Below are 72,089 nucleotides of genomic sequence, written 5' to 3'. Positions count from 1 at the left end.
TCCAATACAGCATTAGGAATATTCTCAAAGCCATTTCAAATTCTGAAGCCCCACCCTTACTTTCTATTCTCAAAGTAAACTCAGCCTCATGATATCCACTAATCACAACTGTGATGCAATAATATAGAGTTCCTTGATACTCATATAAGTTTATATCAACACGTGTTTACCTCTTCGTTTTCTTTGTAGTATCGTATTCTTCCTAATTGTAAGTCCAATAATTGCCCCAATTACTGCAAAAGCGACAGAACTCACAACAATAGCTATAATTACTCCTTTGTTGACTGCAAAATGATTCAAGCAAACACATAATCAGGTAATAGCACATAGGAATAATTGAAAGAGTGAGTTCCCATAACGAAAGGGCATATACAATTGTACTTCTCCTAGTAGCATATTGTACTTGGAGAATCCAACACGATTCAGCTAGCAAACAGTCATATTGGTTTAGTAATTCTACTGTTATTAATAGGTATTCAAAGCAGTAATAAAAATGTACCAGATGTAAATTAGATTTCTTACTTTTTGAACCACCACCACGCTGTATGGAATTCAGAAAATCTCTGTCTGAATATCTTAAGAAGCACCCTGTATTCAGGCCCCTTCTGACCATGGCAAACATGTCATAATGGACGCTGATGCATTATCCAAGCATGCCCTGCATGAGCTTGCATTCAGTGTCTTCCAACAATTTGCCAGCACATATACTGACTCATTCTTTGATCCTGACACCCCGACACTTTAGGCCTCTCGCAAAGCCCTCATTATTTGGTGCGGTTGTACCTGCATCCAGCAAAGCTCTTTTGCAGACTCTTGGAAGTTGGTGTCTTTCCTTGTTGTATTCCCACATATGGTCTTGTCTTGTGGACCTGAGATTTCATCATAGAAGGTATAGTTAAGTGACACGCATAAAGCAACCATCAAGGTAGATACGTCCAGAGTTGTAAGGAAAGCATCCGGTAAAACGACCACGTCCCTCAGCATAACACAGTACACAATCAAGCAAGTTGAGGTCTCCATAACACTGAGCAAGGCCATAGTTCGCATCTGGTCCAGTACCCATTTGCGTTGTTCCAAAACCAGCAGTCCGCATCAGGTCACTGATTTTCTCCATGGTCCCAACGAAGTTGGGGAACAAATGCAGTAACGTTGTTCTCAAGTACTGTTCCACATTTGAATTCAACTACTTGAGCTCTTGGTTCAGTTACTATTTCCTCTACTAGCAGACATAAGACCAGGATAAACAAAGCTTTCTTCATTAAATTAATCTGGTGCTCTGTCTGAAAAACAAAACAAGCGAATTTTTTATATCAGCATTCAGACCATCAATCATCTTAAGGTTATACTTTAGCCCTTGTAAAAACGTTTTACTGGCATACTGCTGCGGTAAAAAAAAGTCAATTACCGTCTTTCTTTCTTAGTAATAAATGAACGATTCAATAAAATTTAAGAGTGGAGGTGGGATCATACCTGTACGTACTTTCCAAGCAGAATATATTGTAATCCTCTCAAGAAGTGGAAACGATGCTGCTACCTGAAATACTTGTAAGTAAATTAGATTAAAATGTAAAGAGAGAGATGTATATATTGGAGAGATCTGTAGGGGCTAGCTGGTAGTTGTCTAGTTGTCAAGGAGGGAAAATATGAGAAAGTAAAGAAGACTACTGACTTGAGTGTCTAGAATGAGAGTTTAGTTTATTTCTAGTTGGCGACTTGGCGTTTAGAACGGATTTGGTTGAAAATGAGTTTGTTTTCATTTGATTGACAAGATTTTACGCGCTTCTTTCACTTTACAGCGACCTTGCGACCGTGACTGCACTGAAATTCTATTGTATTGGCCTTTTGTATTGCCTCTAATTTCGTAATTACATACTACTACCAGTTAATTACGGTGGAAAGAGAGTTTAATTAATGGTTAGTTCATGTTGTGCAGTTGTGGTGTCAAGAAAGTTTAACTGAGTTAATGATCAACCTAACCTCTACAAGTTAATCTGTGAAATCCAAGTTGACTAGTCTAATTTCCTGACCGAAAGAGTAGTTCTTAGTGACCGGGCTGATCTGTATTGTAATTTTCTACTCTCTCTCAATTCTACTACTTAAACCAAATAAAACAAAATTATTCTACTACTTTTCTTACTCTCAATAATGAAAACCCTCTCTTCTTTCTTCCTCATCCATTTACCTACATCCCAAATTCTTATCAAGTTGCTATCATGCCGATTTCTCATCTAATATTTTAAAAAACAAAACACAAAGACTTCATGTCTAAACCAAAAAATTAACATAAAATTAAAAGAAAAATTGAAGTGAGAATTGGGTTTGCTAGAAAAGAGGATTTGGTGCCATTAATAAAGCAATCTCTTTTCTTTGTCTTTTTTTTTTTATTATTTTTATTTTTGGTGTTTGTTTTTTTATCTTAAACCGGAAATTGGTACTATACAAGTGAGAAAGAAGAGAACAATGTTTTACCTACAAAGAGGGGGATGGGGGCTATTTTCGATTTATTCAATTTTTCGGTTTAAAGAGTAACTAGCTGCCACATCAGCACTATAACTTCGCCCTAGGATTATTGTGTGTGACCAAATTCATTTAAACAAGGTCGATTGCAAGTGAATATAAGTATTAAAGGACTGGAGCTCGAACCCGCCAACATCAAAAATTACTTCTCTCATTTAAAACAGGTTTACCAATCAAAAAAAATATATAAATATTATTCAAAATGTAATATTGAGTCAATAAGGAAGTTTCTAATGCCAATTATTCTTAAATTTCAACTAACACTGCGTTGGTTCAACAAAGCGAACTGATAAGGTTTTTTCTTTATATATGCCTTTAAAGTCAAAGTCAAGTCGCTTTGTTCTCAAGCCACTCCCTTCACCACGGCTGCAGTGCTGCCTATCATTGCTTAAGTCAATGAATGGTCTGGTTCATCATCCTGCATTAGCTTCATTCAGACTTATGCTTTAGACTTGTCCGAATTGTGATTTTGTATTTTTATCACCAATATAAAATTAAGACGTTGGTCCACCTATCAGCCTATGGGTGGAAAGTAAACTAAGGACTTGGAAAGCTGAAACTCAAAAATATGAAGACAAATACAAAAGCTAACAAGAAAACAATTTAGGCCAAGAGCGATGCTACACTGCAGAAGAGGAGAAAAAATGAGGTCCAATGGTGCACTACAAGTCTGCAACCCAATATTCTCAACTGCATATAGATATTCCGCTGAATATATGTAGCAAAAGATGAGGGATGGGGCTTTGCAAGAGGCGTCCGAGATATTTGACAAGTGGTATGGTGTCTTTAGACGCCATTCACAATGGAATGTGAGGAATCCAACCGTTGGACTTTCAAACAGTAGCCATCATGCATTCATGCGCCGTCACTGGTAAAAACTATCTGAGGTTGCAACGATTGTTCATTGGACTTAGTCTTAAGTAGTCGGCATCATTATAACGCCATTCAAATTCCATTCTACATGGGGTGAAGAAGACACTGAAAACCACACTTGTCTCACTACCGGAAATGAAAGAGGGAAAGAGATTAGGGAGATAAAGAAACTCTTTTATCTGCAACAGATGCACAGACCAGAAAGGCAAACAACGAAACTGTACAAACTGATCACAAAATTAAGACACAACCTACACTTGATGCCTTATTTAAAACAACAGCCTTCCTACAAACTTTTTCATACCCAAATATTAAAAATTCTCTACCTAGTTACCCAAAGCCAGAACTGGCAAATCCAATCCAACCAAGTGGAGATTAGTCTGAATATAAGGAAAAAACTCTGTGACAGATACAGCAACAATAAAATCATAATATGTTGTCAGGATACCAGGGACAAAATTCAACCTTCCCATTTGAAGCCCTAAAGAGAACCTCGGACTAAAGCATGCATAAGTCATCCATCCAAAAAAAAGGGCATCAGCCTATCTAATTACTTCCAGAGCCTGTCCACTAATAATTCAGGCAGTTTCAGATACTCCCGAGAATGACTAAAAAGAAACTTGCAGCATAATTGCACTTTTCAAATGATGGTTTCTTGCAATTGTGGTAATCTAATCCTCCACAATATACATGTATGCGTAAGTAATTCATTTCCTTCTTTTCAAGGTGTGGATGTCGGGCGTGTGTGTGTGTGCATTGAGCTTCTAAATCTCAGATACCCAGAAAGACCAAAAAGAAACTTGCAGCATAGTTGCACTCACAAATGATGGTTTCTTGCAATTGTGGATCATCTAAATCTTCATGATTAGGCGCGTCGTAATTCATTTCCAACTTTTTTAGGTGTGGATGTCGGGCATGTGTGAGCGCATTGACCTTCTACATCTCTAACTGAGAATCTAACTTTCTGACAATTGTTTTCTTCATAAACGAGCCTTTAGTGATCCTCCTATAACCTAACACGACCTGGTCCCAAGCGGAAACTTCATATGCAAGAGTTTTCCAGGTCCGTCACAAGGGAAGTGAAAAGAAGGTTTGCTTAATTGTAAGATTGGCTAAATATCTGGTATGGTTCGTATAAGGTTGGCTCAGTATCTGGCATGATTCACATTTAGATAGCATCAATAAACAATAGCAATGACTAATATTAAAGATCGGCAATGATATCAATTCTAGCGAACAAAAAATCAACAACACATCGGACAAAATTTTAAACATAGCAGCAAAATAAAATAAAAATGGGATTAGTTTTCCACCAATACTGAGACGAAGTGATGATCAAGGTTGATAAACTTCTGGAAGCTGAAGACCAACACTTGCAGCAGATTTGTTTAGTGTTCGTTTCACTTCATCTGATCTATCCACAGCAATGTTGTAGGAAAACAGTAGCTCCTACAGAATTATAAACACAACCATACAAGTATTAGTAAAGTCCAAATCAGAATGTCCTCAATAACTAAAATACAATACATTGCAGTTAAATATACAGGTGAGGAAAACGTCAAACAGTAGCATACTAAATTTGTTAATTGATGCTTTACTCACTATGCTTGTAAACTTCAAGTGGGATTCCACACAAGAGAAAAGACGTGTCACCGTAAGATCTAGGACATGATTTGCTCTCCAAAGAAAAAAAGTAAAACTTCGCTAACACATAACAGACAATAAACACTCAAATACAACTGTTTCCATGAGGTGGCTTTGCAAAGGGAATGCTTTTGCTATCTAACTTTCACAAGGAATCCAGGGAACCACTTGTAAGGTGGGACTTTAAGAGCAATGCTTGTGTGCCAAAAAGTTCCTTATATTGTATGGCATGGTTTATAATGAATTTAGAAAAGTGGTTGAACACATCAATGGTACCGCAGATATAATGAATTCGAATTTCCAACTCAGAGGTTCTTTTGAAGCAGAGAGAGAACTTGTTACATCACAATCGGAGTTTCTTGAGCAGCAACAAGTTAAGAACCACACGGATAGATACAGAAATGGGGTAAAAGTGGAAATTTCGAGAAGTCTTGCTGTGAGCACTTGGTCACACAAGGAAGGGTTAGATAACATTATGATCTCACAATGTAAAATTTGTTCATCCAACAAATTCACGAACACCAAACTTCACAAACGGACAGGATATTAGAATGGAAACTCTGGTGAGCTGATCAAAACACTTATCCAGGTTACTTTTTGCAGAAACAATCTAACTTAGGTTTCCAATACCTTAATATGAGTTATGTTACTTCATTCAAAAAAGAATTCTTGAAGGTCTTATCATTGTTGGAAAAGAAACTAAATTAGTTTACCAGCACAAAGGGACCAGTGTTGCTCCAGCACGTCAACAACCCTTTACCAAAGCCAGGTCTTATCTGCTGCTGCTTAGCCTGGGTTTCATATAGAGGTGCTTATAATCGACCAATGCACTCATGGACTTGGACTACCACACTGATTCCCTTGGTTAAAACCACCCCTTCACCCATTTGTGATCAAACTTTAGGCCCTTCCTGTAAATCTCTCTCTCTTGTAATTACTTTGAACAACGCCTCCATTTTAATTCCCTTCTTTAGTTTTTTTCTCTTTTTTAACAAGGAGAGAGTTAACATGTTTCGTAGAATTAGATTCCTATGTCCCCCCACCCAAAAAAAATTCCCCTGACGCTTTACTCTACAACATAATAAATCTTTAACTCAGTCCATATCATTAAAGCTTTACTCTACAACATAAACCCCCTTCTCCATTAATTTTCAGCATTTTACAGCTGTCAAGACGAAGTTAGGAAAAAAGGTGTCCCACTTCTCTTGGTAACTCGTGTTCTTTTTTTCTTTGGATAGGCAAAAGATAATATATTGATCTAACTGACATAGGATTAACCAACCTTAAGTCATTAGCAAGAAACTAAATGACTTAACCTCCTAAGCTCCATACTCGCAAGTTATCCATATAATTCTAAAGGAATAGCATCTACAAGAAAACCTCTAAACCCTGCTTCATACCCTCTAGCCACAACGTCTCAAACACGGCCCTTTCCGCCCACACTCTGCCCCAATGTCCATGTTGTAATCCACCATCTCATCTTGTCTTCACCATCCAAGTTACAAAAGTTGCTATACTCCGTATCTTTTCAGTGTATTAAAATCTATGCTCTGACTCCTCATGCAATTTCAGTAGACTAACATTCATTTAAAACTTTTGACAGTCACATCAAGCAGCAGCAAGTAGCAACGGAAAGTACAAAGAGAACAATATTCACCTTGTGATGGTGCACACTATTGAGCAGATAGCTGTAGTTGTGGGCGAGCATTATTTTCGCTGAGCAGTTGATGGGTCTGACACTTTGTGAAACTCTTGATTAATGAAATCACTGAAATGTCTTTTTATGTTCTTCCTTGCCAATGTGTTTCTTCACTGCTTTGAGGAGGTGGCGATATACCTTAGCAGCTTGCAAGCCTTCCGAGCCCATTTGTTTTCGAAATGCAACTGACTCAAGTAAGCTTTCGAAACTCACAGAAACAAGATAATAATAAATAAAAATGCCAAAATAGTTAAAACTATGAAACATGTATGACAGATTAACCGTTTCTTCATAAAACCCAATTGAAAGAGAGAAAGTAAGAAATTATTTACCGTAGGTAAAACAATAATTTGGAGTGAAAGTGGTTAAGGAATTATTTTATTGAAAGAAAGTCTGAAGTCTGAACCCCGTTGGAAATGTTTGACTTGCTTTTCGTCAGTTAAAATGGGCTGATAAATGAAGCGGGTAACCCGACCCGACAACCCGTCCCAAGTCCCAACTTAGTTTCCCGAAAAGTCGAAAACACAGCCAACTTGACTGGTTTCCCGCGAATATCGAGCAGAAAAAAAAAAATAATAATAATGAAAAAGAAACTTTCATCACCATTCTTTCCTTCTTCTCCAAACCTCTTCCTCTTCTTCTCCTTCTTCTCTACTCTCCTCCTTAGCAAACAATGTCCTTCTGTTGATCGAGGTCTCAAACATGCATGCACAGTAACCATTCGATCGTGAGTTTCTTTTTATTCTTCATCTTTTATTAATCAAGTTGTTCAAGAATCTCGGCATTATATTGACAGAATTATTATTATGATTCTTTTCGATGAACACAACAACCCCAGCTCCACTCATGACCACTGCGTTGTGTCCTCAATAACTCTCTTTCTCTGCCATGGAAGAAAATGATGAATAATTTCATCAACATTTCCTCTTCCACATCAAGATTCCGCCGCCCGTATTTCGCAAACACTACCAAAACCAAAGATACTTCCTCGATTTATCAAATTTTAGATCCAAGTGGAAGATTCCTCACTCTATGGAATCGTGTTTTCTTAGCTGTTTGTCTTGGTGCATTGTTCATTGACCCTCTTTATTACTATCTTCCAAGAGTCGGTGGTCCCGCTTGTATAGAAATCGATGAAGTTTTACTGTTAAGTGTTACCATTCTTCGAACTTTAGCTGATCTTTGTTACTTAATTCATATCGTTTTAAAGTTTCGCACTGCATTTGTTTTAAAGAGTTCTAGGGTTGTTGGTAGAGGTGAGCTTGTTACGGATCCGGAGAAAATTGCTAAACGGTATTTGATGTCAGATTTTATCATTGATCTTGCTGCTATGCTTCCTCTTCCTCAGGTAAGGTTAATTGTGTGTACTGAATTTCTTGGCATATTTTTTTGAGAGTTAAGCTAGGCTAGGCAGAGCTTCACCTGTATTAAAAAACCAACTTAGTGTATAGGCTTTTAGCTACCTCCTCTCTTACAACAATTTCACATTCAAGATCAAGAGGAGGCACAAAATACACTACATTTTCATAGTAACACTTACCTAATGCAGCTAGATGATCTGCAAGTCTAGTAGTCTCCCTATAAACATGTATGAAAGAGATAACCTCAAACAGAGGACACATGTGTTGTATGCTCATCAGTCATCACCAGGTTAAGACAGTACCAGGGGAAGGGGGGCTTCAAACTTGTTAATGCAATTGCCTTCATGTAAGGATCTGATGCCACCAGCACTTTGTTGTCCAATCCAGTATGTGTTTGATAACATGACATATCTTTTATGTAACAAGACTGACAACAAGGTATTCTACAGTGTAATATTGATACCATCCAGTTTAAATATTATTTTCTTGTCACAAATAGACATTTTGTAATTGAATATGATATTTCAAGACAACAAGAGCTAATGTGAAGTTTACATGATTAGTACTAGAGATCAAATGGTAAACAAAATAACTGTTTGTTTTGTGTTGTCCCCCCACCCCATGCTCGCGTGACGAACTAGATAAAATAGCAAATGTTATGGATTAAAGAAAATTAAATAGGTTATATGCATTTATTGTCATTTTATTTGTAGAATAAATACATAAAGCAAGTGTTTTCCACTTTTTTTTTCTTCTGCAGATCATAAATTGGCTTATCATACCAAAAATAGGGCCGAGACACAGCTGACCATGCTAACAACACGCTTGCTCTAATTGTTCTTGTCCAGTATGTTCCTCGATTTTTCTCATTTTCCCTTTGAACCGAATGGATTATCAAAATACTGGGGTTGTAACCAAGACCGCTTGGGCTGGAGCTGCTTACAATCTAGTGCTCTACATGCTAGCAAGTCATGTACTTCCCCAAATCCTGCTTCTGTCTGTTATGTTAATACTAATTTGCAATGTTAGGAATTTTCATTACTTTATACTATGCTTTTATCTCTCAAATGAAGGGGTAATTATTGTTAAGTCCAATAAATGAGACCCTTGGAGATATCCTAACAAGATAATATTTCTGTTATATTCTCAGGTGTTAGGAGCTTCATGGTATCTGTTGTCTATTCAGCGGCAGCATGACTGTTGGAGTGAGGAGTGTAGCAAGGAAACAGGTTTATCGATTCATTGTTATCCCAAGTATCTGGACTGCCGCCGAGGTTCATACAATTATATTGAAATTGCTAGACACACAAATTGGCTGAATGCTACTAATGTGCTTCGTAATTGCAATGCAACTAACGAAGCGATCCAGTTCAAGTACGGAATATATGAAGATGCTTTAACTAGCGAAGTTGTTTCTGCAAAGTTTCATGAGAAGTATATGTATTGCCTGTGGTGGGGTTTGAAAAATCTAAGGTATGACCTGTCTCATTTAAGACATTTAGTTTCCGAATCCAGTTGATATTTAAATTCATTGATGTCTTGTCCTGCATCACGGTCAAGTCCAACTGCATGGTGACAAGAATTATACATGATGTCTTGTGGTCGTTTGATAATAGAATTGCCATTCTCTTAGAAACTTAAACTAAAATTAATGCTTTTCTGGGGCTATATATTAATAATTTTAGGCTTAGGAAATTTTTTTTCTTTTTTCAGAAGTAACACACACACATACACGAAAAGGAAAAGGGAATGCATATGTTAGGAGTAAGTTTTCCCTTCTATATATCGTATCTCTAATTTGAAGACCTCTCTAACAAGACGATTGATTTACCATTAGAGAACTTGATAACACACACATTTGGAATAATATCTATTAAAGTTTTTCATATTTGATATTTGTCACTGGATTCACTTCAAAGGTCTACCTCCGGTGGTACCAATTTGAGAATAAACCAACTTAAAGGATAAAAACTTATGGGCATCTGAAATTTAGATTGGTAAAAAGTATGTAAATCCTTAGTTCCACTGCATGAACACCATCTCTCTAATGAGTTAGGCATATATGGATGTTGCAGCAAAGGTGCTTCCTGACCGAAGTCTAATAGTGTTTATGGCCTCCAAGTCATGTGTCAAGAGTCTTCCCAGTACATTTTCTCTAGATTGTACAACTTTGGTGCCAGTTTTGAAGTTCATTAGGTTTCTACATGGCTTTCTGAATACACTAGGCGCAGATCCTTTTTATGTTATGCAAAGACAAGTAAAAGAGTGCGTGTTAAGAGTCCTTAACGTCGCAAGGAAGTAAGAACTTTCTTGGAATGGAAATCAACTTAGAATGGCTGGAATCACGATAAATTAGACATTTGTGCTCGTTAAGTTTAGTAGTTCACTTAATTCCTCCTCTAAGCTTTCATTGATGCTAGGATATTCATCTAGGGAAACGCGTGATGCTGGTTCAATCCCAGGAAGGAAGTCATGGCATTTTGTAGGTTAATACATGTGTGCCTATGTTGTCAAATAAGTAGCAACAACGGCCCGTGAAACAATGGTTTTCAAGATCCTCTGAGCGCAATTTAAGGCCAAATCCTTCTGAAAATAACTGTAGGTTATTTGTGAGGGTGGCAGCTACACTTGAGAAGCGTAGTGCCTTGTATCACGCCTCTCCCCTTAAAACTTAGATGTGTGCTAGAAAGCCATGCTATTGGTGCAGTAATTAGCATGGTTGACGTCTATCCTCTTATGAATCTAATTTCCAGCAGCAGTCATACTCTGTAACGTGTGGTGTCAACTGAATATACCTCCAACGGTTTCCTGATGCTACCTATTCAACTCCTCATGCACACTCATACTCTGGACGTGGCCATACTTACTAAAGAAAGATCCTAACCTCATCCTCAGAAAGGGCATGAAAATGGTAGACATTCATTCCATCAGTATCAAGGACATCTTGCTAGGTTTCTGGTTGGTCTGTTGTTTTTCCCCTTATATTTTTTTGGGTAGGTTGGGATGCTCTTTCTTTGTATTCCAATGTGTTATTATAAGGTAGTGTTGTTTGACCAATTTGTCTTGGTCTTTGTTGCAGAGCCTTGTACACTGCCTATGCCTCCACACATAATTTTCGCATTGAACTATGGTAATGTAATCTATGATAGGTGGACAGTAATTATCCGATAATGTGGGAGAGAGAACGGACATAGAAACGGTTATAGAGAATTTGGTTTATGATGGGATTATGGTTAGCTTCTGAATAAGAGATTGTTCCTTTATAGGTTAACTAAGTTTAGTGCTTTATTTCCTTTAACATTTTCTCTATGACAAATCTTTGTTGTGGTATGTGTCTGACCCACGGTCCTCTTGTGGGAGGGTTAACTAGTCCACTCCATATTTGTGGGAGTGTTAACAAAGTCCACTCCATGTTTGTGGTATGGTATATGCCTACTGTCTGTTGAACCACCCTTTGTATACAATGTGGAAGCCTCCATCTACATGTTCAAGCTTTTAAGCATGTGGTTCTCAACATTGTATCAAGAGCGGTTGGTTTCTGCAATGTTGTGGGTTCAAGTCTGCGTAACAGGAATATTTCTCCAGCGATATGTCGTTGAGGGGAGTGGTGTGGTGTGCATGTGACCCATGTCCTCTTGTGGGAGTGTTAACTAGTCCACTTTATATTTGTGGGAGTGTTAACATAGTCCACTCTATCTTTGTGGTATGGTATGTATGTCGACCATCTGTTGAACCATTTACAAGTGGAAGCCTCCATCTACAAGTTCGAGCTTTTAGTGCATGTGGTTCTCAACGGTATCACAACTTAATCACTTTTCTTTTCTTTCTTTTTATGTAGATTCATATATCTAGTTATTTAGATCTTTCATGGGGAACCCTGATTGTTCAATTGCTTGGGATTTGGGAATTCATGTTGCTCTATGACAAGGATATAGTGAATGTGGTTGCTCTCTCGATGATGTTAGATTCTATTTCTTTTTTGTGAGACGGGATGAGACACCAAAGCTTTGGTCTCATCGACAAGAAAGGGGAGATTTTCTAATAGATATTTTTACTTCAAGCTTTGTTCACTAATTTCTAGTAAGTGATCTTAAACTCCTTCATAACTTTCCTAGTCAAATTATTTAGGGTTGTGAAGTTCCGTCTAAAGATTGCCTTTTTTGTTTGGTGTGCACTAGGTAAAATCTTTTCTATAAACAATTTATAGGAAGACCGTGTCAAAAGCCATCGTCAACTTTTGTCCTTTGTCTAAGGAATGTGGAGTCTGTGAACCATATTCTTTTGCTTTGTCCTTTTCTTTGGGTTTATCGGTTTGGTGATTATGTTATTAGCCTCATGGACTTAGAGTCCATTCTTAGAAGGGACACGACTTTGGAGCATGTTACTGTGTGTATATATTTTAGCAAATAAATATGTGACCGTGGCGGCATCTTCTTAAAGCTTCAGATATGGTCTTGGTGTGGTGAAAAGTGCGGAGAACACACTTCAAGTCCAAATCCTCTAACTTCTAGATGCCGAGGTGAAACAAGAAGAGGAGGTTAAGTAGGCTTTGGAACTAGTTGGAGTAGTAGGTTAAAGTATAACCAACTCTTAACTATGAAGTCAAATCCGAACTTCGACTACCGAGGCTAGAACTCTAACTACTACTCAGAACCTAAACATTATGTTTTTCTATTGTTTAAGTCAATAAAGGGAGACCTATTTGACTTAGGAAACATAAGGGCTTCTAGAAAAGTCGAGGATGAGACTTCACAAAGAGATGGTCTTCTAGTTAAACACTAATTGGAAATCTCATCTATTATTATAAAATAGAATAATTAAACTACAACTTTGGAGTTTGATTCCTATTCACATGTCGTGGCTGACCATTAAATAAGCGTGGTTCAACTTCGTCATCTTTCTCTCTCATTCTACACCCAGAAAGCGGACATACTCCCCGAGGTTTGGCAACTTATTTTTATAATAACATGGAAGATCTACCCGGTGTCCGGGGTTTCCCTTTGAATGGGTTTACACTACACGTATTGGTAACACCGACGCCTTTTATGAGCCAATAGTGGCTATGGCTCTAGACCTTCCTCCTCTTCAGCGGATCTCCCCATCCAATACATGATAGAGAATGACCTTAATGACTACTCTAGGGAAGATTTTCTTCGCCCGCTATGGCGATGGCCTTGCCCAGCGTCAAAGAAGCGTCTTGAAGGCGGCGATGGCGAAATTCACTATTCCACTAGCGATATGACCATGAATGTTGGAACCGCCATGTTATTTATTTACTCTTCGACAACATCATGGGAGATTGGCATTTTCCACTGCATCAAAGGCCGTGTAAGACATTCCATGCATTGGCCCAAAGAACATACCACCACCGACATTATAGAACTAGTAATTGAGAATCTTAAGAAGGCTCGGTCTTTTCGGCAACACTATATTACCACCGCGATTAAAGATGCGGGATAGTGAGGACATCTTCCACGAGTTTGCAGCCACCTTTGGATTTGGGTAAAGGTCGACTCTATGTGTCCAACAAACAAGATAATTCGTTCCTTTGGCGATTTGGGACATGGACATACGCAAGGTATCTTAAGAAAGTTCGTTCTTTTCCTAATTATGAAAAAATGATAGCTTATCTAGACAATGCAAAGAAGAGTAAAATGGAGTGAAGTCTGGAAAGCTATGATAGATTGGCGGGATGCGAAGGAATGGCATTTCTACAGGGACGAGGCAAGGAGGGACTATCCCCCAGTTCAAGGTTGGGGCAATGTGAGTTGATGCATGTACATATTTGTTTTATGTTTTGATGTGAAATAAATAAATGACCTAACAGTGTGCTACTCTAACAGTTAGCTTCTACTTTTATGATGTATAATATATAGTGTGTTACAATAAATTTCTGTGGAAGATGTCAGCTTTATTTTTGCTCAAAGCCTCTCAGGTATACTCTTTCTTCCTCTTAACACTTTGAGGACAAGTGTCCTTGTTTGGGGGTGGTGAGAACCTTTTGCAAAATTAGGCATGCATAGTTGTATATAGTTTACTTAATGTCTAAATAAACGATTTAGTGACAAATTCTCGTTTCCTTTCTATGATGAAAATATTTAGAAATCTCCCCTAGTATCGAGAATCAGGACTTGTCCTTAGAAACTTAATTTAATACGATGCAATAGTTTTACATCTTTTCATGAGCATTCATGCACCGACTATCATTAAATGCAACGTGATGAAGTTTCTAGGACCCACGGTTAGACAACTTAGTTTCCATATCCTGTAAGAATCTAACCAAAAGCCTCAAATGTATGATATATGAGTAATGACCAGAGGAGTAGTTCTTCGAATAGAGAAGTTCACACGCGTCTACTACTTGATCACTACCCAAATCCTAGGCGTAGAATTTAGGCCTTCTTTGGATCGATATAGCCAAAAATTCGCTTTGTAAAAATTTTACCGCTTAGTCGCCCCCTTGAACCTTTCATTAATCCTTTCTACTTCACCAAAAATCATTACCCATCTAGTAACCACAAATAAATAAGCCTACCTAGATGATGAGTATGAGAAATAGGATGAAGTGCGAAAAATGAAGAGAAAAACCTTGTCACAAATCAAAATCGGTTACTGTTTTGAAGAAAAGAAAAGAAAATAGAAATATGTTTCCAAAAATCAAAAGGCCAAAAATCAAATCAAAGGGAATACAAAAGCTTGCAAAATCCAAGTATGGAAACCCATGTTAAAAGCGGGGAAGGAAAATAAGGATTCTCTAGTATAAATATCTCGAAGACCTTATTCTCTCATACTTATCATTTTTTTTTAATTTTCCATTCCATTTTCTTCTACACTACCACCTAAGCCCCATAACACCTAATAAAGACCTCTAGCTCAATTAGGGATAGGATAGTGTGATAATAAGTAGTAGTTGTGACTTCTCGAACCTCGGCTCCTCATTTGTCATTGAGTAAGTGAGGAAACGCAGCCCCCGCGACCTGCTTGGAGATAGCAAAGCTTGAGTGGAAAAATAAGAGAGAAATTGTGTTTCGACACATACACGGAGAACCTACTTAAGGACGCTATCCAAAAGGATCCAGAAACGGCCCTACTCGACATTTTATTATTAGATCATCGCATGCATGCTCATACGTGTAGATGTTTCGATTATTGTATGTATATTAACTTGAATTTCGAAAGAATAAAATCCTTGTTTCCTTGCTAGTGAGATGTCTAGATACCGAGATTAATTAAGGAAACAAGCCTTTGTTCTTGAAGTCGTTGTAGTATAAATGAAGTTTGTGAGTATCTTTCTTCGAAAACTCTCACGAGGCTATAACTTGTCCACTAGGGAATTCCTAGTGGTTCAAGGCCTTGTTGCTTACTTTCAATGCAACCGCGACTGCTTGAAATGAGATTTAGCTTAGACAACACATTTTGATCACTTATCATTTTAATGTCTCTTCTTTGCTTGAGGACAAGCAAAGTGCTGTTTGGGGGTGGTGTGATAAGCACCCAAAATTGTAATATTAAACCCCGAGAGATATAGCATTTTTGGTCGATTATGTGTTCAATAATCATGTAATAATTATATTTTCGTACTTTTTTGAGGTTTCGCAATTAAAATGAATATAGTGATAAAACATGCATCGGGCACAGGAGAATACGGGAATATTTGGAGTTTCCACTTGACCCTCGTGAAGCCAAAGTTTCAAAAAAGAACGTAACCGGTCTGCGAAACGGGCCCACATATGAAGAAGCGGCAAATTTCCGGCTCAAATCGGATAAATCTAGATGCCGGCGTTGGCTAGTGAAGTTGCCAAAACAGGAATCACGGGAATATTTGGAATTCCCACTCAATCCCCGTGAAGCCCAACAAAGCGACTAGAGCGAAGTTCCCAAAATAACAACGAGTGCGAGAGACGGCCACATATAAAGAAAGGAAACTCAAGCTCAAATCGGATAAATCTAGGTGCCGACGTTGGCTAGTGAAGCCGCCAAGTACAAGAATCTGGGAATATTTGGAATTCCCACTCAATCCCGTGAAGCGCCAACAAAGCCCCGACCAGATGAAGTTTCCAAAAGAACGAACCAGGTCGCGGGGCGGCCCACATATAAAGCGGGAAACTTCCAAAGCTCAAATCGGATAAATCTAGATGCCGACGTTGGCTAGTGAAGCTGCCATAGCGCGACGGCGGCATTTAACTCGCGGGTAAGGACAAAAGTCGTAAAACGCCAAAATCGGTACCCACTAGACACACTCAGGGGCCCGGAAGGCATGATGAGTCAAAGATAGGCAGGCAGAGAATGGTTTCAAATTGATGCCACCTTGCAATGAGAGAAGACACGATACTGTTCAAGATTGAAATGAAATTGAGCAAAGGGACAAATATAAAGTAAGCCGACGAAACATTAAATGAAGTTTTGTTTAAGTAAACAAAACTTGGTTTAAAAAGAAGTCACGTGAAAACAAAACCTCGACATTCAAAGTTTTGAATGTCTCAAATGGAGAAACAGCGGGACCGAATTAAATCATCCTCCGGACATCCGCTTTATATATATGGGGTTAGCTTCATTATAAGGTCTTGACATATTAATGCTTTAGCTACACTTAGTTTTTTTCTTCTTCAAGATTGCTTACATACGCTATTTTTATTTCAAAGACTTAATACTGACAAGTTATTTTACCGCTTAATAATGTCATTTCGTTTTTCTAGTTTAATTTATGTCCTGCATTTATTTACTTAATGTATACAAACAAGTTTTATTATTCTTCTCTCGATGATGAGCTAATCCCCACGAGGGGAGGGTTATCTTGCTTCGTGTAAAATCGGATTGACTTCGTTAATATTCTAGAATCACTACTTAGGAATTAGGCATAGAATTAACATCCGGTCCCAAAATGATCGAGACGTACAAAGTTGGATCATTGATGCTCAGGGCGGTCTGGCGTCGAATCTAAAATGTCTCGCTAGCGACTCTGCCGATAGCTCTCCAATTCACCCGGTGATGTGAAATTGAGCGAGAGGGAAATAATATACCGTAGATGCGCGGTATTATTAAAACTCCTTATGCTAGTGAAATGCGACCTAGAGATGTGGGCATGCACTAGGGATCGATACGACGCCGTCTCCTAAAATGAGACGAATTAGAGATGTAGTGATTTGGTAATAAAAACTGTTAAGAAATGATTCTTGCATGAGCATGATTAACTCTCTCCCTGTTTCTCTACATTTTGTTTACCTACATCTAATCGTTGTAGTAATTTATTTTATTTGCATTACCGTTATTTTAATTAAAAAACCAACTAAAAAGAAACCTAAAATTCCTACTCACTTAAAGTTGTAACTCCAGTTGTGAACCTATCCGAGCCCTAAGGTTTGGACGATCATTTACTCGACCTATCCTACCAATCCCACGTGAGTAAGGTAACTTGACTAAAACCTACGACTATATGGACGTTGGACTTTGGACTTTGGAATTGGACTGTGGACCTCGGACTTTGGACTGTGGACCTCGGACTTAAGAAAATAAGTAACTGGAAGCCAATAAACGTGTGTAAAGAGCGTTTTATCACTCCCTAACCACGCTAAGTTTCTTAAAGAGTTGTGCACTACTATGCGTAAGACCAACATACCTAAAGACGCCTTTCTAACCGGGAACAATTCCCATCTTTAGAAAAAAATAATGGAATCGTTAAGTACAAGGACCCCTCGGTAGATCCCTATTGTAAAAATGCACCTTAGGAGATTCCACCACGACCGCTTTATTAGACACGGGGCGAGTGTTAACTTACTCCCGTGATTACTTGTATAAACAAATAGGTCTGACGGTGAAATGCAACCTACAAAAATAACGTTGCAATTAGCGGACAGTCAATTAAGTATCCTAAGGGTGTAGTGGAAAACATGCTTGTTAAGGTTCGGGATTTCTACTATCCTGGCTGATTTTGTTATCCTCGATACTGAAGTCGCCAACGATCTGCACCGATCATCTTAGGGCCCTTCTTAGCAAGTAACCGCCAACGACTTATAAATTGCGTGATGGTAAGATGTCCTTATCTTTTAGCCATCTTACACGGTTGAGGTAAATGTGTTTAAAATGATGAAACAATTACCGGATTAAGCCTATAGATGGGGAGGTTAGCATGATCGAGAGCTTAGCTCAAGATTATTTTAACAACACGTTTCACGAAAACAATATGTACAAATTCCTTTCTTTTTGGAACTTCAGATTTTGTAAATGACTCCTACTTAGAGGAAGTCAACACCATCCTTGAGTCCACACCAATTGTAGATCCTTCCGGGTTGTTCCACATATTGAGTATGAAGACTTGCTACCTAAGCAAGTATTCATTATGCAAAATGAGGACCCCAACGAAAACATCTATTGATTTTCCTTCCACCCGATTTGCTTAAACCCCTTCCACGAGTTAAAATATATTCAACTTGATCGGGATGGTAGTCATCCGGTAATTATATCTCTGTTATCTAAGAATGAAGAGACAAGTTTAATCCAGGGTGATTGGGGAACAATGGGGCGATTGGTTGGTCCCAGCCGACATTAAGGGAATTGACCCTAATGTTTGCACATCATCGATCCATTTGGAGGATAACGCTAAGACTTTCGCGAACCTCGGCCATAACGAACCCGCCATGAAAAGAGGTGGTTAGGGAAGAAGTCTTACGATTACTCGATCGCGGTATCATATACCCCATCTCGATAAGCGAATGGGTAAGCCCCATTCATGTAGTTCCTAAGAAATCGGGGGAGTTACCATGGTGCGAAATGGGAAGGGTGACTATGTTGTTGTCACAAGGTCCTATGAAATGGAGGATCTCAGATTGATTAGAGACGGTTAAATGCTATGACACGAAAGGATCACTTTCCCCTTACCTTTTATAGATCAAATGCTCGAGCGCCCTAAATTGGGTCATGCTTTTTATTGTTTTACGGATGGCTACTTTCGGGCTATTTTTAGATTATTATTGATATTGATGACCAAGAAAAGACTACCTTCACATGTCCCTTTGGAACGTATGCCTATAAAGCGAATGCCTTTTGGCCTTTGTAATGCTCCCTGGAACCTTCCAAGTGGTGTATGCTTCATATATTTAGTGACATGGTAGAGCTTTTATGGAAGTTTTCATGGATGCTTTTTCTATCTATGGAGACTCCTTCACGCAATTTGTTTGTCTAACCTGCCTAAGGTTTTGACACGGTGAAAAGAGTCTCGTTTTTAAAACTGGGAAAAGTATCATTTCATGGTGAAAAAGGGCATAGTACTAGGTCACATTGTATCTAGTAATGGCATCGAAGTAGATAAGGCCAAACTAGATAAGATAGCTTAATTCTACCTAAAACCACGGATTTGTCCTTGATATTAGAGCCTTTCTAGGCCATGCAGTTTTATAGGCGGTTTATTAAAGACTTCGAAAATAGCTAGGCGTTAACTAATGCTGCTTTTGAAGGATGCAATCTTTGATTTTAATTTTAACTGTAGCAGGCTTTTGAAACTTTAAAAGCGCCCTAACCTCTGCACCAATTATACAGCCTCCCCATTGGTCTAAACCTTCGAACTCACGTGTGATGCTAGAGATTATGCGGTTAGTGTGCGATCTTTGGGACAAAAACTAGATAATAAGTCCTTTGTTATTTATTATGCTAGTAAAACCTTAAACGATGCTCAACGGAATTATTCAACTCTGAAAAAGAATTCTTTAGCTGTCATTTATGCTTTAGATAAGTTTCGGTCCTTATTTGGTTGGTTCTAAAACTTTAGTTTACACGGACCATGCGATTTTAAGTACCTTCTTGCAAAGAAGGATGCTAGTGAGATTAATCCGATGGATCCTTCTCCTACAAGAGTTCACATTAGAAATAAAGGACAAAGAGGGTCAAAAACGTAGTTGCCGACCACTTATCTAGACTCACAAACGCGACATCGGTGATTCTAAGTCCATACCGGATTCTTTTCCACGATGAGCATCTCGTATGCCATTTTTTCAACACCATGGTATGCTAACATTGTAAATTATTTAGCGGCTGATGTTATGCCTTATAATTGGTCAAGAAATGAACGTAGAAGAAGTTTTTGGCCGGAGTTAAGTTATACTCTTTGGGATGAGCCCTACCTTTTTAAGTATCATGCGGATCAGTTATTCGTCGTTGTATTCCCCGGTGGGAATATAATGAAGTTCTATCGTTCTGCCATGACAAAAGTGTGGTGGCCATTTTAGTGGGATGAAAACAGCCGCTAAAGTTCTTCAATGTGGTTTTATTGGCCTACCCTTTTTAAGGATGCCCAAGTGCATTGCAAAGGCGTGTATTCGTTGCCAACAACTTCTTAATCACGAAGCCTAATATGATGCCATTAAATCCAATCTTGATAGTAGAAATTTTTGACGTTTGGGGCATTGATTTCATGGGTCTTTTCCGGTTTCCCACGGTTTCATTTATATTCTAGTTGCGTGGACTACGGTCTAAATGGATAGAGGCCCTAGCTTGCCGTAGCAATGACCATAAGACCGTTGTATTTTTATTAAAGAATATATTTTCTGGGGTTTGGCATTCGAAAAGCCATCATTAGTGATGGTGGAACATATTTTTGCAGCAGAGTTGTTGCATCCCTAGTGAAAAAGTATGGAGTTACACACAAAGTAGCAACTCCTTATCATCCACAAACTAGCGGACAAGTAGAAGTTTCTAATAGGGAAATCAAAAAGATTTTAGAAACAATCTGTAAACCCCGATAGGAAAGACCGGGTCAAAGCGTCTATCGGATGCCTTATGGGCGATAGAACTGCTTTCAAAACTCCTATAGGTATGTCTCCCTTTAGACTTGTATTTGGGAAACCATGTCATTTGCCGTTGAATTAGAGCACCGTGCTCGTGGGCTATAAAAGCCTTAATTTCAATATTGATGAGGCAGGTGTCAAACATGAAGTTGCAATTGAATGAGCTTGAAGAAACCGTGGCGATTCGCAGACGATCTCGCCGAAGGATTATAAAGCTAACATGAAACGTGTTCATGATAAGCATATCTTCGCGAAAGAGTTTGTGGTCGGACAAAAGGTCTTGCTTTACAACTCCCGCCTACATATTTTCCAGAAAACTAAAACCCGCCGGGTCCGCCCCTTTTCGTTATCAAGTCACCCCCTCACGGGGCAATCACCTTGGTAAATCCAAATGACAACAAGTACCTTTCAAGTTAATGGTCAACGGTTAAAACATTTTCACGAACTTCTATCCCCTGATGTAGAGGAAGTCCTTTTACAGGACCCTATCTATGAGGACTGACCTTGTCATTTGCTGTACTTCCTTTCACTCCCATATAGTGGTAAGTGCACCATTCAGGTAACCGGGCCCTCCCTATGGAGTGTGTGGCTGTAAGTACCGGATCCTAAGTCCACGTTTCATATAATTCACGTTTTCCACTTTTGCATGTTTCCTCGGTTTTTGAGTCATGTTCCTCTATGGGGTGAATTATGTATTTATTGTTTTTCGTGTTTCTTATAATAAACTAATAAAAATAAAAATAAATAAAAATAAAATAAAAATTCTAAAATCACGTAAATAGCAATCCAACAAGTCTTGGGAATCGACTTTTAAACGACCCGACGTTTTAAAACAAATTTTGTGTTTAAAAATTTGTTTGGGGTGGGCAGCGATCGATCTTTCCATCATGGATTGCTCGAACTTTTCATTTGTGTTGCTTAGGCCCATTACTTGTAGTTCAATTGGGTTGGCGTAATCTAAACTTAGATTTTCTTCGTTAAGATAACTTACGTCACACACGCACTTCGAGGCATTCTTCCACCCTCTTATACGTCACCCATGGTTGGAATTGAATGTTTTATGGATCATTGGATTGGAAATTTCTACTGATCATTTTCATAACTCATTCGGCCAAAATCGGGCGAATCTAAGCAAACAAATTGAATTTGAAATTGCTTGGCGAAAAATCGGAAAATTTGAATTCACATGGGCTTGGGGCCCCAAACCGCGACGACGACGTATGCGTCTCCTTCCTTCCCAAACCGCACGCGACAGTGTTTCCCTTTCAATCCGCCCGGTTACAAGTTAAATAAACTTTGAAAACCAAAATTAAAAAATTAAAAAATAAAAATAAATAAATAATATATATATATATATATATATATAGAGAGAGAGAGAGAGAGAGAGAGAGAGAGAGAGAGAGAGAGAGAGAAGGAAATAACTACACCCACACCAAGATAATCAAAGCCAACTTAAATCTTCTCTAAACCATTACCACCACCACCCCAACTTGAAAAACAACCACCGGTTCAAGTAACCACCGCCACCACCGTGTTTTTAGTAGTTTTTTCACATTCGCCTCCCCACGTCTACAAAACCATTACTTGTCTAAGAAACTTCAATGGCGCCACGACGAGAATTTTGCCGGAGCAGCGTTTGTTTCCGATAGTTTCGCCATTTTACTGCGGAGATGATTAAGAGGCATTGGAACGGATTGTGGTACTTTCGACCGAGGAGTTCTATCACTATGATTTGGTAGAAAGCTTTTAAAAAGCGAGAATTGGGGGATAGGATTTTCATAAAGGTAGCGGGGAGCGAGGAGGGAAGTAACGGAGGCAGGTTGTTGGCCGAATCGTTAGGAATTTCGCTTGAAAGCAACACGGTAACGGCATAATTCGGGGAATCGATTATATCGGAGTTCTCGCTTTGATGAAGGATACTGCCCCGGAGGGTGAATACAATCGACATCTCATTGCATCCGCTGATCCATTTCGAGAACCAATCAACCGGGTCTGTAGCTTCGATTGGATTGGTAGGAACCCGGGAAAGACAAAGTCGATGATATCGCCCGCAATGTCCACGTTCTCTCGGATTTTGCAAACAAATAAGTATAATTTCTGCATCCTCGATTTAATGTTTAATGTGATTCAAGAGTGGGGAAAGAGCTTGCGCTCTTCTTCCCAGTATTGATCACTAAGATCATGCTCACCTTTAGAGCTGTCGCAAGATCTGCTCCTATTAAGATCAAATTGCATTCTAATGCAAGTATCTATCTGGATTGCATCCAAGAGACTTGGCCGTTATGCGAAGAAAAATGGTTGAGTCGAGGATGAAAGAAAGGGAAGATATGACATGTCCGGATGAAGATGCATTAGATAATTCTAATTCTAATTTAGACCGCATGCAAGTGTTGCAAACTGCTGCCTTGCGGTGCGTTTATAGTATTTGTGGAAATATCCCAGATATACAGATTGTAGTTCAAAAAGCAAGGGAACCTTGAGGAGGAGATTTGAAATGCTCGAAGGGGTTACGGGCGATATCTTGTCTAACATGGAGACTATCCACCAAAGATCAACAAAACCCAAGATGCGATTCGGCACTTGAGATGGAAGCCAGTAGCTTGTTCGAATAGAGATGCTCGGCGACGATGCCACCCGTGGAGGACTGTTTCAGCCGAGTCCGACAGGCATGAGCCGTCGCCAAAGGACAAATGGTTCAAGCCAATCTCCATCCTGGGGTCCATCATCATCACGTAACTAGGTGTTCACCATCGGTTGTGTTCATTTGTTATTTCATAATTTTGTTTTATTAGTTGGATTTTAATTCAGTAGTTAAATTTAAATAGTAATGTGTTTATTTAATGTTGTTTGGATTTAAATTTTATTTTTAATATAATTGGTTATTTTCGAGTACTGCTTGTTTTATCATTAATCCCACCTTCCCGACTTGTTTGGGGGTGAAAATATTTATACCGAAAGCATAAGTCGCTATATGATCATCCTCAGAAGTTGTATTGGAGGAAAGGTTGATAATTTGGCCGATATCGGCATATCTATGATTTGTGTGGTGGTAGCATGAAATCTAGGAGAGTTTAGAAGTTACTATTCTAAATCAAGTATGAAAGATACCAGGATTTATAGAAAATCATGGAAATGGTTTGTTTCCGTTTTCGGGTTTGGAATTTTTCTATTTCTAAAAATTGCCTTTAAACAAATTAGGAACTTGCCCCGATTCGTTTTGGTAGCTCGTAACCTATTTAAACTCCTTCTTTCTACACTAACAAACCACACTACACCCCACCATCATCCCGGACCTTCCACTCCAAGTTTTTCTTTCTTTTTGCTCTAAACTCCGGGTTCAAGACTTTAACAGCTGCAATGCCCTCTACATTTTCACAAAATTTTGTCGAGCCGCCGACCCACGCCTCCTCGAGTGCGACCGCTTCAAAACACTGTAATTCTAAAACCCACGAGCGCGACCGCGCCCTATGTGAGCGCACCCGCGCCCTGCATTCTGTTAACGCGGGAAATTCCAATTTTCAGAAGGTCAGTCCAGGATTTTTTGGAACTGTTCAAAGAGTTGTTGTGATGACATCTCCTATAGTCATACCTGAACAGTCCTTCGAAGATGTGTTGGGCACCGAGACCTATGGACATTGGTTCTGACACAGGATCCTGCAGTTAGGATGGCGTTATCTACTGGTAAGTGATGACGATTCATACTCACCACAGCTTACTACTTATTTCTACGACCATGTTAAATTCTATTGTAATCAGGATGGAGAACAAGAATTCTCTGTCATAGTCGAAGACACGACACATCAATTCGATAAAAATGTGGTCGCTTTAGTTTCAGGATTACCAATACCTGATCCTGTTCACACATGGGCATATATGACCGATAATGCATATCTTTATGATTATACATATTTCCATGAGTATTATGGGGGGAGGGTATTTCGAGTAATGGACCGAGGGGCTTATATAGCATTGCCCTTGGTAGCCTTTCCCTAAACGTAGGCACCACCATGTTATTCATCCCGATGAATATTTTGGGGAATGGCGTTCATTTCTGCAAACAAGCATAGCGGTGACATTTTCCTCGCTTTAGGCGGAGAGGCGACGCCCGATATGACATTCCGAGTATTATTAGTCGCCGGTCTCACTCTTCCTTTTCTATTGGTGAAATATATCACGGCTAGTCTTAAGAAAGCCCAAACCATGAGGCATAAGTATCTTCTTATGCCTGTTTTGGTATGCCGCATCATGCGTAGTTGTTTACCTGTATTCTGTGAATAATTCACAGATTGGAAAAGGGTTGAAGTCATGAGACCCACCAATTGGGTGGTTCGCTCGTTGCGAATAATGACTTGGCGGGATGGCAAAACCTCATTTGGTCGCCCGTACATCCCATCGCATATGATAACACTTTAACAAGGTTAGCATTAGTAGATGATAAATGGCGGCAAGCTTGACAAATTATAATGGACTGGCAGGATGCGAAGGAACCTCGTCTTACCAACGAGGAAGAGGATGTTTAAGCGGGAGATAAGGTAAGTTATTATCTTTATTAGTGTCTGCTTATGTCCCAAGCAATTTAATTCTGTTAACCCCATAATGGGTGGAACTCTTATAGAGTTGCGTCAGTTTTTATTTCCTATATTAGTATGTTCTAACCTTGTTTTGCAGATGTTCCAGAATTTCACGCGTTTCCATGGTATTTTTCTACCCTCTTTATTTAAATGCTTTGAGGACAAAGCATGCTTCTTTGTTTGGGGGCATAGAAACACATGTAATTAAGGCATCTGTTAGGATATAGATATGTATAATATGCATTTGTCTCAAGTTAAAAAAAAAAATATTAAAAAATATAAATAAATAAGTTTATGCTATACACTTAGGAATATTGGTATTGTTTTCTTTCTCTATGCTCTCAACAATCTAGAAGTCTCACGTAGCTTTTGCATCAGAATAATTGTTAGAAACTTAGGTTAATATGTAGGTAATAATCTTTGCATCTATCTATAAATATATTACATGAGTATCTATGATTGTTAGCAGTAAGTTTCTGAAATCTAGGCTAGAGTACTTATTCTACAAATCCTATAAGAATATAGCCTAAAGCCTTATATGAACGAAACATTTGAGAAATGACACAAGGGAGAAGTAAAATCCGGATAGAGAAATCACACGTCCACTTGCTTGATCACTATGCCATATCCTAAACGAGAATTTAGGCCCTCTTTGGATCGATATAGCCAGAAATTCAAACCTATGAATTATTTTTCTGCTAGTCGCCCCTCTGAGCCTTCCTTTAGCCTTTCATAATCCACAATTCCTTTACCCTGTTACAAAAACAAAACAAAATAAAAAATTCAACTTACCCAATATAGAAAAAGTCTGAGAATAGAATGAGTGAAGAAAGAAGAAGAGAAAAACCTGTGTAAATAGAAATTAGTAGTTGCTTCAGAAAAAGAAAAGAAGTTTCCATCCAAGGAAAAGAAAAAAATAATAATAGAAATAAATAAAAACTCCAAAAAATAGAATAAAAGGGAGTTAAAAGCCAAAGAAAAGAAAAAGAAAAATATGGCTAAGGATGGAAACAAAGTATAGAAGCAAAGAAAATAACAAGGTTTTCTAAGTTACATAATATGAAGACTCTATTATCTCGGACTTGTCCTTTTGAATATCCATTTCCTTCCTTCTTAAACCATCTCCTAATCCCCTCAAGAACACCTAATAAAGACCTATAGCTCAATTAGGATTAGGTTAGTGTGATAGTAAGTGGCAGATGTGTTTGATCGACTCGCTTCCTTGTTTGTCATTGAGATTGTAAGGTAAAGTGTGCCCACCGCATTAATCGGAGTAGCAAAACTTGAGCGAAAAAATCGAGAGTGGTTTTGTCTTGACATTTATGTGAGGACCTACTTAAGGACGCTTATTCGAAGTTTTCGAGAAAACTAACCGCTAGGCATTTCATAGTATTACTCGTAGTATTTATATTTGTATCATAGATGATTGATTATTATGCATGTATTAGCTTAGGGTTTTGACTTAGTTATTCTTATTCAATTGCTAGTGAGATGTATAGATAGTTGGGACATAAATGAGGAAACAATAGTTTTATTTCTTAGTCGTTGTAGTATAGTTGAAGTTTGTGAGTACCTTCATCGGAAAACTCTCAATGAGAGGCTATAACTCGTCCACTAGGGAATTTCTAGTGGTTTAAGGCCTTGTCAGATATGGTCAATGCAATCGCGACTCAACTAAACGAAAAGTAGATAGAACTCCATTTTTGGTCACTTATTCTAATTTCTCATCTTTGCTTGAGGACAAGCAAGATGCTGTTTGGGGTGGTTTGATAAGAGCCCAAAACTGTAGTTTTAACCCTATAACAGTCATACTTTTAGACCAATTATGTAAGTAATAATTAAGAGTTAACACCGACACGTGTTTTATGCATTTCAGGTTTCAAAGTCCATTATGCAGAAATGTGCCACTTTAGCGAGAGATAAAGGAGCTAAGGTCGGTTACTAAGGAGTTCCGTGATTAAAGGCCAAGATTCAAGAAGACAAAGCCTTTCTAAAGCCCGGTCAAAGCTGAAAAGTCGACGGGTGAAAATAAAGACACACAAGTCGAAGCAAAACTTCCGAAAGTCGTATCTTTGGACTCAGACCTCGGAATTGGGCCTACCTTATGTCAAAACGACCGACTCGGAAAGAGCTTTCCAATGGTCTAAGCCTTAACCCAATCAGAGGAGAAAAAGTGGACGAAAAGTCTGTTGAAGCCAACTACAGCTGAAAAGGCCTTTTTGGACTGAAAGAATTGGGTTTTGGGCCTGATTCTCTGGCCCAAAACATGGCTCCAAGCCCATGCACGATTTTTGGATCTGGACATATAAAAAGAAAAGATTAGCTCTTTGTTAATGGTAGCTAGTTAGACCTAAACAATATAGATAATTCTAGATCTAGTTTCCAGTATTTTAATTAAGTTTTAGTTCCATTTTCAATTCTTGTTTTAGATTAAGTCTTTGAATCATTGTTCTTGATTGATTAGATAAATAAAATAGTTATTTTGTTAATTTCGATTTTGTCATCTCAATTTATGGATCTAGTTTTAATTATTGTTGGTTACCATTTCTTAGTTGTTAATTAGAATTTAATTATTGTTTAATTTATATTAGTAAATTTCGAATCTTTGATAATATGTTTAGTTTAGATTCATATGTGAATGATTGCGGAATGATTCAAGGCTAAAACCTCCATTAGAGGGGTTGATGAAGCCTTGATAAAAACTTAGTGGTATAGTGTAGAAGCATTGTAGAATCTATTCCAATCTAGAAGGTCGTGATTCTCCATGAGAATGGGTGGACGACCTCACATGCTAGTTAGTATTCGGTAGAAATGCCATGAACACTAGGGATTAAAACTCAAATTCTTGCCGTAAGAACGTAAGAATCGAGATACAAGAATCTATACTAGGTTATTAAGTTGGATTCGAGGTGGATTCAATTCCCCTCTAATCCTTTATCTAGATTCAAAAACAATCATATTTCCATAGCATTCGTAGTTAAATTCAACATAATATATTCCATATAGGTATCGTAGTATAACACCCTTCGTAAAGCTCTCATTAGACTTAAGACCGACTAATTAGATTAGAAAACATTCCATGCTAGAGCACTAGGAGTGGAACGAATTTGTTACTCCACTCTATTTCGATAGATTCGAGAGTAGAAACTTTGATAAGCAATCTAGCATCGTAAGATAGTTTTTAGTTTACTTACGTTTTGAGTCCATCGTTTATTTCGTAGGTAGATTAATCAATTTTATCTTTTATCAACAACACAGATACTCGCGCCTTCGGCGCGAAGGCGAGGAGTGATGACGGTGGTAGGGATAAAGAAAGAGAGTGATGGAGCATCTCGTTAGTTTGTTTAGAGAATAAAACAAAAGAGGGAATCCTATGGGCCTGTTTGAGATCACTAAAACAACATACCACCAGATAACTCTCCATTCGTCCACGTCATAAGCCCAGAAAATAGGGTTAGAGGCTTAGAGTCGTAGGATGGAGGCCTTGTGAACCCCACACTTCCTTTCTTTGTTATATAGATTATTATTATTAAATTATTAATCTCATTGTTTTTTGTTTAAGCATTGAAAAAAAAATAACCTAAAATAAAATCCTTTTTTTTTGTATAATTTATTTTGAATGTTGATTTGTTCTAAAATTGAAATTGGTGTATATTTGTATTGTGTGAGCTATACCTATATTCTATTGTAACTAGCTTTCGAACCCGTCCTACGAACGGGTGCCGTTATATTAAATTATTGTAAAAAAATATTAGCAACTATGCATACCTATGAGATATGAAAATTATATTAATCAGTCATTCAAATTTTTTGCACCACTCTCTATAAAAAGGAAGCACCAAACCTTGATAAAACTCACCGACTTCTTTTTGTTGTTAGGTTTAATAATAGAAGTTTGATTGAAGTTTTGTGAGAATGCCCAATGTGACAAAGATAATATTGTAGCTACTTGAATAGCATGACATTCTTAATCATAATAAAAAAAATTATGATAAACACTACTTAAAATGCAAAACTATATTTGTCGAAATATTTATTCCCCCTACATATAATACAAACATATTTTAGGGTTATTAGTTCAATGCATTTGCATCAAGTTTCTGATTTTTCATTAATTATTCTTTGAGGTTAGTTCAATATAGTACGTTGCATTCAGTTTCCAATTTCTCATTAATTATTCTTTGAGGTTAGTTCAATGCAGTTGCATCAAGTTTCTGATTTTCCATTAATTATTATTTGAGGTTAGTTTAGTGCAATTGCATCTACTTTATAATTTCCCGTTAGTTATTCATTAAGGTTAATTCAGTACATTTGCATCCAGTTTTCGATATTTTGTTAATTACTCTTTTGTGATTTGTTCAATATATCGCATCCAGATTCGATTTCCGTTAATTGTTTTTCTAGGTTAATTCGATAGTTTACAATTTCTAGTTATTTATGCTTTTGAGGTCAAGCGATGCAGTTACATCCGACTTCAATTTTTAGTTCACTATTCTTTGAGGTTATTTCAATACATTTGCATCCATTTCTGATTTCCCGTTAGTTAATCTCTAATTTTAGTTTAATACTGGTTGCATCCAGGTTTATGATTTTCCGTTAATTATTCTTTAAGGTTAGTTCAGTGCAGTTTCATCCATTTTTCAATGTTTTAGTTAATTAGTCTTTGAGATTAGTTCATTGCAATTGCATCTAGTTTTCGATTTTCCGTTAATAATTCTTTAAGGTTAGTTCAATACATGCATCTAGTTTCGATTATTTATGCTTTGAGGTTAGTTCGATGCAATTACATCCGGTTTCTGATTTCCCATTAACTATTCCTTGGCGTTATTTTAATGCATATTTGCATTTAGTTTCGATTTCCCACCAATTATTCTATGAGGTTAGTTCAATGCGGTTTGCATTCGATTTTTGATTTTCATTAATTATTTTTTGAGTTTAGTTCAATGCATTTGCATACGGTTGTCTCCCATTAATTATTATTTGAGGTTTGTTTGATGTATTTGCATACCGTTTTACGATTTCCGTTAAATATTTTTCAAAGATTTGCATCCAATTTCTAATTTTCCGTTAGTTATTTCTCGATGTTAGTTTAATGCAATTGCATCCAGATTTTTGATTTCTAGTTAATTACTTTTTAGTTTAGTTTATTACATTTGTATAAAGTTTTGATTTCCCATTAATTACTCTTTGAGCTCGGTTATGTATTTGAATCCAGGTTTTCAATTTCCTTTTAATTATCCAATGTGGTGTGTAATACCAACTTCTAGTGATCCATCTATAGTGTCTTTGCAAACATGACATAAAAATAAATTATGTTTGATTTACTATGTGGGATCATCAAAGATTATCCATTTTCGATTTTCCATTAATTATTCTTTAAATTATGCATGATTTACTATGTGGAATCTGCAAAAATTATCTACAAATGGGTGTTGTTATATTAATTATTCTAAAAATATTTGCAAATATGTATAACTATTATATATTAATATTATATTGATCACTCATCCAAATTTCTTATAATGTGAAAACCTCACTTTCCATAAAAAAAAAACTCACCTTTGATAAAACCCTTCAACTTCATTTTGTTGTTTAATAATAGAAATTTGATTGAAGTTTTGTGAGGTTGCCTAATAAGCTTAAGTTCATATATATTGAAGCTACTTGAATAGTAAGGAGTTACCAATCATAACGGAAAGAGATAAGATAAACACCATTTTAAATGCAAAACTATACTTATCAAAACATTCTCACAACATATAATCCAACTATGTTTTGAGGTTAGTTCAATGCATTTGCATCCGTTTCGATTTTCCGTTATTTATATTTTGAAGTTAGTTTAATGCAAAGTTGAATCCAATTTTTATTCCTTTTTTTTTTTTTTTAGTTAGTTCAATGTGGTTGCATCTAGTTTCCGATTTCTCGTTAATTATTTTTTGCAGTTAGTTCAATACATTTGCATCCAATTTCCAATTTCCTATTAATTGTTCTTTGAGGTCAGGTCAATGCATTTGCATCCAGTTTCTGATTTCCCATTAATTATTCTGTGAGATTAGTTTAATGCATTTGCATACAGTTTCCGATTTCTCGTTTATTATTTGATAAGGTTGCATTTGCATCTAGTTTCCGATTTTCCGTTAATTATTGTTTGAGGTTAGTTCAATGAATTTGCATCCAATTTTCAATTTCCGGTTAATTATTTCTTGAGGTTAGTTCAATGCATTTGCATCCAGTTTATTTTTTAAGATTAGTTCAGTGCAGTTACATCCGGTTTCCGATTTCCCGTTAATTATTCTTTAAGATTAGTTCCACGCATTTGCATCATGTTTCCAATTTATAATTAATTTTTCTTTGAGGTTAGTTCAATGCAGTTGCATCCATTTTTTGATTTCCCATTAATTATTTAATCTTTGAGGGTTAGTTCAATGCATTTGCATCCAGTTTTCGATTTTTCGACAATTATTTTTTGATATTAGTTTGATGTATTTGCATCCAAGTTTTAATTTTCCGTTAATTATTCTTTGAGGTTAGTTTAATGCAGTTGTATCCATATTCTGATTTTCTATTAATTACTTTTTAAGTTAGTTTAATGCTTGCATTTGCATCCAGTTTCTGATTTCCCGTTAAATGTTATTTGAGGTTAGTTTGATGTATTTGTATCCAGTTTTCGATTCCCCATTAATTGTTCTTTGACGTTAGTTTCATTCAGTATTATATATGTTTTGAAATATTTGTCATTATTGCTTTACCATTATTTTTTTTTTTCTATTATATATTTTGTGATGTTATTTTTTGTATAATTTAATTTTCCACATGTAATTTGTTTTGGTTTGGTATATAATTTATTTAAGCCCAACGTCCACTTTAACTGAATCTCATTATTCCGCCGAATTATATATTTGTGGCCAGAATTGTGATATATATATAGTGTTGAAAATTTATAAATTTATAAATTTAATTGGAATATGTTGTAATTATTGTGGCCAGAATTGTAATTTTTGGAATCCTTAACTATGAATAAATGTTTAAATCTCATTGTGGATGACGTATCAAATCGAAAGGGTTTTAGGAAAATTATTTTCGGTGGAAACTATTGTTTTTAGCAATTTAGTTTTTTGTCTCATATTTATTTTCGTAATTAGCTATATTGTTTGGAAAAATTTGAAGACTCTATGAAACTCTAGATGGGATTGTTTTTGTGAAACTCTAGATAGAATTGTTTTTTCGTAATTAGTTATAGTGTTTAGGAAAAGTTAGAGACTCTGTGAAACTTTATATGGGATTGTTTTCTTATTTATATCCTAATTTTTTATAAGTAGTAATAGAGTTTAGGAAAAACTAGAGTCCCTGTGAGTGTTCCAAAAATAGATTGGTGAGGGTGTAACTATTATATATATATATATATATATAGGAATTGGAATATGTCATAATTATTGTGGTCGTAATTGTGATTTTTGAATCCTTAACTATGAATAAATGTCTAAATCACATGATTGGATGGCACATCAAATCGTGGAAATTATTATTTTTAGCAATTTAGTTTTTTTGTCTACTATATTTTTATCGTAATTAGCTATATTGTTTAGGAAAAGTTGGAGATTCTGTGAAACTCTAGATGTGATTGTTTTTTCGTAATTAGCTATAATGTTTAGGAAAAGTTGGAGAGTGTGTAAAACTCTAGATGGGATTGTTTCCTTATTTATATCTTACTTGTTTATACTAGTTTAGAAAAAGCTGTTTTTATATTTAGTAATAGATTTAAAAAAAAAAAAAAAAAAAAAAAAATGGAGTCTCTGTGAGGGTATATCTATAATATATATCTAAGGATAAAGATAAATATTTGTTTTCTATTTTATCTCCTATTTTTTCTTAATTAGCCATGACACGTGAACACTCTATAAACGCTTCCTCAATTGAAGAGGGTATATCTATAATATATATACTAGCATGTGTCCTGTGCTACACATCGGTTCGCCAAGTTGTAAAGAACTAAAATGAAAATTGTTAAAAGAATTAAAGAGAAACAATTTTCTAAAAATGGGAAAGATATACAATTCCTATACATAAATTTTAGCTTTTAAATTAAGAAGACTATCCTAAAATTATTGAAGAATGAGGTGGTTCAATTTTAATAGAGATTAGGGAGCCAATTGTAATTAATAAATAGGAGATATGTAATTTAAATAAATGTAGGGAGGTGGTTCTAAAATCTTAAAATTGAAAGATTAGAAATACACTGTTCGGTTGAGAAGTGTGGCTCCTACAAATCTGGCTATCATAGTGTAGAGATATAAAGATATTGAATATAATATAATTATGGTTGTCTAGGTTTGTAGTGACTAAGCTCACTATTTTATCCATTTTGAATAATAGAATATAATGAATTGATGACTCTTTTGTTTACAATGTTAGTTAATGTTAGTTAATTATGAACTCAAATAGATATTTGGGTAGTTTTATAGTTTTGGATTGGTTCTCATAAGAAAAAAGTTGAACTTCAAACTAGGCCCCCCCCTCTATAACATCCTGGTTCCACCCGTGCATTGGATTTGCACTATTTTTCCTTTGCTAAAGTTTTTTCCCACGGGGTTTCCTAGCAAGGTTTTAATGAGTCAAATTCTCTTACTTTTGGTGGTCATCCAAGGGGTTATGATAAATGTCGTGCCTGCATTTGGATGCCCACCAGAAGGATTGTACCCATGCAATTAAATTGTAACTTGAGACTCTTGGGTTGTATTCCTTAAATGTAATGGAACCTATAAAGGACAAATAAAATGAGAATAATACACGAGAACACATCTCTACTATTTTTCTTTCTCTTATTTCATTTCTTCTATATTCATAACAATTTATTTTATTTTTTCGTATATGTTACTGCTTCAAGTAACTTTCATGTATTCATAGAAAAAGGGAAAAGAAAACTCAATATTTTAGTTACAAGCAAACCCTGGTTCTTTACATACAGAGTACATGCACATTTGCTAACAAATTCCATGAAATCGGAAGTATTAAAAAATTATATCATATACAAGCATGCTGCATTCTTTCGGTTGTCTGAATTTATATCCTTGCACGTGAAACTCAAATGATTCTTCTTTCCCAATCTCTGAAACCTCTTATGCCAGACTATACAGTATATAAATGCCCCTTTGTCTCTGATCCTTGTTTTTGCTATGGGCCAAGAGGTTCATGAAATTGTCCTACAACCGAAGACTAGATAAGGACGCATCTACATCTCGGAGCTTCAATGCTCTTTATCTCATGTACAACAGAAAAAAAGAGACCCAATTTGTTCTCTGATGTTATCTCGGATAGAAGGCACTGTGAGACATACTAGCAACTGAGGGACTAAATGAGTTATTGAATGGTTGTGATGAATCTTCAGAAATGTCATTAAGTTCCATGGTTCTTTCATCAATGAAAGGAGGATTGGTGGGTACAGGAAGTTGTTCATCCCTCTTTGACAGCATTTTTAGAACCGTTGACATGAAAGGTCGCGAATGAAGGAACCTCTTGTAAAGAGAGAAGTCCGACATGCAGCACCCTCAAAATATCATTTTTAATGTAGCTGCTATTACTATAATTTTGTAACATCAAATTTGGATCGAAGATTTAGGTCTGCTGTTCCTCGTTGGAAGTGCTTCCATGCCTATCACAACCAAATGGCATAAAGAAAAATATAAACAAAATGAATAGGTTTTCAAATAATGAATGATAGGAGTGTTACAATTAAAATCCTAATCTTTTGGAGAAATGGAGTGTAGAAACTTACAGCTATAACAAGACTATCAGAAAAGTCATTGTTTTTCACTCTATTATTCTGCCTTCCAGTAATAGTTTCTAGTATAAGCACCCCATAGCTGTAGACATCCGCTTTTTCTGTTAATTGACCATGGGCTAGGTACTCTGGAGCCATATACCCTCTGTAGATTTAAACAATAAAGTCAGTCGTAAATTTCACGAGTTGTTCAAATTTGAACAAATGCGAAAGCCAGTCAAGTCATACATTTAATTTCTAGAAAGTATATTTGTAGATATTTTAGTTAAATGCAAATTGAACTAGTATGCCTATTGATATATACCATCTATGAGTGCATAGGACATTCCCACTAGATTGTGCCACTTGCTTTTTATTGTGACAAGAATGTTTCAAGAAGCCATATGTTTAGCATTCTATTTACATGAAACCATAAAGTAAAGAACTACTTCAGTACTTACAATGTTCCAGCAATGACAGTGCTAATGTGACTTTTATCTTCTTGGAAAGTCCTTGCCAATCCAAAATCTGCAATTTTAGCGCGGAGTTTCGCGTCCAACAGAATGTTGCTGGATTTTATATCTCTGTGGATGATTCTTACTTTTTTGTTCTCATGAAGGTAAACCAAACCTTCTGCTGTTCCAATGATTATGTCAAATCTCGTCAGCCAGTTTAATGCTTTACCCTTGTTTGCATCTGTCAGGTTTGTGGGAAGCCAATAAAGAATGAAAAAGTTAATAGAAGTAAGACTGGCTCAGGGAGCAGCACAATTTGCTTTGCAATATAAGTAACTATTATTGAGTATATTCATATCCAGATTGCTTAGCCTATCTCCTTTTCTGTTTAATGCTTAAAAATTAAAGATTATATATGTACTTCTGATCCATTGACAACTGACAGAAGCAAGATTTCACTAGATCTATTCGTTAAAATTCTAGTAAAAGTCTTGAAGAGAATTACCAAATATGAAGCGATCGAGACTCATGTTTGGTAGGAATTCATAAACAAGTAGACTTTCAGGCCCAAAACAACTGCATCCCAACAACCTGACAAGATTTTTGTGCTCCACAGTGCTTATCAAATTAACTTCATTGTAAAAGTCAGAAGCTCTGTGTCTGTTGTTAACAAATAGCCTTTTCACAGCAATCTCCCTTCCATCAGCCAAAACTCCCTATGGGAAATCGTGTTAAATTCAGTGGAAAGATAACAATAACAATAGTTGGAATCTATTTGTGTGTAGCTGGGAAAAATTACCTTGTAAACTATTCCAAATCCTCCTTGGCCAAGTTTATTTGCATCATCAAAATTTCCAGTGGCCTTCTGAAGTGTCGAGAACTTGAAGTTCAAGCTACTGTCATTCAGGGTTCTTGACATTTTGACAATGTCACTAGATCCTAGAAAGTAAGAAAAGAACAAAGAGAGATTATTGTCTCGCCAAAGCTTTCCAATACAGCATTAGGAATATTCTCAAAGCCATTTCAAATTCTGAAGCCCCACCCTTACTTTCTATTCTCAAAGTAAACTCAGCCTCATGATATCCACTAATCACAACTGTGATGCAATAATATAGAGTTCCTTGATACTCATATAAGTTTATATCAACACGTGTTTACCTCTTCGTTTTCTTTGTAGTATCGTATTCTTCCTAATTGTAAGTCCAATAATTGCCCCAATTACTGCAAAAGCGACAGAACTCACAACAATAGCTATAATTACTCCTTTGTTGACTGCAAAATGATTCAAGCAAACACATAATCAGGTAATAGCACATAGGAATAATTGAAAGAGTGAGTTCCCATAACGAAAGGGCATATACAATTGTACTTCTCCTAGTAGCATATTGTACTTGGAGAATCCAACACGATTCAGCTAGCAAACAGTCATATTGGTTTAGTAATTCTACTGTTATTAATAGGTATTCAAAGCAGTAATAAAAATGTACCAGATGTAAATTAGATTTCTTACTTTTCGAACCACCACCACGCTGTATGGAATTCAGAAAATCTCTGTCTGAATATCTTAAGAAGCACCCTGTATTCAGGCGCCGCCCTTCTGACCATGGCAAACATGTCATAATGGACGCTGATGCATTATCCAAGCATGCCCTGCATGAGCTTGCATTCAGTGTCTTCCAACAATTTGCCAGCACATATACTGACTCATTCTTTGATCCTGACACCGACACTTTAGGCCTCGCAAAGCCCTCATTATTTGGTGCGGTTGTACCTGCATCCAGCAAAGCTCTTTTTGCAGACTCTTGGAAGTTGGTGTCTTTCCTTGTTGTATTCCCACATATGGTCTTGTCTTGTGGACCTGAGATTTCATCATAGAAGGTATAGTTCGTGACACGCATAAAGCAACCATCAAGGTAGATACGTCCAGAGTTGTAAGGAAAGCATCCGGGTAAACGACCACGTCCCTCAGCATAACACAGTACACAATCAAGCAAGTTGAGGTCTCCATAACACTGAGCAAGGCCATAGTTCGCATCTGGTCCAGTACCCATTTGCGTTGTTCCAAAACCAGCAGTCCGCATCAGGTCACTGATTTTCTCCATGGTCCCAACGAAGTTGGGAACAAATGCAGTAACGTTGTTCTCAAGTACTGTTCCACATTTGAATTCAACTACTTGAGCTCTTGGTTCAGTTACTATTTCCTCTACTAGCAGACATAAGACCAGGATAAACAAAGCTTTCTTCATTAAATTAATCTGGTGCTCTGTCTGAAAAACAAAACAAGCGAATTTTTTTATATCAGCATTCAGACCATCAATCATCTTAAGGTTATACTTTAGCCCTTGTAAAAACGTTTTACTGGCATACTGCTGCGGTAAAAAAAAAAGTCAATTACCGTCTTTCTTTCTTAGTAATAAATGAACGATTCAATAAAATTTAAGAGTGGAGGTGGGATCATACCTGTACGTACTTTCCAAGCAGAATATATTGTAATCCTCTCAAGAAGTGGAAACGATGCTGCTACCTGAAATACTTGTAAGTAAATTAGATTAAAATGTAAAGAGAGAGATGTATATATTGGAGAGATCTGTAGGGGCTAGCTGGTAGTTGTCTAGTTGTCAAGGAGGGAAAATATGAGAAAGTAAAGAAGACTACTGACTTGAGTGTCTAGAATGAGAGTTTAGTTTATTTCTAGTTGGCGACTTGGCGTTTAGAACGGATTTGGTTGAAAATGAGTTTGTTTTCATTTGATTGACAAGATTTTACGCGCTTCTTTCACTTTACAGCGACCTTGCGACCGTGACTGCACTGAAATTCTATTGTATTGGCCTTTTGTATTGCCTCTAATTTCGTAATTACATACTACTACCAGTTAATTACGGTGGAAAGAGAGTTTAATTAATGGTTAGTTCATGTTGTGCAGTTGTGGTGTCAAGAAAGTTTAACTGAGTTAATGATCAACCTAACCTCTACAAGTTAATCTGTGAAATCCAAGTTGACTAGTCTAATTTCCTGACCGAAAGAGTAGTTCTTAGTGACCGGGCTGATCTGTATTGTAATTTTCTACTCTCTCTCAATTCTACTACTTAAACCAAATAAAACAAAATTATTCTACTACTTTTCTTACTCTCAATAATGAAAACCCTCTCTTCTTTCTTCCTCATCCATTTACCTACATCCCAAATTCTTATCAAGTTGCTATCATGCCGATTTCTCATCTAATATTTTAAAAAACAAAACACAAAGACTTCATGTCTAAACCAAAAAATTAACATAAAATTAAAAGAAAAATTGAAGTGAGAATTGGGTTTGCTAGAAAAGAGGATTTGGTGCCATTAATAAAGCAAACTCTTTTCTTTGTCTTTTTTTTTTTATTATTTTTATTTTTGGTGTTTGTTTTTTTATCTTAAACCGGAAATTGGTACTATACAAGTGAGAAAGAAGAGAACAATGTTTTACCTACAAAGAGGGGGATGGGGGCTATTTTCGATTTATTCAATTTTTCGGTTTAAAGAGTCAAAACTAGCTGCCACATCAGCACTATAACTTCGCCCTAGGATTATTGTGTGTGACCAAATTCATTTAAACAAGGTCGATTGCAAGTGAATATAAGTATTAAAGGACTGGAGCTCGAACCCGCCAACATCAAAAAATTACTGATCTCATTTAAAACAGGTTTACCAATCAAAAAAAATATATAAATATTATTCAAAATGTAATATTGAGTCAATAAGGAAGTTTCTAATGCCAATTATTCTTAAATTTCAACTAACACTGCGTTGGTTCAACAAAGCGAACTGATAAGGTTTTTTCTTTATATATGCCTTTAAAGTCAAAGTCAAGTCGCTTTGTTCTCAAGCCACTCCCTTCACCACGGCTGCAGTGCTGCCTATCATTGCTTAGAGTCAATGAATGGTCTGGTTCATCATCCTGCATTAGCTTCATTCAGACTTATGCTTTAGACTTGTCCGAATTGTGATTTTGTATTTTTATCACCAATATAAAATTAAGACGTTGGTCCACCTATCAGCCTATGGGTGGAAAGTAAACTAAGGACTTGGAAAGCTGAAACTCAAAAATATGAAGACAAATACAAAAGCTAACAAGAAAACAATTTAGGCCAAGAGCGATGCTACACTGCAGAAGAGGAGAAAAAATGAGGTCCAATGGTGCACTACAAGTCTGCAACCCAATATTCTCAACTGCATATAGATATTCCGCTGAATATATGTAGCAAAAGATGAGGGATGGGGCTTTGCAAGAGGCGTCCGAGATATTTGACAAGTGGTATGGTGTCTTTAGACGCCATTCACAATGGAATGTGAGGAATCCAACCGTTGGACTTTCAAACAGTAGCCATCATGCATTCATGCGCCGTCACTGGTAAAACTATCTGAGGTTGCAACGATTGTTCATTGGACTTAGTCTTAAGTAGTCGGCATCATTATAACGCCATTCAAATTCCATTCTACATGGGGTGAAGAAGACACTGAAAAAACCACACTTGTCTCACTACCGGAAATGAAAGAGGGAAAGAGATTAGGGAGATAAAGAAACTCTTTTATCTGCAACAGATGCACAGACCAGAAAGGCAAACAACGAAACTGTACAAACTGATCACAAAATTAAGACACAACCTACACTTGATGCCTTATTTAAAACAACAGCCTTCCTACAAACTTTTTCATACCCAAATATTAAAAATTCTCTACCTAGTTACCCAAAGCCAGAACTGGCAAATCCAATCCAACCAAGTGGAGATTAGTCTGAATATAAGGAAAAAACTCTGTGACAGATACAGCAACAATAAAATCATAATATGTTGTCAGGATACCAGGGACAAAATTCAACCTTCCCATTTGAAGCCCTAAAGAGAACCTCGGACTAAAGCATGCATAAGTCATCCATCCAAAAAAAAGGGCATCAGCCTATCTAATTACTTCCAGAGCCTGTCCACTAATAATTCAGGCAGTTTCAGATACTCCCGAGAATGACTAAAAGAAACTTGCAGCATAATTGCACTCGCAAATGATGGTTTCTTGCAATTGTGGTAATCTAATCCTCCACAATATACATGTATGCGTAAGTAATTCATTTCCTTCTTTTCAAGGTGTGGATGTCGGGCGTGTGTGTGTGTGCATTGAGCTTCTAAATCTCAGATACCCAGAAAGACCAAAAAGAAACTTGCAGCATAGTTGCACTCACAAATGATGGTTTCTTGCAATTGTGGATCATCTAAATCTTCATGATTAGGCGTACGTAATTCATTTCCAACTTTTTTAGGTGTGGATGTCGGGCATGTGTGAGCGCATTGACCTTCTACATCTCTAACTGAGAATCTAACTTTCTGACAATTGTTTTCTTCATAAACGAGCCTTTAGTGATCCTCCTATAACCTAACACGACCTGGTCCCAAGCGGAAACTTCATATGCAAGAGTTTTCCAGGTCCGTCACAAGGGAAGTGAAAAGAAGGTTTGCTTAATTGTAAGATTGGCTAAATATCTGGTATGGTTCGTATAAGGTTGGCTCAGTATCTGGCATGGTTCACATTTAGATAGCATCAATAAACAATAGCAATGACTAATATTAAAGATCGGCAATGATATCAATTCTAGCTTAACAAAAATCAACAACACATCGGACAAAATTTTAAACATAGCAGCAAAATAAAATAAAAATGGGATTAGTTTTCCACCAATACTGAGGCGAAGTGATGATCAAGGTTGATAAACTTCTGGAAGCTGAAGACCAACACTTGCAGCAGATTTGTTTAGTGTTCGTTTCACTTCATCTGATCTATCCACAGCAATGTTGTAGGAAAACAGTAGCTCCTACAGAATTATAAACACAACCATACAAGTATTAGTAAAGTCCAAATCAGAATGTCCTCAATAACTAAAATACAATACATTGCAGTTAAATATACAGGTGAGGAAAACGTCAAACAGTAGCATACTAAATTTGTTAATTGATGCTTTACTCACTATGCTTGTAAACTTCAAGTGGGATTCCACACAAGAGAAAAGACGTGTCACCGTAAGATCTAGGACATGATTTGCTCTCCAAAGAAAAAGTAAAACTCGCTAACACATAACAGACAATAAACACTCAAATACAACTGTTTCCATGAGGTGGCTTTGCAAAGGGAATGCTTTTTGCTATCTAACTTTCACAAGGAATCCAGGGAACCACTTGTAAGGTGGGACTTTAAGAGCAATGCTTGTGTGCCAAAAAAGTTCCTTATATTGTATGGCATGGTTTATAATGAATTTAGAAAAGTGGTTGAACACATCAATGGTACCGCAGATATAATGAATTCGAATTTCCAACTCAGAGGTTCTTTTGAAGCAGAGAGAGAACTTGTTACATCACAATCGGAGTTTCTTGAGCAGCAACAAGTTAAGAACCACACGGATAGATACAGAAATGGGGTAAAAGTGGAAATTTCGAGAAGTCTTGCTGTGAGCACTTGGTCACACAAGGAAGGGTTAGATAACATTATGATCTCACAATGTAAAATTTGTTCATCCAACAAATTCACGAACACCAAACTTCACAAACGGACAGGATATTAGAATGGAAACTCTGGTGAGCTGATCAAAACACTTATCCAGGTTACTTTTGCAGAAACAATCTAACTTAGGTTTCCAATACCTTAATATGAGTTATGTTACTTCATTCAAAAAGAATTCTTGAAGGTCTTATCATTGTTGGAAAAGAAACTAAATTAGTTTACCAGCACAAGGGACCAGTGTTGCTCCAGCACGTCAACAACCCTTTACCAAAGCCAGGTCTTATCGCTGCTGCTTCGCCTGGGTTTCATATAGAGGTGCTTATAATCGACCACGTACTCATGGACTTGGACTACCACACTGATTCCCTTGGTTAAAACCACCCCTTCACCCATTTGTGATCAAACTTTAGGCCCTTCCTGTAAATCTCTCTCTCTTGTAATTACTTTGAACACGTTCCCCTCCATTTTAATTCCCTTCTTTAGTTTTTTCTCTTTTAACAAGGAGAGAGTTAACATGTTTCGCAGAATTAGATTCCTATGTCCCCCCCCCCCACCCAAAAAAAAATTCCCCTGACGCTTTACTCTACAACATAATAAATCTTTAACTCAGTCCATATCATTAAAGCTTTACTCTACAACATAAACCCCCTTCTCCATTAATTTTCAGCATTTTACAGCTGTCAAGACGAAGTTAGGAAAAAAGGTGTCCCACTTCTCTTGGTAACTCGTGTTCTTTTTTTCTTTGGATAGGCAAAAGATAATATATTGATCTAACTGACATAGGATTAACCAACCTTAAGTCATTAGCAAGAAACTAAATGACTTAACCTCCTAAGCTCCATACTCGCAAGTTATCCATATAATTCTAAAGGAATAGCATCTACAAGAAAACCTCTAAACCCTGCTTCATACCCTCTAGCCACAACGTCTCAAACACGGCCCTTTCCGCCCACACTCTGCCCCCAATGTCCATGTTGTAATCCACCATCTCATCTTGTCTTCACCATCCAAGTTACAAAAGTTGCTATACTCCGTATCTTTTCAGTGTATTAAAATCTATGCTCTGACTCCTCATGCAATTTCAGTAGACTAACATTCATTTAAAACTTTTGACAGTCACATCAAGCAGCAGCAAGTAGCAACGGAAAGTACAAAGAGAACAATATTCACCTTGTGATGGTGCACACTATTGAGCAGATAGCTGTAGTTGTGGGCGAGCATTATTTTTCGCTGAGCAGTTGATGGGTCTGACACTTTGTGAAACTCTTGATTAATGAAATCACTGAAATGTCTTTTATGTTCTTCCTTGCCAATGTGTTTCTTCACTGCTTTGAGGAGGTGGCGATATACCTTAGCAGCTTGCAAGCCTTCCGAGCCCATTTGTTTTCGAAATGCAACTGACTCAAGTAAGCTTTCGAAACTCACAGAAACAAGATAATAATAAATAAAAATGCCAAAATAGTTAAAACTATGAAACATGTATGACAGATTAACCGTTTCTTCATAAACCCAATTGAAAGAGAGAAAGTAAGAAATTATTTACCGTAGGTAAAACAATAATTTGGAGTGAAAGTGGTTAAGGAATTATTTTATTGAAAGAAAGTCTGAAGTCTGAACCCCGTTGGAAATGTTTGACTTGCTTTTCGTCAGTTAAAATGGGCTGATAAATGAAGCGGGGTAACCCGACCCGACAACCCGTCCCAAGTCCCAACTTAGTTTCCCGAAAAGTCGAAAACACAGCCAACTTGACTGGTTTCCCGCGAATATCGAGCAGAAAAAAAAAATAATAATAATAATGAAAGAAACTTTCATCACCATTCTTTCCTTCTTCTCCAAACCTCTTCCTCTTCTTCTCCTTCTTCTCTACTCTCCTCCTTAGCAAACAATGTCCTTCTGTTGATCGAGGTCTCAAACATGCATGCACAGTAACCATTCGATCGTGAGTTTCTTTTTATTCTTCATCTTTTATTAATCAAGTTGTTCAAGAATCTCGGCATTATATTGACAGAATTATTATTATGATTCTTTTCGATGAACACAACAACCCCAGCTCCACTCATGACCACTGCGTTGTGTCCTCAATAACTCTCTTTCTCTGCCATGGAAGAAAATGATGAATAATTTCATCAACATTTCCTCTTCCACATCAAGATTCCGCCGCCCGTATTTCGCAAACACTACCAAAACCAAAGATACTTCCTCGATTTATCAAATTTTAGATCCAAGTGGAAGATTCCTCACTCTATGGAATCGTGTTTTCTTAGCTGTTTGTCTTGGTGCATTGTTCATTGACCCTCTTTATTACTATCTTCCAAGAGTCGGTGGTCCCGCTTGTATAGAAATCGATGAAGTTTTACTGTTAAGTGTTACCATTCTTCGAACTTTAGCTGATCTTTGTTACTTAATTCATATCGTTTTAAAGTTTCGCACTGCATTTGTTTTAAAGAGTTCTAGGGTTGTTGGTAGAGGTGAGCTTGTTACGGATCCGGAGAAAATTGCTAAACGGTATTTGATGTCAGATTTTATCATTGATCTTGCTGCTATGCTTCCTCTTCCTCAGGTAAGGTTAATTGTGTGTACTGAATTTCTTGGCATATTTTTTTGAGAGTTAAGCTAGGCTAGGCAGAGCTTCACCTGTATTAAAAAACCAACTTAGTGTATAGGCTTTTAGCTACCTCCTCTCTTACAACAATTTCACATTCAAGATCAAGAGGAGGCACAAAATACACTACATTTTCATAGTAACACTTACCTAATGCAGCTAGATGATCTGCAAGTCTAGTAGTCTCCCTATAAACATGTATGAAAGAGATAACCTCAAACAGAGGACACATGTGTTGTATGCTCATCAGTCATCACCAGGTTAAGACAGTACCAGGGGAAGGGGGGCTTCAAACTTGTTAATGCAATTGCCTTCATGTAAGGATCTGATGCCACCAGCACTTTGTTGTCCAATCCAGTATGTGTTTGATAACATGACATATCTTTTATGTAACAAGACTGACAACAAGGTATTCTACAGTGTAATATTGATACCATCCAGTTTAAATATTATTTTCTTGTCACAAATAGACATTTTTGTAATTGAATATGATATTTCAAGACAACAAGAGCTAATGTGAAGTTTACATGATTAGTACTAGAGATCAAATGGTAAACAAAATAACTGTTTGTTTTGTGTTGTCCCCCCCCCCCCACCCCATGCTCGCGTGACGAACTAGATAAAATAGCAAATGTTATGGATTAAAGAAAATTAAATAGGTTATATGCATTTATTGTCATTTTATTTGTAGAATAAATACATAAAGCAAGTGTTTTCCACTTTTTTTTTTTCTTCTTCTGCAGATCATAAATTGGCTTATCATACCAAAAATAGGACGAGACACAGCTGACCATGCTAACAACACGCTTGCTCTAATTGTTCTTGTCCAGTATGTTCCTCGATTTTTTCTCATTTTCCCTTTGAACCGACGGATTATCAAAAATACTGGGGTTGTAACCAAGACCGCTTGGGCTGGAGCTGCTTACAATCTCGTGCTCTACATGCTAGCAAGTCATGTACTTCCCCAAATCCTGCTTCTGTCTGTTATGTTAATACTAATTTGCAATGTTAGGAATTTTCATTACTTTATACTATGCTTTTATCTCTCAAATGAAGGGGTAATTATTGTTAAGTCCAATAAATGAGACCCTTGGAGATATCCTAACAAGATAATATTTCTGTTATATTCTCAGGTGTTAGGAGCTTCATGGTATCTGTTGTCTATTCAGCGGCAGCATGACTGTTGGAGTGAGGAGTGTAGCAAGGAAACAGGTTTATCGATTCATTGTTATCCCAAGTATCTGGACTGCCGCCGAGGTTCATACAATTATATTGAAATTGCTAGACACACAAATTGGCTGAATGCTACTAATGTGCTTCGTAATTGCAATGCAACTAACGAAGCGATCCAGTTCAAGTACGGAATATATGAAGATGCTTTAACTAGCGAAGTTGTTTCTGCAAAGTTTCATGAGAAGTATATGTATTGCCTGTGGTGGGGTTTGAAAAATCTAAGGTATGACCTGTCTCATTTAAGACATTTAGTTTCCGAATCCAGTTGATATTTAAATTCATTGATGTCTTGTCCTGCATCACGGTCAAGTCCAACTGCATGGTGACAAGAATTATACATGATGTCTTGTGGTCGTTTGATAATAGAATTGCCATTCTCTTAGAAACTTAAACTAAAATTAATGCTTTTCTGGGGCTATATATTAATAATTTTAGGCTTAGGAAATTTTTTTTCTTTTTTCAGAAGTAACACACACACATACACGAAAAGGAAAAGGGAATGCATATGTTAGGAGTAAGTTTTCCCTTCTATATATCGTATCTCTAATTTGAAGACCTCTCTAACAAGACGATTGATTTACCATTAGAGAACTTGATAACACACACATTTGGAATAATATCTATTAAAGTTTTTCATATTTGATATTTGTCACTGGATTCACTTCAAAGGTCTACCTCCGGTGGTACCAATTTGAGAATAAACCAACTTAAAGGATAAAAACTTATGGGCATCTGAAATTTAGATTGGTAAAAAGTATGTAAATCCTTAGTTCCACTGCATGAACACCATCTCTCTAATGAGTTAGGCATATATGGATGTTGCAGCAAAGGTGCTTCCTGACGAAGTCTAATAGTGTTTATGGCCTCCAAGTCATGTGTCAAGAGTCTTCCCAGTACATTTTCTCTAGATTGTACAACTTTGGTGCCAGTTTTGAAGTTCATTAGGTTTCTACATCGCTTTCTGAATACACTAGGCGCAGATCCTTTTTATGTTATGCAAAGACAAGTAAAAGAGTGCGTGTTAAGAGTCCTTAACGTCGCAAGGAAGTAAGAACTTTCTTGGAATGGAAGTCGCCTTAGAATGGCTGGAATGCGATAAATTAGACATTTGTGCTCGTTAAGTTTAGTAGTTCACTTAATTCCTCCTCTAGCGCTTTCTCGTGATGCTAGGATATTCATCTAGGGAAACGTGATGCTGGTTCAATCCCCAGGAAGGAAGTCATGGCATTTTGTAGGTTAATACATGTGTGCCTATGTTGTCAAATAAGTAGCAACGGCCCGTGGGCGCCAATGGTTTTTCAAGATCCTCTGAGCGCACTTAAGGCGCCAAATCCTTACGAAAATAACTGTAGGTTATTTGTGAGGTGGCAGCGCACACTTGAGAAGCGTAGTGCCTTGTATCACGCCTCTCCCCTTAAAACTTAGATGTGTGCTAGAAAGCCATGCTATTGGTGCAGTAATTAGCATGGTTGACGTCTATCCTCTTATGAATCTAATTTCCAGCAGCAGTCATACTCTGTAACGTGTGGTGTCAACTGAATATACCTCCAACGGTTTCCTGATGCTACCTATTCAACTCCTCATGCACACTCATACTCTGGACGTGGCCATACTTACTAAAGAAAGATCCTAACCTCATCCTCAGAAAGGGCCGCAAATGGTAGACATTCATTCCATCAGTATCAAGGACATCTTGCTAGGTTTCTGGTTGGTCTGTTGTTTTTTCCCCTTATATTTTTGGGTAGGTTGGGATGCTCTTTCTTTTGTATTCCAATGTGTTATTATAAGGTAGTGTTGTTTGACCAATTTGTCTTGGTCTTTGTTGCAGAGCCTTGTACACTGCCTATGCCTCCACACATAATTTTCGCATTGAACTATGGTAATGTAATCTATGATAGGTGGACAGTAATTATCCGATAATGTGGGAGAGAGAACGGACATAGAAACGGTTATAGAGAATTTGGTTTATGATGGGATTATGGTTAGCTTCTGAATAAGAGATTGTTCCTTTATAGGTTAACTAAGTTTAGTGCTTTATTTCCTTTAACATTTTCTCTATGACAAATCTTTGTTGTGGTATGTGTCTGACCCACGGTCCTCTTGTGGGAGGGTTAACTAGTCCACTCCATATTTGTGGGAGTGTTAACAAAGTCCACTCCATGTTTGTGGTATGGTATATGCCTACTGTCTGTTGAACCACCCTTTGTATACAATGTGGAAGCCTCCATCTACATGTTCAAGCTTTTAGCGCATGTGGTTCTCAACATTGTATCAGAGCGGTTGGTTTCTGCAATGTTGTGGGTTCAAGTCTGCGTAACAGGAATATTTCTCCAGCGATGTCGTTGAGGGGGAGTGGTGTGGTGTGCATGTGACCCGCGGTCCTCTTGTGGGAGTGTTAACTAGTCCACTTTATATTTGTGGGAGTGTTAACATAGTCCACTCTATCTTTGTGGTATGGTATGTGTCGACCATCTGTTGAACCATTTACAAGTGGAAGCCTCCATCTACAAGTTCGAGCTTTTAGTGCATGTGGTTCTCAACAGTATCACACGCAATCACTTTTTTCTTTTCTTTCTTTTTTTTATGTAGATTCATATATCTAGTTATTTCGATCTTTCATGGGGAACACAATTGTTCAATTGCTTGGGATTTGGGAATTCATGTTGCTCTCTATGACAAGGATATAGTGAATGTGGTTGCTCTCACGATGATGTTAGATTCTATTTCTTTTGTGAGACCGGACAGAGACACAAAGCTTTGGTCTATCGACAAGAAAGGGAGATTTTCTAATAGATATTTTTACTTCAAGCTTTGTTCACTAATTTCTAGTCGTGATCTTAAACTCCTTCATAACTTTCCTAGTCAAATTATTTAGGGTTGTGAAGTTCCGTCTAAGATTGCCTTTTTTGTTTGGTGTGCACTAGGTAAAATCTTTTCTATAAACAATTTATAGGAAGACACGTGTCAAAGAAGCCATCGTCAACTTTTGTCCTTTGTGTCTAAGGAATGTGGAGTCTGTGAACCATATTCTTTTGCTTTGTCCTTTTCTTTGGGTTTATCCGGATTTGGTGATTATGTTATTAGCCTCATGAGACTTCGAGAGTCCATTCTTAGAAGGGACACCGACTTTGGAGCATGTTACCTGTGTGTATATATTTTAGCAAATAAATATGTGACACGTGGCAGCATCTTCTTAAAGCTCAGATATGGTCTTGGTGTGGGTAGAAAGTGCCAGAACACACTTCAAGTCCAAATCCTCTAACTTCCTAGGTACGGAAGTGAAACAAGAAGAGGAGGTTCGTAGGCTTTGGAACTAGTTGGAGTAGTAGGTTCGTATAACCAACTCTTAACTATGAAGTCCAAATCCGGAACTCAACTACCAGGCTCGGAGCTCTAACTACTACTCCGAACCTAAACATGTTTTTCTATTGTTTAAGTCAATAAGGGAGACCTATTTGACTTGGGAAACATGGGGCTTCTAGAAGAGTCAGGATGAGACTTCACAAGAGATGGTCTTCTAGTTAAACACTAATTGGGAAATCTCATCTATTATTATAAATAGAATAATTAAACTACACTTTGAGTTTGATTCCTATTCACATGATACGTAGGCAGCCATTAAATAACGTGGTTCAACTCATCATCTTCTACATCTCTTCTTCTTCTTGATCTAATACTTCTCATTGTTCTTTGATCATCAACAAAATACTTGTGTTTTTAGATTGGGAAAAATCAGCACACAATTGGCGCCGTCTGTGAGGACACCATACAAAATTGATTTGATTTCTTGGTCGAATTTTTTTCGGTTCTAGGTTATCCTATCCACCAATTTTTCTTGGGTTTTTTGTTCTTAAAAAAATCTTATTTTCTTCACTTTGATTCAAAATCATGGTTACTACAAGAGCCAATGCAAATCAAGGTAATGAGGGGAATAATGAGATCAATAACCTGCATGTTACTGCTCAAAGACAATCAGAACGTAGCGGAGCTCGTCGTTTTGGGGAAGGGCGTGTAGAAGATGAGCCCAACAACGATACTCCCCAATCTACCATAACCAACCAAGCCGTTATGGATGCTGTGATGGCCAAACATGGTCGGTAGGAGGCTCGTTTGTGTTTTTTCCAAGACTACTACCACACGAAGGAGGGTTGTTCACCTCCAAAGGTGTTGCCTATTGATGGAAACTCGAGGGGGCAGTTCCACCACCAAGTCTCAACCATGGTGAAGGTTACGTCCCTACGCCTTATATCCCTTACTTCATTGGGTATCATAGTGACCAACCAGATTCGGATTATAATCCAGAATTGGATCCAACCCGACACTCGAGTTCACACGGACATGACGTCTCTTGGTATTCAAGTTCTCGAGGTACGAGGGATGGACGTTCGAATGTGTTTTCCCGGAATCCACAACTATCAAGGTCACCCTCGGTACGAAGAAGACTTTCAGTTCCAAAGGAACCTTCATTGCCTCGGAATCCCTCAGTTCCCCGATCCAGTTTTGCAAACTTCTCCACTTGATCTTGGGAACCGGAACCACGTTATCATCGAGATGAGAACTACGAGAGTCCAAGTCCGAGGTACAACAACGAGAGAACTCCAATTCATGAATCAACTACTCTTACACAGCTCAAGGCGTAAATACTGGAGGAACTGTGAGGTTCGAAACCAACCAAGATGGATGAGTCAATTGTTCAGTTAGAAATCGAGGGAGACATTGGAACTCCTTTTTCACGACATGTTATGAGTGGATGATTATAAACCACCAAAGTTCTCTAAATTTAATGGCAAAGGAGATCCGGTCTCTCATGTGCTCGGTTATCGTCAAGCAATGGTGGGTCTTTCTAAGAAATATCATTATTTGTGCCGGTATTTTGCTTCAAGTTTGATAGACTCGGCACTCATCTGGTACACGAAGCTGCCCAGGGGCAACATTAACGAGTTTAAGGTGCTATCCATCAATTTCATTGCGAAATTCAATTGCAACCGACCCTACATTAAAACCGCTGATGCACTATTTGACATGAAAATCCGAAAGGATGAGTGTATTAGGGATTTCACCAAAAGATTTAACGAGGTTCAATTGCATGTTAACAACATCGATGAGACCCTCGCCATTGTGGCCTTTAGAAAGGGGTTAGATCCCACTTCTGGTCTATACATGTCCTTGAAGAAAAAGAAGCCTACGAACATGACAGAGTTGCAGCCTCGGATCGATAAGTATGCGGAACTGGAAGAAGACCAATTAGATAGGGAATTTTCTCACAAAAGAATGATAACTAGTGTCACCTCCGCTCCTGTTGGTAGGAGATCTGCTAGTCATTATAATGATAGGAAGTCCGAGGAACCACAGTTGGAGCACAAGTTAGTCGACAGGAATTCCTATCAAGATAAGTCCAAGAGACAGAAGACTGGTGACACGTTCGGAAGTAATAAATTACCCCCACAGGATAGGGACTTTACCACTTTAACTTATCCTTATGAGGACATCTTTGAAGTTAACCAGGAACAAGATGTTCATAAAAGATCCTCCAGCGGTGAATCTCGATGCTAACATGTACTGTTTCCAAGTAATGTTACACTACTCTTAGCTTCTAAGAGACAATTTTCACAAATTTGGATCTGCTTCTACTATACTGGGGGCATGATCTATGCCAATCAATTCTCAATAAAAGTTATATTTCTCTTTTCAGAGCATTGTTTCTTTTATAATTTGGATGTTGGGTGAGAGATCCCATATGTTGGCCAAAGTTGTATCAGAACCTTTAGAAAACTTTCTCGGGATGATGAGTGAAAGATCTCATGTGTTGTTCCCTGTGTGGTGGAGAAAGTTTAACTTAACTTAGATTTTATCCTCTTAAGGGCAGTTCTAATGTCTTATGCTTATAAGTGTCGATTTATGCATTAGATACCAGATCATTTAAGGACTTTATAGGAAATAATACAGGGGCGCACCCTACGTTCCTACAAAGTCTTATTTCTTAACAAAACTAAAGGTATTTACAGGAATTGACACAGGGGCAAACCCTATTTTCCTACAAAACCTTGTTTTTCTAAGATTTTGAATACGAATTTGTATAAAATATAATTCGACACTTTTGTCATTTTCCTTCAACGGTCGAATGTGTAACCGTTGTCTGAGAGAAAAGTGGGGCATCTGTGTATACATATTTATGCAAACAAGGAGAAAAAAACACCACTTCCTAGCTAGTCTGGAACTTCACGTTCGGAACTTGTCCAAGTTCGAAACTCCACTTCCTAGCTAGTTAGGAATTCCACGTTCGGAACTCCACTTCCTAGCTAGTCTGGAACTCCACGTTCGGAACTTGTCTAAGTTCGGAACTCCACTTCCTAGCTAGTCTGGAACTCCACGTTCGGAACTTGTCTAAGTTCGGAACTCCACTTCCTAGCTAGTTAGGAACTCCATGTTCAGAACTTGTCCAAGTTTGGAACTCCACTTCCTAGCTAGTTTGGAACTCCACTTCCTAGCTAGTCAGGAACTCCACGTTCGGAACTTGTCCAAGTTCGGAACACCACTTCCTAACTTGCCTGGAACTCCACGTTCGGAACTTCTCTAAGTTTGGAACTCCACTTTCTAACTAGTTAGGAACTCCACGTTCGGAACTTGTCCAAGTTTGGAACTCCACTTCCTAGCTAGTCTGGAACTCCACGTTCGGAATTTCAACTTCCTAGCTAATAAGGAACATAGTAAGTTCAAGTTAGGTATTGCTCTCTCGAGTAACAAACCCGAAACTGTTTTGTGGACTAAAGAATCCGAAACTGCATTGTCCAGTACTAAATCCGGAACTACCTCACCAATTGGAGAACTGAAAAACTGATTGGTGAGACATCGGAATTGAGAGTACACAATCAATTGATAAAGTTGGAATTGGTTCTTTTTACTTGGTCGAACTAGGAGTTATGGTTCGATTAGCAAACCCAGAACTGATCAAGACCGAGTTTAACACTTCAGTTTTTGAAGAAAAAGACGTGGTTGTTTACACCAAAACCCTCAATTTTCTCTTGTACAAAGTTAAAGAAGACAACCGAATGCAAAGAGAAAGGCGTTGTGTGGCGACCAAGTAGCTTCAACAACCCATTAATAGTGGTTTCATAGAAAAGAAACAATCAAATCTTTAGACCAGCGTAAACTGTTGGAGCCAAAAAATTGAGCTTACTATTTTCTTTTTGGCGAGATCGACAGACGTTGGATTGGATGTAAGCACAATGCTACAAACTTAAAGAGATGTATAGGATGGGCGGACACAACCAAATTGGTTCTAGTGGCAGCAAGGACTTTGTGGAAGTGGGTGCTTAAGTTTACATGCGGATGAGATAGTAAGTTTATACTAATAGAAACAAGCGGGTAAAGAAGTTATACTAATAGAAACAACAAAGGAATTCAGCAAGTATGTGAGAAAGTCAGGCTTCCGAATTTCCTTTATCTCAATTCCGGATGAGTATGGGATTCACCTATTCTGGATGTGGTTTGCAACTTCGTATATGCTGATTTCTAAAGTAAAGTCCGGGTGAATTAATAAGAGTTAATACATGTTCTTATTTGAGAAAGTCTAATTCCTGAGCTTGACATGTGCTGCTTTAATAAGTCTGGATGGATTAGTTTGACATGTGCTGCTTTGAGTGATTTCTCAACTCCGGGTCATGGTGAGGCATTGGTACAGGTCCGAGTTATTATTAGATCATTATCATTATTAGGCATGCCAGCTCCGGGTCATTATAACACTTGGCAAGTCTGGGTCATTAGTACAGGTTCGGATTCCCTTCTTAATCTCAAGTTCGGGTCATTGGTCCTAGGTTCGGAAGTGAAACAAGAAGAGGAGGTTCGTAGGCTTTGGAACTAGTTGGAGTAGTAGGTTCGTATAACCAACTCTTAACTATGAAGTCCAAATCCGGAACTCAACTACCAGGCTCGGAGCTCTAACTACGACTCCGAACCTAAACATGTTTTTCTATTGTTTAAGTCAATAAGGGAGACCTATTTGACTTGGGAAACATAGGGTTTCTAGAAGAGTCAGGATGAGACTTAACAAGAGATGGCCTTCTAGTTAAACACTAATTGGGAAACCTCATCTATTATTATAAATAGAACAGTTGAACTACGCTTTGAGTTTGATTCCTATTCACATGATACGTAGACAGCCATTAAAGAACGTAGTTCAACTCATCATCTTCTACATCTCTTCTTCTTCTTGATCCAATACTTCTCATTGTTCTTTGATCATCAACAAAATACTTGTGTTTTTAGATTAGGAAAAATCATCACACATTACCTTTTGCGATTTTGTAGGGTATTTGGTAAGAAAGGAATCAGAGACACTTTGAAGGCGTAGCAATGCCTATGGAGAAAGTTGTGCTGGCCATCAAAGCACTTTTATTTTTCTAGTCGATGGTGCATAGTGAGACATAAGACATATACCATTTGAGGCATTTGTGTTTAGATGGGAGTCCATTATGAGCTTATTGGATTTACCTTTTTTGTTTTATGTTTTTCTTTATCTTCTTATGCTTTTGTAATGTAGGATATCTCATCCTATTGTATTCTTGTTTAGATATATATTCTTAGAACAATAATTTACCAATCAATTATATATGTATTATCCACTTATTTTCATTGGTTATGCTCAAAGTCTAACTCTTATGCTAATACATCTTTTCGCCATTCAGTTCATATGGACAGGATTTGGTCTCAAGCACTCGTATGGCTGAGACAGCATTTTGTGTTTTCATATGCATCGGGGGTCTAGTTCTATTCTCTCACTTGATTGGTAACATTCAGGTAATGAACTGTTTGAATTCACAGCCTGAAAGTAATTATCTCAGTATATTCGTACTGTGTATGTCACCTTGAATATTGTTTTTGTGCTGATAGGTGCAGGTTACTTGTGTCATTCAGGTTACTTTGTTCAGTCCAATTTTACTTGAAGAGGAAAATCCACACGAAAAAAAGGAACTTTTCATGGTCGTGAAATTGAACATGTTCTATAGAACCATATTATCTATGCAAATTGTAATTAATCACATTGCCCAAGTCTTTTTGAACTACCGATTTTTCCCTTAGAGCTAGTCTACTGTTTTCTTCCAGTGTAGCCAACATTACCAGCTTCTTCAATATTTTAGGAATCTCAGACTTTTTTTATTATCATTTTAATCAAAATTACTATTTCTACCACTTCTTTTTATCGCTAATCACTATTACTACTATTTTGCAACAAGGCTACCAAGATCCCCTTTTATTTTTATGTTTCATTGAAGTCCATCGCATCATCACTATTTATTACATCTCATTTCTAGAGTTATTCTTAAAAGGACTAGTGTCTGGTCAATACAAATATTTGGTTACAGTAGAAGGCACCAGTATGTCGAGATTGTTAAACAAAACATGTGGTCAAATTTACTCCCACCATGGAAAGCTGATGCAATGTGCACAGCAAGGGTCAAAGTATATGGATACGAAGGTGCAAATTTGTGGATAAACTTTTTCGAACCTGTTAGAATTATCTGAGCTGTGTTGACATCCAGATGGTTTTTAGATATCGGTTTTATTAGTAATTCAATTTAATCTGTATAATTCTTTTTGAGGGCACGTTTTATTACATTATGTTTGTTTGTTTGTTTTTTCTCAAGTTCAAATTGCTTTAGTTTAGGTTTCTACTTTTAATGCATCATTTGGCTATAAGTAAACTTGCTGGCCTCTTGCATAGCTGATGTTCATTTAATGTCATGGGTTTTAGAGAAGAGACTTTCGTATGTGATTTCTTATTTAAAGAGAACTGGGTTTTTGAACTTATATAATTAACAAATAATTAGCAGAGCTCTTGGATTTCTGATCTAATATCAAATTGCACATTTTTGTGCATGAAGACATCTTGACCGCATGTACCAAGTGTTCGGTCCTCCAAGCTGGTTGTGTTGTGCCCATTATGCTGCGAACAGGAGTCACTACCAACCAAAGTTGTATGTATCTGTAGCTCCATTGCGGGATTGCCAATTGAAGTTCTCTCAGTAATATTTCCAACTCAATGTAGCCATTGGACAACCCTCTAGATCCACATTTATATTCGGCAATGTCTCTTTAGCCCTCCAAAACTTGCTGTCTTGGAAAGTCTCCCATTCATGTTAATGCAGGTCGAACATGTGTCTATAATATTTTGTTTGTGACAAATGCACGCTTGGCCAACTCTAACTATATTTTTGTTTATATTAATTCTGTATTATAGTTTTAACTCTTTCCAATTAGTTTCTATCGCTTAGTGGAACTGGTTGATTGGTATTGTTTAACATCATGTTAGGTCCCAGACTCCCAGGTAACTAGTGTTTTCTTAGTCCTGTATAATGGAAATGTCAGATTGACTGCAATTGGACAAGTGTGCTTCTATTTGACTTGACATAGTTTCTATTTGTTCTCATTTTGAAGACATATTTGCAATCTATGACGGTGAGACTTGAAGAATGGAGAGTTAAGAGGAGAGATACTGAGGAGTGGATGAGGCATCGTCAGCTACCTGAAGATCTACAAGAACGTGTTCGCAAATTTGTGCAGTATAAATGGCTTGCCACCAGAGGGGTAGATGAAGATGCTATTTTACGTTCATTACCTTTGGACCTTCGTCGTGAAATCCAACGACATTTATGCCTCGGTCTTGTTCGCCGTGTGAGTCCTTATTTTTCCTTAAGCTCTTTTTCATCATGAAGCTTGGTGACACTTTCCCTAATTCACTATTGTTGATGCTCACCTACTCTTTAAGTAATAAAGTTCGGTCCATTTCACTGTTTTTGGACAAATAACCTTACATCTTTATCATAAGTGCTAGTGTGGAGATTATTTGATGATCATCTTAGTCCTTGGATGATTCCGTCACCCTTATCTTAGTCCTTGGATGATTCTAACGCGTATGCTGTTCTCACAATTGACAATGATAGATAGATATATAGAGAGAAATTATGACATAATACAAGCGCATTAAATATAGTCGTGTATACTTATCATATGGTGTATTGCTGTTCATGTTACAGGTTCCTTTCTTTGAACAAATGGATGATCAGCTCCTAGATGCCATATGCGAACGCCTCATCTCTTCCTTGAGTACTGACGGCACCTTTATTGTTCGTGAGGGTGATCCAGTTAATGAAATGCTGTTCATAATCAGAGGGCAACTAGTAAGCGACACTACCTATGGAGGAAGATCTGGATTCTTCAATTCCATCACCCTCCGACCTGGTGACTTCTGTGGTGAAGAATTGCTAACATGGGCCTTAGTGCCCAACCCAAGCCAAAACCTTCCGTCCTCAACACGAACTGTCAAGGCTGTTGGTGAGGTTGAAGCTTTTGCGCTCCGAGCGGATGACCTCAAGTACGTAGCAAACCAGTTTAAACGCCTTCACAGCAAGAAGCTTCAGCATGCTTTCAGGTACTATTCCCAGCAATGGAGAGCCTGGGGAGCGTGTTTTATACAAGCTGCGTGGAGACGTTTGAAGAAAAAGAGGTTGGCAAAAGAGCTGGAAGAACACGAGAGTTTCTATTATATGTTATATCCAAACCAAGATGAGCCAATGGAAGGGGACTACAGGGATACTGGTGCAGGTAGTACGTCGATGCAGAACATAAATAATGGTCAGCATCTTGGAGTCACAGCACTAGCTTCAAAATTTGCTGCAAATACAAGAAGAGGAGTTCATCAGAAGATAAAGGTGCTTGATCCTGACAATTCCAACTTTGAGATGCGGAAACTACTAAAACCAGATGAACCTGACTTCTCTAAGGAAACAGATATCAATTGATCAGACACAAGAAGCTTTTGAATGGTTAGATAGGAATATAGGATCTCTCTAGATAAATGTATACTTCAGTAATAGTGATTATTTGTTTCCTTTACTTTTTAATTTTATTTTCAACTTTTTCCGATTTAATTATTAATTTTCAGCAAAAGAATTTGAGTTTTTTAGTTTTTAAGCACTATTTTTATTTTTCGATAGGAGTTTTTAAGCACTATTGGACAATTATGTTTTCACATGAAAACCGCGGACCACATATTCATATCTGTTTGGTTATAAAATCTTGGGTTAACTAGTATTACCCCCCTACTAGATGAGCCAATTAGGATTTTCCCCCCACTAGATGGAAAATTAGGGTCTCCTCCTAAATACACAAAAAAAAAAGTCAAAGTGAGTTGACCAAAATTTTTTTGTGTGTATTTAGGGGGAGATCCTAATTTCCCATCTAGTGGGGGAAATCCTAATTGGCTCATCTAGTGGGGGGTAATACTAGTTCACCCTAAAATCTTTTATTATCCAAAATGCGACCAAATAACTGTTAAACAGAATTTACCTCACAGTCTGGTGTTTCAAGTCCGTTTGAAGCAAATGTGATGAATGTGGTAACTGGTCATGAGCCTCATTGTACATATACTCAAAGCATCAACTTTAGCTTTTACAAGGACCAGTGAACTTTTGCTCTATGTTGGTTGCAGTGATCTTGATATATTCATGACCATGCCAAAACATTATAAACAAACTGATCTACAGTGGCAGATCCTCCTGTGGCTTAAAATATAATTGTTCCTGAAAGAAAAAACATAGGATTTTGTGTTTTTGGACTCTGCTAAAGCTGTAGCAGTCCATGTAGAGGTGACTTTGTGAGTTGCCAAAGAGCCTTTTAAGTTTAACGGTGGAAGAGCAGATATTGCCAATTTATACGGGAACAACATGCGATTCACGAAAAATTGAATATAATGAGCCTCCGTGACATGGACACTATGGAAGCGAACATTTGTAAGATCTTATTAAATGGTATTGGCTCTAATAAATTAATCAAATTTGTTAAACTGATTTCTTTTGTTATTGCGACTTCATGATTCTAGGTTGCACAGACACTAGACAAAGACAGTTAGAATTCGATCTAACACCACTTTCATTGAATAACATTTATTAAAGGGTTAACTAGTATTACTCCTCACTAGACGAGTCAATTAGGATTTTCCCCGGATAAATTAGGGTCTTCTCCCCAAGTACATAAAAAAAAATTAACTTGGATTGACCGTGTATTTAGGAAGAAACTCTAATTTCCCAATCTAGTGGGGAAATCCTAATTCGCTCGTTCATATTTAAGAGGATCCACATGGTAAATGACATCGGCAGATTACAATTTGAGGATTATTAGGAGGGCTGAAGCAGCTCTGCACCTGGAACATCTCTTGCGCATATATTTTCCGCGCCACCTGGAAAGTCTCTTGCACATTTTCCCGCCATTATCCCACTGTTCATGTACATTAAGTCATCAACACAAGTACGTAAGTGCCTAAGTGGTATGAGAAGAAACAAATTCCCCAGCAATATTGGAAGAAAACCTTTGAAGAGGATAGACAAGCAGTCCTGGATATGGGATGCTTTCACATAGCGAGCCAATTATTTGTGATTAGGCCGTGGAAGCTGTTTGTGGAGACAGAAGCATATGAGCTAAAAACAATCCCAATTTGGGTAGTTGTCAAGAGGCTACCTATGGAGATGTGGAACAAAGAGGGATTCAGTCAAGTTGCGAGCGCAATTGGGAATCCTATTTTCGTGGATAGGCTAACTGAGCAAAAAGCAAGAACTACATATGCCAGAGTGTGTGTGGAAATAGATACGAAATGCAAGTACCCAGAGGGAGTACCTATTGTGATTGATGACAGAAGAAGACTGGGAATAGAATTTGAGTATAACTGGAAGCCAGCTAGATGCTCACAGTGTGATGTCTTTGGACACAATGACTCTAGATGCCCAAAAAACTCTAAGATCGTGAAAGATCCTAGAAATGCAGTATGGTTAAAGAAGGACACAAGAGTGGAGATGAAATCAACGGAAACAAGTGAGAATGAGGCTGATGTTCAAGAAGTCCAAGTTATTGACAAAGAAACAGAATGGGAATCACCGGGAAAAAAGCATCGAGCTCGAGCAATTGTGCAAACAGATAAGCAAGGATATGAGAAAGTAACAGATACATATGAGGTAACGAAACAAAAGGGAAAAGGAAAAGTGGATTCTGGGATCAATGATACAGAAACACAGCAGAAAAAGGATACAGAAACACAGCAGAAAACTAATGAGAAAGGAGACGCACAGACTCATAGCAATACAAAAAGAGAAACCATGGGAGGGAAGAAGAGCATTCCAATAAAGCCAGGAAGATTCTCAACTAGTGGAAGTTCAAGCCATAGCAATAATTGCAAGGGGGTGACACAAAACAGATTTAGTCACCTGCGGGAAGGAAACTCTTTTAACCTTTAATGATGATAAATCTTGGATGCTGGAATATGAGGGGAATAAATAGAGGGTTTAAGCAAGTAGAAGTTAGAAATCTAATAAAGAAGTATAAACTGGTAGTAATGGGGATAGTAGAAACGAAAGTTCAAGAGAAGAATTTGAATGGGGTAATGAATAAATGTTGTCCAGGGTGGCTCGTAGAGCACAATTATGCATCAAGCGACTTGGGAAAGATATGGCTGTGCTGGGAACCGAGTGAGTGTAATATGATCATCAGAGAAAGAGAAATGCAATAGATAACAGCTGAGGCAACATTGAATAATGGAGATAAATTCCTAGTGACTATGGTATATGCAAGTACTGATGTGCAGCAAAGAAGGGATTTGTGGGACAAGCTGGTGGAGATGGCATTCAGAGTTACGATCCCTTGGATTATTATGGGTGACTTTAACTCTATATTAAATTCACAGGAAAGAGTGGGAGGCACTCCAACTAGACCGCACCACTTTGCAGACTTACAGGATTGTGTCACAATGGCGGGATTAGTGGACATGAAGTATAAGGGTAGCTTTCTCACATGGAACAATAAACAGAAAACGAGGAGATGGAGAAAACTAGATAGAGTGATGGTTAATGCAGCATGGATGAATGAATATGCAGAGGTTGAAACAGAGTTTCTTACACCAGGCACTACTTCTGACCATTCACCAATGATCACATACATGATAAACCAGAAGACACAAAGCAAGAAGTCATTTCGATTCTTCAACTTCTGGGTAAAGGAGGAGGGTTTCATGGGTGTAGTACAAGAGGCATGGGATAGAGAAGTGGTAGGAAACCCAATGTTCACATTCATGAAGAAATTAAAAATGGTGAAACACGAATTGATAGAGTGGAATAGAAATAATATTGGGAATGTTAGAACAAGGGCACAAGAGACTATGGTCGAGATGGAAGAAATACAAGTTAAAATGCAGGCAGATCCGATGAGTACAGAACTGATGGCAGCTAAAAGGAAAATAGCAGGGGAATATGTTAAAGCAGCCAAGAGTGAGGAGGATGTCTACAAGCAGAAATCAAGGGATCAGGTTATATGTCTTGGGGATGACAACACTAAATACTTCTTCGATTCTGTAAAGGCGAGGAGAGCAAGAAATAAAATAACCTGCATACTTGATGAACATGGGCAGATTGTTGATGATATGGATTGTATTGGGGAAGAATGTGTAAACTTCTACAAACAATTATATGCACCAGCGAATGTCGAGGAACTGGACTTCACACGGTTTGAGAACATTAGACCGCCGAGATGATTCTTAGTGATGAAACAAAGATGAGACTTGAAGCACAAGTGTCAAGAGATGAAATCATAGAAGCTTTGGCAGATGTAGATGTAGACAAGGCTCCGGGTAATGATGGCTTTTCATCTCTGTTCTTCAAAGCGACATGGAGAATAACTGGTAACGATTTTGTGAGGGCAGTGCAAAACTTCTTCAAATCTTCTAGAATGCTAAGAGAGGTTAATGCTACTTGCATCACTTTGGTGCCTAAGACGCCAACCCCACTGTCATTAGGAGACTATAGACCCATAACCTGCTGTAACGTACTGTATAAATGCATTTCTAAGGTCATGACAAGGAGAATGCGAGGATTCATGAAGGAAGTGGTGGCTCAGAACCAATCAGCATTCATTCCGGGAAGAAGTATTCAAGACAACATCCTCTTGTCTCATGAACTGGTACACAATTATCATAGAAACACTAAACCACCGAGATGTGCTGCAAAGGTGGATCTTAAGAAGGCCTATGACTCAGTTAAGTGGGAGGCAGTTGAATACTCACTGAGACGAATAGGGCTGCCAGAGAGGTTTCTGGGGTGGATATCAGAATGCATAAGGACACCAACATTTGCTATAATGGTGAATGGTATGCCATATGGATATTTCAGAAGCAAGCGAGGCATTAGACAAGGTGATCCCATTTCACCTTATCTATTCGTGCTGGTGATGGAGTTATTTTCAGATTTGATCTTTGCGATGTAAGGGATGGTACATACACACTACACCATAAATGCAATGAACCTATCATTACTCACTTGTCATTTGCAGATGACCTTATGGCGTTCATGCATGGAGATGTAAAGACAGCACAAAGTCTCAAGGATAACCTGAGGAACTTCAAGAACTGTTCTGGGCTGGAAGTGAATATACAGAAAAGCTAGATATTTTTTGCTGGAATGGATGATGAGTTAAGTACAAGAATCAAGGATATTATTCAATTCTCAAGAGGGGAACTACCTGTCAAATATCTGGGGCTGCCATTGATCACTATAAGGCTATCATATGCAAAATGTTTGCCGCTGGTGGACAAGGTGGAGAAAAGAATTCAAAGTTGGAAAGGCAAAAGCTTATCATATGCAAGACGTCTACAACTCATCAAAGTTGTACTGAACAATATGAGTATATATTGGATTTCTCCATTCGTGCTCCCACAAAGTATTATTGAAGAGGTTCAAAGGATATTCAGAAACTTCTTATGGACAGGACCAGATTGTATGACATCACATGCTCTAATTGGGTGGAGGTCTTTATGTTACCCTTATGAAGAAGGAGGACTGGCTATAAGAGACGTGGAAACAATAAACAAGGCTGCGAATCTAAAACACATTTGGAACATTATTAGCAACAAGGAGACACTATGGGTTGGGTGGGTGAGAAAACACATTATCAAGAATAAGAACTTCTGGGAAATGAAAACTCCGAATGATTGTTCTTACAGCTGGAGGTAGATTATGAAGGGAAGAAAGGATGCAGAATATATAGCAAGATATCAAGTCGGAGATGGGAAAAGCATTAATCGTGGACGGATCCATGGCATCCGGCGAAAGCGTCTTGAAATCATACTACTCACAAGCCTTTGCTTATAACTCAGTCGCGAACAAGAATGCGAAGCTTGAAAAACTGATGGCAAATGGAGAATGGCAGATTTCGCAAACATTAAGAATGCACATGCCCGATATCATTCAGGAAATGAAGGACACGGTGAGTATACATGGAGGAGCAGATCAAGCCATCTAGTCGGTCACTGTAGATGGAAGCTTTAAACTAAAAGAAACTTATCATGGCATCAGGGAGAAAGAACTCAAGGTAACTTGGAGCCATCTGGTATGGTTTAAACATAAAATACCACGACACTCATTCATCACTTGGATGCTGCTGAAAGATGGCTTACAGACGCTAGTAAAGTTGAAAAAACAGAGAGTGGTGGACTCGACTACGTGTGTAATGTGCTGGCACAAGGAGAAAGCCGAAAGACACATTTTCTTTGAATGTGTCTTTGCTCAATACACTTGGACAGAGGTGTTGAGAAGAGCTAGGTATACTAGAGCATGGTTGGGCAGTTGGGAAGAGGAACTGGACTGGATACTAGAAACTTGCAGAGGAACAGGATTGAAGCAAGACACTCTAAAAATGGTAATGAATGCTTTTTTCTATGGAGTTTGGCAGGAACGAAATAAGAGGATTTTCGAGAATGAACACAAGCTGGCTCAGCAGGTGGCGAATAAGATTATCAATGATGCAAAGACTAAACTGAGCTCAGTTACAAAGAAGATGGAGATCAGACAGGAAAAAGAACGATATATGGGCTTGTGGAATATGTTTGTGGAACCAATTGTACCCAAGACTATTCATCGTAAAAGGGAAAATTTGGACCAGGTATTAGCATCCTAAATTCAGAGATGGTACACCTGAGGGGCACTAAAGGGGTTGGGCTGCAGATGATAAGAACAAGTGAAGGGCAAGTAATAGTGGCAAACAAAGGGAAAAACACAACACGCCATGATTGCGCTTTATTGAGCTGAGGGGATATGGCAAGGAATGAAGTTAGCAATGCAACAGAGAAGCATAACACGATTTGGAAGCACTGGATCGATTCGGCTAATGTGGTCTCTTTTGTAAAAAAGAAACCAAAGATCCGTGGCAAGCAAGGAATATGATGAAAGATATATGTAATATGATAGCACATTTTGAATTTTTTAACATTAGGCATGTATATAGAGAATGTAATAGACTAGCAGATGCATTAGCTAGTAATGTGCCTAGTGTAGGATTTATAGAAGTCATCCCTAGCTCATTCTCAGAAGACATGAAAAAAATTATATTTGAGGATGCTAGTGGGAAAGACTATATCAGAATGTAATGAAGCTATTTCAAATTTATGAAAAGGGGTAGGGGACCTTTAAAACAACCTCGCTTGCTGATAAAAAAAAATATATATATTATCAATAGCTTCCTAATATATACATATGTGTTACAATCAGTCGATCAATGAGTTCAAGGCGATCTCTAACATGTATAATTAATTAAGCAAGACTAAAAATACATGCATGCCATATTCTATCTCTTAATCTTTCATTCAACAGGCAGTGACTCTCAAAGACAGATCGGGAGAAAAAGTAACCCTAGAGGACACCCTTTTTTTTAATCACTTAGAAGGACAGGGTATATGAAAGGTCAAGTATACCCCTGGTACAAAATAATAAATGACCCAGTGATCAGCTCCCAAATGAGCGTTTTATTATCCGTATATTGCTGCATTACAGTCTTTCTTATGCTGAACGAAAAGACAACTCATAGTTTTTATTGCTTTTTTCAAGTTATAAGGAGTATTTTAGACCACTTATTATAAAAGTTATGTCTTAGCACCAAAAGGAGCATTAATCACGCTTATTATGAAGACCAGTAGTTGCTATAGAAAAGTGTTGAAAAAGCCAAAGTCAACCGATCAAAGTCAAAAGTCAAAGCCTTCAATCAGAAGATCAGAGATGGAAGCCCTAATCTCAAATTATGAGGACTTTCTCCCTAAGCCTACCTTGGTCATGAAGAAACCAAAAAGTAAAAGCAAAAGTGAAAGTGTGAGGTGTCTAGTTTGTAATGGAGAATGACAAATTTGTAAAAAGCAAAAGTAGGGGTATATAAGCAAACAACAAGGTAGAGAGAAACCCATCCATTGTCTTAGGATACAAACCATTTGGTTAGTTTATTTTTCTTGTCTTGTTTTTCAATTCATGTTTTTAATTTCTTGTTGTTTTATTTTATTTCAATCAACTTGTTATTTTCTTTTCTTTATTTCAATCAAATTTGTTACTTATTCTTTGTTTAAATCTTCAATATTGTTTGTTGCTTTCATTTCAATGTTTTAATCAATCTTCCTTTCATGTTTTCAAGTCATTTTATTCAAACAATCAAAGCTTTTAAGTTCATTAGCTTAGAATCATTCTAATCTTACAAAATCTTACAAGAGTCTACATTTCTTATTCATATCTCCTTCACTCAAACTCTAAACAATTTAGGATGAATCTCAACTCTTAATCTAAACTTTTTTGAAGTATACCCACTACAATATTAAAGCTTCAAATGGCGCCGCCATCATGGATTGAAAGAGTAAGAGTGATTGGTTGAGAATCTAAGAAGGGAGCATCATTCTCACCTCTCCATTTATATTTTTTTCAATTTTTCGTCATTTTATTTTTATTGTTTCTCTGTACTGAGATACTTTTTTACAAATCAAGTTGCAGGACAACAAAGGTGGAGAGGAGCTGATCAAACAGGCAAAAGACGACCGCCATCCATCGACACCGGAGGGCGACAACGTGGGCATGGCGAAGCCGACTGCTCGGGCACCTCCACAGAAGTGTGTTCGATTTTTTCACATCCCAATTCATTTACGACACACAATTGTACTCCGAGCCTGGATTTTGTAATAGAGTAGGAGAAAACAATATAACTTGTTTGTAATAGTTAAAAAAAAAAAAAAAAAAAAAAAAAAAACTTGGTTTTCGATTGATTTCTTATGATAAACAAGAGTTACATTTGGTTTAAGTTTAATACTTACCAAGGGATTAGAGTTTTAATTGCCTTAAGAAGTTCAAGTGTGTGAGGCAAGTTGTGGATCATAGCTCACATACTATAGATCAACTTGGTAATCAACACTCTAAGTCCATTTGACTCTAGTTAATCTAGGTGATTAATCTAAAACTAGTTAATTAGATTAGTATAATCTTAGTTTAGTTTTAAGTTTGGGCCCTTGAAGGCAAAGTTGTATAAATTATCAAAAACCTGACTTGTGGACTTTTTAAGTGGACCTTTATTGTAACTTAAAACAGAGTAAAGCTCGAAAGGTTGGGCTTGATTATCAAATCAAGCGCCAACCGATGCCGTCTTCTCCTCAAGCAACGTGTAAGCACGGCTTGAGAGGTAAATTCTAAACCTCCTCGAAGCCTAAGTAAAAAGATACTTGTGTGTTCAAGCTTGCTTACGTGATTGTTTGAAATTTACTTTCTGCACTGCAATTTACATTCACGCATAAGGCTGAACCCAAGCCATAACAACTGATAAGAGCCCAAAACTGTAGTTTTAACCCCTTGATAATCATACTGTTAGACCAATTATGTGAATAATAAGTAAGAGTTAATACTGATTATGTGTCTTTATGCATTTCAGGCTTCAAAGTCCATTATGTGCAGAAATGTGCCACTTTAGCGAGATAAAGGAGCAAAAAGTCGTGAGAACTTCGAATGCCATATCTTTGGACTCGGACCTCGGATTGAGGCCTACCTTATGTCAAAACGACCGACTCGGAAAGAGCTTTGCAATGGTCCAAGCCTTGACCCAATCAGAGGAGCAGAAGTGGACGAAAAGTCTGTGGAAGCCAACTAAATTTGAAGAGGCCTTTTGGATTTCGAAAGAATTGGGTTTTGGGCCGATTCTGCGGCCCAAAACATGGCTCCAAGCCCATGCACGATTTTTGGATCTGGATGTATAAAAACAAAAGCTTGACTCAGTATTAATGGCAGTTAGGTTAGATAGATAATTAGACCTAGATTAGTTAGCCTCCATTAATTAGTTTTAGAACTTAGTTTAATTAGTTTCAATTCATTGTATTAGATTAAACCTCTGAATCTTGTTCTTCAATTTGATTAGATAAATAAAGTAGTATTCTTTATCAATTTCGATTTTGTCATTTCCATTTCTAGATCTAATTTCAATTCCTGTCGTTATTTCATTTTAGTCATTAAATTAGATTTCATTATTGTTTAAATTAAGTAAATCTCAATTTCTTACATTATGTTTAGTTTAGATTCAATGGGAAATGTTAGTTTGATGACTCAAGGCTAAACCTCCATTAGAGGGGTTGATGAAGCCTTGATGAAAACTTAGTGGTTAGTATAGAATTGGTAGTAGAATCTATTCCACTCTAGAAGGTCGTGTTTCGCCATGAGAATGGGTGGACGACCTCACATGCTAGTTAGTATCCCGGTAGGAATGCCATGAACACTAGGGATTAGACTCGAATTCTCGCCGCGTGAAAACGTAAGAATCGAGATACGACAATCTATACTAGGTTATTAAGTTGGATTCGAGGTGGATTTAAGTCCCTCTATTTCTTTATCTAGAGTCAACAATCGTTATATTTCCGTAGCCCAGTAGATTATCTTTAGTTTATATTTTATCTTGTTATTTATTATATCTAGTTATTTAAAATAACGCGTCTTGTTAGCATAACATTTTCGTAAAGCTCTCATTGACTTAAGCGTCGTTTTTACTTAGACTTAGAAGACAATCCATGCTAGGGAACTAGGAGTGGAGCGAACTTCCTACTCCACTTAGTGCAATTCGCGTAGAGTAGAAGCTTTGATAATTGAGATAGTAAAAGATTAGTTTTAGTTTACTTACGTTGTGAATTCATCGTTCATTTTAGTAGGTAAACTATACAATTTACTGATTATCAAATGGCGCTGCCATCTTAGTTACACTTTAGCATTGTTTTCCTTGTAGAAGTAGTCATTTTTAAGTCCCATTAAACCCACCCACCCTTGTTTGTTTCATCTTGTGGTTTGCCCGGTTCAGCGTTGACAAATTCGCGAGAAAATACCGCGAAGCGCCAGCTTCAAGGAGAGCGACCAGCTAAGTTCTTGGAATTTCGTCTTACCATCGAGCGCCCGCGCTTCATAAAAGCGACCAGCCAAACACTGGAACTTCGACTTCATTGATCGAAGCGACGACCGCCCATTTGGGCGAGCGACCCCTAAAAACACTGTAATCTGAAAATTACTCGGAGCTTGGCGCGCTATCTGAAGCTTGGAAATGATGTTAAAATTTCGGATTTCCCACGGTTTTGATTCAAACTTTGATCTTTCATATTTTTCAGTGTTCTAACCTGCTCTATACACCGAACAAAGCGTAAACAAGACGCTTATTCATAAAGCGAAGCAAGGACATTTATCGGTATTCCTTTCTTCCATACCTCGCATCTCCGGTTAGAGGTTTATACTAGTATATCGAATTGTTTGGAGTGTTGCATGTTTAGTTAAGTTCGACTTAGTCTTGCATGAGATTAAGGTCCGGCCGAACAAAACACCCGAGCGTAAATACACAACAACATCAACAATCAAATCTATCTAGTATACCACCCACTACACCTCTAACTACTATTTCACACACACACACCACCGATATAATGGGGAAGAAAAGAGACTCCTCTCGGACTTCTACAAAGCCTTGGCGATAGCCCCAAATCTTGCATCGTTCTAGCGGACCAGTGGGATTTGAGAATCCCTCCAAAATATTTTAATTTGTTACCCGTTTTCCATGGTTTAGACCATGAAAAACCTTATCGGCACATCGCGTAGGATTGAACAAGTCCTAACAACATTCCACCATCCCTACGGTTGAGTGCGGAACAAATTAAATTAAGGGTATTCCCTTTCACCTTAGCCCGATAAAGGCGGCGTCTTGGTTAAGCTGCCCTGGCGCCTAATTCGTGGACTCGTGGGCTAAACTTGTTCAATTTGTTTATGGAACATTTTTACCCACCTAAAAGACGGATGAGATGCTTTCCAAGATTCATTTCTTTTCGACAAAATCCTCATGAATCATTTTCAGAGGCTTGGAATCGTTTCACCGATCGCTTATAGAGTGTCCACACCATAACTTAGCTTAAAGACACGTTAGTTCGTGCCTTTTCAAAGGTCTTCTACACCACCATAAAGAAGTCCTTGACATAATGAATGGGGTAGTTTCTTAAGCAAAGGAGCCTCGGAGGCTTATAAATTTTTAGAGGATCAAACTAAAGCGAAATAATAATGGGGGTAGGGGACGATTACTCCGGCTCCACTAGTTCTTCTTCAACAGTTAAGGCACGGTATGTTTGAAATTAAACACGATTCGAGCTTAAAACTCTAATCGAAACACTCACTAAAAGGTAGAGGCCATTTCGTACAACAAAAGCCTATCCCGTCATGAATGTAAATTCAAACCCATGTAGTTTACATTGGAGTCCCTGAGCATCCCGACTCCCATCGTCTTATAGCCTATGAACGGGGCTTGTTCCATTAATAGTGAACCTAAGCCCTTGGAGACAAAATCCCAACTCGGTTGGAGAAATAACCAACAAGTCACACCTCGGGTACAATAATCAATATGTTAGGCCAACTAAGCGGCTTTTTAACCAAGCTCCACTACGACAAGGGCGGGTCGGGGTAATTTTAATAATTATAACAACCAAGTGCAACCTCGACAAGGTCAAGCACAAGGTCAAGGTAATTATAATAATTATAATGCTAATATAGGTATTGTTCGGTCAATAATAATTATCAAAATCCACCCATAAATAATTCCGTGAAATAGTTCAAGTCACACCAACCGTGACTACTACACCCACACAACCGGATCGCCTTTGACACCTTCATACAAGTGAGCCAAAACTTTTCCAAACCATGGCTCAATCTAACCAACAGCGGCTTCTACAATCCGTTAATAATTTAACCCCAACGGTTGGCTCAAGATAAAGCCCAAACCAAAGGTGTGTTGCGAGTCACGCAATACCTAATCCTAAAACAACAAACACGACCTTTGAGGTAACCGATAATACTAGTAATGAATATGAAAATGTAGGTGAGATAAATGCCATCACCACTCTCCGTTCGGCATAGTGGTTGATAACAAGGTAACTATGCCTATAGTTACCCCACCAAGATAACCCTACACCTACTATTTTACTAGATACCGCAATAGAAACTGAAGAGCCTACCAGCGTAGAGGTACCGGTTACAACACAACCTAAGAACAGAAGCCCGCGGTTAAACATCCAGGTGATACCATTGCTAAATATAGCGAAACCACCGTTTCCACAAAAAATTAGCCATGTTAACTAGGGATACAAATTACGAGGAGATTAGGGACGTTTTAAGAATCTAACTATAAACCTTCCCTTCCTCGAAGCTATTAAAAGCTACCACATCATGCTAAGTTTCTTAAGGAATTGTGTACTACTAGTAAAAGACAAATATACCAAAAGATGCCTTTTAACAGAACAATTCCCAACCTTATCGAAAATAATGGAATTGTTAAGTACAAGGACCGGTTAGCCCCTCTTGTACAATGCACCTTAGGAGATTCCTATCTGACGACGCGTTATTAGACTTGGGGGCTAGTGTCAACTTACTCCCATTTTATTTGTATAGACAAATAGGTCTAGGCGAGATGCAACCCACTAAAATGGCGTTGCAATTAGGCGATCGGTCTATTAAGTATCCTAAGGGTGTCGTCGAAAATGTTACGGTAAAAATTCAGGATTTTTACTATCCGGCTGATTTTGTAGTCCTCGATCTGAAGTCATTAACGACTCTGTCGATCATTTTAGGCGTCCTTTCTTGGCAACTGCCAATGCTCATTCATTAATTGCGTGATGGTTCAATGTCCATGTCTTTTGGCCATCTTGTGTTGAAGTCAATGTTTTAAAACAAGGGACACAGTTACCCCGATTCGATCTATGGATGGAGAGGTAAGCATGATCGAGAGCTTCTCATTGAGATTATTTCAACAACACGTTCCACGATAGTCATATGCCCAAAATTCTTTCCTTTGGAAAGTCGGACTCCAACATTTTCATCCCTACACTAGTCGATACATATATTATTGATGAGGGCCGGGATAGATGACTTTCTCAAAGATGTAGAGGACTACCATAGTAATGTGGATATGACCAATCTAGATGAGAATTCGATGAGTTTCTTCGAGTAGGTGACAATTCACCCTATCAAGAACTAACTTGCACAACATCCACCTCGACTCCCCTCCTTCCACCCTTTCAAAGGAATCTCGAGTTTGCACTTTCGATCCTTTTGTTTCTCGTGCTTCATAATTTTTTAAATCCTCCTAGAAAATAGATGCTTGAGGAAGGACAAACTATTTGACACCTTCATCTTGAATTGAGGCAGTCCTACACACACAATGAATGAATTGGTGCTAAAACCACATCCTCATTATTATGCGGGCTGTCTTTCTACAACTTATCCATATCCACCATATTTCTCTCCACAACCATTCACTTTTCCACACTTATTTACTAAAACACCCACTCATCAAAAAATAAAAAGAAGGTGCATGATAGGTTACCAATAGGGTAATCCGACTTCGTTTGGATTCCACTAGGTGCGTCGTAGAAAATCTTGGTGCTTGATTGTGTTTGGATATGTTTTTCGTGATATTTATTTATGGAATGATCCACAACTATTTAGGTTGTTGATATATGATCAACTGCATGTTCATACATATGTTTTAGATAAAGTCGAAAGTATCGACTATAAGCGACTCAAATTCGTGTTTGGTGCACTTCCTTTCACTTTAATATATTGGTGAGTGCACCATTAAGGTAACCGGGCCCTCCCTATGGAGTGTGTGGCTGTAAGCACGGATCCTAAGTCCACGGTTCACATAGTTCACGTTTTTCCACTCTTGCATGTTTTTTCGCATTTTTTGAGTCATG

General features: G+C 37.6%; 4 protein-coding genes and 3 pseudogenes across 7 annotated transcripts in view; 3 read left to right on the top strand and 4 right to left on the bottom strand.

Moving 5' to 3' along the window:
• Positions 1-1,114, bottom strand: part of LOC147497110 (cysteine-rich receptor-like protein kinase 2) — a 3,403-nt pseudogene extending 2,289 nt beyond the window's left edge. Inside the window, exons 1-4 of the transcript XR_015196800.1 lie at positions 970-1,114; positions 784-869; positions 523-605; positions 171-304 (exon numbers count right to left, since the gene is read on the bottom strand). The product of XR_015196800.1 is annotated as a cysteine-rich receptor-like protein kinase 2 (transcript). The remainder of the gene's footprint in view (positions 1-170; positions 305-522; positions 606-783; positions 870-969) is intronic.
• A 3,456-nt stretch (positions 1,115-4,570) lies between these two features.
• On the bottom strand, positions 4,571-7,145 carry LOC147497109 (uncharacterized). The gene is given in 3 exon segments (XM_086562513.1): positions 4,571-4,839; positions 6,692-6,932; positions 7,066-7,145. Coding segments are annotated over 2 exon segments (324 nt in total). The 5' UTR covers positions 6,902-6,932; positions 7,066-7,145; the 3' UTR covers positions 4,571-4,725.
• A 190-nt stretch (positions 7,146-7,335) lies between these two features.
• LOC147497108 (cyclic nucleotide-gated ion channel 18-like) lies at positions 7,336-11,693 on the top strand (annotated as a pseudogene).
• Positions 11,694-34,509: 22,816 nt separating this feature from the next.
• On the bottom strand, positions 34,510-38,226 carry LOC147497107 (cysteine-rich receptor-like protein kinase 2; annotated as a pseudogene). Its single transcript, XR_015195036.1, has 8 exons — positions 38,114-38,226; positions 37,164-38,022; positions 36,812-36,925; positions 36,453-36,592; positions 36,159-36,369; positions 35,660-35,894; positions 35,214-35,364; positions 34,510-35,090 (listed from the first exon to the last, which is right to left on the bottom strand). The product of XR_015195036.1 is annotated as a cysteine-rich receptor-like protein kinase 2 (transcript).
• Positions 38,227-41,291: 3,065 nt separating this feature from the next.
• On the bottom strand, positions 41,292-43,810 carry LOC147497106 (uncharacterized). 2 transcript variants are annotated; one of them, XM_086559823.1, is made up of 3 exons: positions 43,712-43,810; positions 43,339-43,579; positions 41,292-41,485 (listed from the first exon to the last, which is right to left on the bottom strand). In XM_086559823.1, the coding sequence occupies exons 2-3, from the start codon at positions 43,546-43,548 to the stop codon at positions 41,372-41,374; spliced, it is 324 nt and encodes a 107-aa protein (XP_086415949.1). In that variant the 5' UTR covers positions 43,549-43,579; positions 43,712-43,810; the 3' UTR covers positions 41,292-41,371. The 2 variants fall into 2 exon arrangements, with proteins under 2 accessions (XP_086415949.1, XP_086415948.1); XM_086559822.1 differs by lacking the exon at positions 43,712-43,810 and having other exon boundaries at positions 43,339-43,705.
• Positions 43,811-43,934: 124 nt separating this feature from the next.
• On the top strand, positions 43,935-57,949 carry LOC147497105 (cyclic nucleotide-gated ion channel 18-like). The gene is made up of 6 exons (XM_086559821.1): positions 43,935-44,728; positions 45,514-45,726; positions 45,904-46,226; positions 54,688-54,799; positions 56,438-56,674; positions 57,037-57,949. The coding sequence occupies exons 1-6, from the start codon at positions 44,279-44,281 to the stop codon at positions 57,799-57,801; spliced, it is 2,100 nt and encodes a 699-aa protein (XP_086415947.1). The 5' UTR covers positions 43,935-44,278; the 3' UTR covers positions 57,802-57,949.
• Positions 57,950-60,605: 2,656 nt separating this feature from the next.
• LOC147497104 (uncharacterized) lies at positions 60,606-61,574 on the top strand. Its single transcript, XM_086562760.1, has one exon. The coding sequence runs from the start codon at positions 60,606-60,608 to the stop codon at positions 61,572-61,574; it is 969 nt and encodes a 322-aa protein (XP_086418886.1).
• The last annotated feature ends 10,515 nt before the right edge of the window (positions 61,575-72,089 follow it).

The sequence above is a fragment of the Coptis chinensis genome, chromosome 5, assembly GCF_015680905.1.
Source record: "Coptis chinensis isolate HL-2020 chromosome 5, ASM1568090v1, whole genome shotgun sequence".
NCBI lineage: Eukaryota > Viridiplantae > Streptophyta > Magnoliopsida > Ranunculales > Ranunculaceae > Coptis > Coptis chinensis.
This window is presented reverse-complemented; position numbering and strand designations above follow the sequence as displayed.

Coding starts and splice junctions, on each gene's coding strand:
- LOC147497105 (XM_086559821.1), top strand. CDS start 44,279: ATGATGAATAATTTCATCAACATTTCCTCTTCCACATCAAGATTCCGC. Junction 44,729..45,513: donor CTATGCTTCCTCTTCCTCAG/GTAAGGTTAATT, acceptor CTTCTTCTGCAG/ATCATAAATTGGCTTATCAT. Junction 56,675..57,036: donor GCCTCGGTCTTGTTCGCCGT/GTGAGTCCTTAT, acceptor TTCATGTTACAG/GTTCCTTTCTTTGAACAAAT.
- LOC147497104 (XM_086562760.1), top strand. CDS start 60,606: ATGGTATATGCAAGTACTGATGTGCAGCAAAGAAGGGATTTGTGGGAC.
- LOC147497106 (XM_086559822.1), bottom strand. CDS start 43,647: ATGTTTCATAGTTTTAACTATTTTGGCATTTTTATTTATTATTATCTT. Junction 41,486..43,338: donor ATAGTGTGCACCATCACAAG/GTGAATATTGTT, acceptor ATAATTCTGTAG/GAGCTACTGTTTTCCTACAA.